This window comes from Mytilus edulis, chromosome 7 (assembly GCF_963676685.1).
Source record: "Mytilus edulis chromosome 7, xbMytEdul2.2, whole genome shotgun sequence".
NCBI classification, from domain to species: Eukaryota; Metazoa; Mollusca; class Bivalvia; order Mytilida; family Mytilidae; genus Mytilus; species Mytilus edulis.
Window position 1 is genome coordinate 52,679,430 of NC_092350.1, and position 72,089 is coordinate 52,751,518.

A 72,089-nucleotide genomic window follows, 5' to 3' on the forward strand; every position below is an offset into this window, starting at 1 on the left:
CCTAAATATTCACCTATTTTGGTATATATTTCACAGCTATTTGGATTTAGGCGCGAAAAAAACCCGTTCGCATCTCTTACTTTGTTTTATTAGTATTATGTGTTTTTTAACATATACTTTTTAACTAATTTTCTTCATTTTCTTCAAAAATAAAAAAAAAATCGTCTGTTTATTTATCATTCTACATCAAAAATTTCTGGCATATACAGTGAAAATGATATTTGAGGATCCGCACTTTACATACACTGTTATAGGTGATTTTGGATTAGCAAACAATTGAATTCATCTCAATTGCATTCCAATGAATTTGCTACATGATATTTATTGAATGTGTACATCTACAAATGATAAATCGTGCATTTATGTTTCATTTATTCAACAATTCAATTTTCTCGTTTAAATACACCTTGTTTTTATTACATAAAATAATTCATGGAAATTATACAGCAGACGTATGCGTGTTAAATGTCACCCTGTTTTAAGAAAAGAGTCATTACTTTATACCGAGAAATCTGCCTTTCTTCGTACAAATGCTAACATTCGTCTAAAATTTCCCACAATGCAACTCGTTGATATAAGACAATATCGCTCGTTGATATAAGAAAAGTTTTTTTTATCGATTCGCTTCTTCCATAGACTGGTGCTGTATACCTTGTATCATCAACAGACATTTCATTTCATAATCAAAAAATAGAATATCAAAAATTAAATGACGCATTGCGTTGATATACGAATGAAAAGATTTCATATTTCACAGAAAAATATATCATAACCCTTTACATATACATTCATTTTATTGACTCTTTAAAAGAGACATGTAAACATTTGCTGATTCTTTTCATCAATATATAATTAAGAAAGATTAAATAAGATATTCAACAATTTGTACTTGTCTAGACTATACTATTTGTAATTTGTAGTTGTAACAAGTGCAATATCCGAATGTACATTATTTGCATAATCAATTTGATAAACGAAGAAAAACATATCCTGTTACAAATCATATTTGAATACCTTGTCAATATCATTGAAAATATTTAATGAGCTTTAATTCACGATTATAACAAAACACTCTATAAAAATATAAGGACACAATGATATACTACCAAATTTATGAAAGAGCACAGTTTGTGTAAACAATACTCAATATCTGTATCAGGCAAAAACGTTTGTTATAATGATCAATATAAAATAAGAAGATTGAGTGTAATAGACACATAAAAAGTATTAGACAACAAGCAACCAGATACCAAAATATATAGACGCTTACAACTAGAAGTCACCGTACAACCGTCAACAATGAGCAAAACCCATACCACTATTTCCTATCCGTTATGGCACAATACATTAGTTTTTTTTAATTTTCTTTAAACCTTACTATGATTTATCAAAAGTAACAAAAAAGTAAAATCAAAAGGAACCAGGCTTATAATTTGATATTTATTGACAATTTAAGACGCAAGTTTCGTCTACATCAGACTCATCAGTGAGACTCAGATTACAATAGTTATGAAGCCAAACAAATACAAGGTTGAGGAGCATTGAGGACCCGAAATTCAAAAACGTTATACAAAATATGGCTAAAGTAATATATGCCTAGGATAAGAAAATCCTTAGTATTTAAAAAAATCATAATTTTGTAAACAAGAAATTTATGAAAATGACAATACTGACTACTGGGCTAGTAATACCTTCAGGGACGAAACATCAACCAGTAGTGGCATCAAATGTACCATGCGTATAATCTAATACGCCAAACGAGCGTTTCGTCTACACAAAACTCATCACTGACGCTTATATATATATACACAAAAAAACATTAAAAATGTTTAATCTTCAAACATGTCAAATAAAGGCAAAAGTAGTATACCGCTGTTCGAAACTCGATTGAGTAAAAAAAAAATCTGGGTTACAAACTAAAACTGAGGGAGACGCATCAACTATATGAGGAGAACACCGACACAACATTAAAATGAAACACAAGAAACGATCTATGATATAACTATTGCCATATTCCTGACTTGGTACATAATGACTCAACACATAATAATTATAAATTCTGCATATAGCATCATTTTCCCCAATATAAGGAAAAAATTTTGTTTCGAAGGATAAAGGAAATATCAGTTTCTGTAAACCATACTCTTTATCAATATCTGGCAAATATTTTTGTATTAACATAGAAAATGTTAAAAGAATGATCTTCACTTAACACATTTTTTTTTAAATAGGAGTATTAAAAATTGTTTGAACCACTACGTATACTAATTTGAAGGCTTGCTATTGTATATCATAATGATTATTCAAGATTTTACATGTACAACATCAAAAAGTACATATTTTGCATAATTAACTTAATAATCGAAGAAAGTCTGTTACAAATCATATTTGCATAACATGTCAGAAGCATGGAAGTACTTTACCGAGCTTTAATTTACGAATAAACCAACAAATTTACAAACATTTCAGGACACATTTATAAATTTATGAAATCATAGAAGGATCAAAGTTTCTTGAAACTATTTTCATATCTATAACAGGTGAACATATTTGAATAGATGGCTAAACATGGGAACAGCATTACACAACTTCTATAAATCATATCTTGCTAAATGTAAGGTCAACGTATAATATCAATGAATAAAGGAATTACCTCTGCTTCAGAATTCATTGGTCTAAACGCTATGTATATCTATGTATATCTTCGAGAGGACTAACACTATTTATTTTAAGCAGATCTTAAGGAGTATAAGAAATTGAGTTAAATGCTACGTTTACTTTTTTTTTTTTATATTTGAGACACACTATCAAGCACAAACAATTACAGAATGGCGAATAACCAGATAACCAGATAAAGTAGTAGTATTTATTTCGTTGTCGCTTATTTCAGCTTTTGAAATACATGGTATGTTAGATATAGATCAATTCCAATAAAATACCAATGAATCAAATTTCATGCAGACATGTATCAAGTAAATTTTACATACATACCAGTGTTATACACATGTAAGATTGCACAATCGACCAAACACAGAAATAAATATACTAATGCATTGCTATATCGAAAATCATAACTAAGATTATCCTTGTTTAATCTTGTCTAACAATGTAGAAGTGTAGATCCACTACTGCATCAATAGCTTTTCAACATTAAATTAAACGTTTTGAGCTCAATCCCTCATGTGCCAGCTACGCTTGACTCCAAATTTTTCACTAGGGCTGTCAGTTTTACATACTGCATGTCGATAGTCAAAAGCCAAGATTAAAAAAAATAATGCTAAAAGTGGAGCTGAGTACCAATCAGACAATCACATTATGTAGAGAGGTAAACGTTTTTTAAACAACGACTCGTAAAACGTAAAATCGGTTACAATTGAATCCTCATGTTATAGATATTGAATATAGAATTTAAGTTTGTTTATTTTCTGGTTTGAAAGACTACACGCAAAGGCAATAATTAGCTGATGTGAAATATATTTTTAGAAGTGCAAATGTTTAACTTAAGATGAAAGATTTTGCACGCCTTTACAATGTTTGCATATTCAGTAAAATTGAACAAAACAAAACACCATATGTCAGGGAAACGGGGGAAAATTGGGGTGAAAACTTTGAGGAAATTTTTTTTTGAGGAAAAATGTTTTTTTCAGGAGAATTATTTTTTTCGAGGATAAACAAAGTTTATAGCTGGGGGCCTTTTATTGCTGACTATGCGGTATGGCCTCTGCTCGTTGTTGAAGGCCGTACGATGACCTATATTTGTTAATGTCTGCGTCATTTTTGTCACTTGTGGACAGTTGTCTCATTGGCAATCATACCACATCTTCTTTTTTAAAGTATTTGTGTTTCAATTTAGACTTATGAAATTTTTCTAAATCTGAAATTCGAATAAGGAAACAGAACTGGAATAAGGACATGAAAATCGAATAAGGAAATGGAAACCGAACAAGGAATGAAAATCAAAAAAGGAAATAGAAACCGAATAAGGAACTGAACATCGAATAAGGAAATAGAAACCGAATAAGGAAATAGAAACCGAATAAGGAAATGAAAATCGAATAAAGAAATAGAAACCGAATAAGGAAATGAAAATCGAATAAGGAAACAGAAACCGAATAAGGAAACGAAAATCGAATAAGGAAAAAGAAACCAAATAAGGAAATGAAAATAGAATAAAAAAACGGAAAAACAAATTTGAGAAGAAAAATTTTGAGGGAAAAAAAATAAAAAAAATAAAAATTATTTGAGGAAATAAAAATTTTGAGGAAAAAAGGAAACGTATCAACTATAAGAGGAGAACAACGACACAACAGAAACACAACATTAAAATGTAACACACAGAGAAACGATCTATGATATAACGTTTACCATATTCCTAACTTGGTACATAATGTAAGTAAGTAAGTAAGTAATAATTTATTATAGTGACATGTGTATCACAACATACATTTATACAATTATATACATAGCAATTTTATATTTACACCCGGCCCATTGGACCTATATGTCACTTTAAACAATATGATATCGTATCCGAAAACGTAAACATTTACAAAATAAAAATACAGAATTAGAAGTAAAGTAATGACTCAACACATAATGATTATAAATTCTGCATATAGCATCATTTTCTGCAATATAGAAAACAAATATTGTATTGAAGGATAAAAGAAATATCAGTTTCTGTAATCCATACTCTATATCAATATCTGGCAAATATTTTTGTGCCACAAAACCAGGTTCAACCCACCATTTTTTTTCTTTAAAATATGTCCTGTACCAAGTCAGGAATATGGTCATTTTTATATTATAGTTCGTTTCTGTATGTGTTAAATTTTAACGTTGTGTTTCTTTTGTGCCGTTTGTTTCCTCTTATATTTGAGTGTGAATTCACATTATTATAAGACGTGTAATGGTACTTTTCTATCTTAAATTCATTTATTAAGTTTTTATGTTATATTTGTTATTCTCATTGGATTTTGTCTAATGCTTAGTTCGTTTCTGTGTGTGTTACATTTTAATGTTGTGTCGTCATTCTCTTATATTTAATGCGTTTCCCTCGGTTTTTGTTTGTGACCAGGATTTGCTTTTTTCTATCGATTTATGAGTTTTTAACGTCGGTATACTACTGTTGCCTTTTTTTAAAAGAATGACCTTCCATTAATCCCATGTTCTTTGAATGCAAGCTCAACATATTATATTACCGAATAAAGTATGGTTCAGAAATCTGTGGTCTATACCTTGTATCATCGACAAACACATTTTTTTTCAAATAAGAGTATTAAACATTGTTTGAACCACTACGTATACTAATTTGAAAGCTTGGTATTGTATATAATAATGATTATTCAAGATTTTACATGTACAACATCAAAAAGTACATAATTATCATAATCAACTTGATAATAGAAGAAAACCAAATTCTGATACAAATCATATTTGCATAATATGTCAATATCATTGAAGTACTTTACTGAGCTTTAATTTACGAATAAACCAACAAATTTACAAACATTTCAGGACGCACTCATATATTAATGAAATCATAGAAGGATCAAAGTTTCTTGAAACTATTTTCATATCTATAACAGGCAAAAATATTTGAATCCATGGCTAAACATGGAAACAGCATTAAACAACTTCTATAAATCATATCTCGCTGAATGTAAGGTCAACGTATAATATCAATGAATAAAGGAAATACCTCTGCTTCAGAATTCCTTGGTTTATACGCTACGTATATCTATGTATATCTTCGAGAGGACTAACACTATTTATTTTAAGCAGATCTTAAGGAGTATAAGAAATTGAGTTATATGCTACGTTTACTTTTTTTTTTTATATAAGAAACAATTACAGAATGGCGATTAACTAGATAACAAGATAAAGTAGTAATATTTATTTCGTTGTCGCTTATTTCAGCTTTTGAAATACATGGTATGTTAAATATAGATCAATTCCAATAAAATACCACTGATTCAAATCTCATGCAGAAACTGTACCAATAAGATAAATTAAACCAAATCACTAACAAAGGTCAAGGACGACAATAGTCCCGTCGATTCCGAACATTTTACATAAATACTAGTGTAATACACATGTAAGATTGCACAATGAACCAAACATAGAAATAAATATACTAATGCATTGTTGTATCGAAAATCATAACTCAGATTATCCTAGTCTAGTCTTATCTAACAATGTAGGAGATGTAGATCAACTACTGCATCAATAGCCTTTCAACATTGATTTAAACGTTTTAAGCTCAATCCCTCATGTGCCAGCTACGCTCGACTCCAAATTTTTTACCAGGGCTGTCAGTTTTAAATACCGCATGTCGAAAGTCGAAAGCCACGATTAAACAAAATAATGCTGAAAGTGGATCTGAATACCAATCAGACAATTATATTATGTAGAGAGGTTAACGTTTTTTTAAACAACAACTTTTTAAACGTAAAATCGGTTACAATTGTGTCCACATTTTATAGATATTGAATATACAATTCATAATTGCTTTTTTTCTGGTTTGAAAGACTACACGTAAAGGCAATAATTAGCTGAATGTGAAATATATTTTTTAGAAGTGCAAATGTTAAACTTAAGATGAAAGATGTTGTACGCCTAAACAATGTTTGCATCATTAGTAAAATCGAACAAAACAAAACACCATATGTCGCTAATGATTTGTTTACACCTACAGCATTCCTCGATTAAATACTTTAATTTCCTGTGTTTTTTAAGTAGCCACTTCGTTTTAAAAGTTATCTTATTATCATTAGATCTGCTATTACAGAGTGTGGTAAGTGTTCATTTATTTTCTTAGAAATGAAAATCCATCTGATCTGAAAATGTCAGCTTTTGTTGTTTGTCAATGAATTTAAGTTGTTTGACACAATTGATACTTTATTTAGATTAAGAAATAATTCCTTCATGTCATGCTCTATGCTCATTTAAACATGGGTAGGCATTATATTTGTCGATATTTTACACTGAGCGTTAGCGAGGTGTAAAATGTGGTCAAATATAATGCCTACTCATGTTAAAATGAGCATAGAGCATGACATGAAGGAATTATTTCGATTCTAATAGGACAAATACAGTATTTTTATAGGTCGAAGCGTACGAAAATACCGTAATTTTTTTTAGCTGTTCCCGTTTCCTCCCCGAGGAGTCTGTACATTACATTTCATATTTGAAAAGTTTAAAATATACGAGCAGGGTAAATATATGTTGTTCGATATAACATATATTATAAAAGTTTATGTAAGCTACTTGAAAGTATATATTTTATAGGATAACGATGGAAATAACTTTAATATAAACAGTAAATTTGTGCGCATGTGCCAAACATATTTTGTGCTCATTAGAACACGGCTTTGGTTACAAAGCGTAATAAGGACGTCATATTAGAATTGATGGTATATGTATTATATCATTGTATATATAGTCCGTTGTGTAGCTCGTGGAATAATATAAATATTCCCAACTCTACTCCTCGACGTAGACGCAGTCATGGTCATCGTCATTATACATCACCTGCTCTGCATGATGTCTCTATTAATGATTTGCTGCCATATAAATACAAGCGGTTAATTATTACCCCTTTCAAAACTTGTGTTTCTGTTGTGTCGTTGTTCTCCCCTTATATTTGAAATGTTTCCCTCAGTATTAGTTTGTAACCTGGATTAGTTTTTTTTTATTTCAATCGATTTATGCATTTCGAAAAGTGGTGTACTACTGTTGCCTTTATTTATACCCTCTCAACATTTACCCCAGAGGAAATCCTGGATAATCATAGGTTTGTTCTATGTTCCCTTGGAATTTCAACCAAAGACGAAGAAGTGGATCTTCCATTACTGTATTGAAACCCAAACAACTTAAATGTCCTTACAAACGATATATTTCTGGTCTTTGAAGTGCTCCACAAAACCTTTTTCTAAATTGATAACATCTGTTTTATCAGTAATCAAAACCGGGTTTCAAAGTTATCGTGAAACTGCTTATTCTACAGGTGGCGTAATCCAAATACTCAAAGATCTGGTACATACAATTTAAGACTCTTTCATCTTGCTGTAGTAATACAAGATTAGACTTTTCTTACCAATTCCAAACTAAAGGACAAACTGAAAGAGTTGGTTTTGGTTTTTTTTCCATAAAAAGAAAAGACTAATGTAGATACAAGTATCTATTCTTAAGGAGGGATACATCCTACTTAGTACAGGATCACTCTGATTTAACAAAACATTTTCTTAAACTGAAGTTATCAAGATGCTTGATTTCTTGATAGACAACATATTTGTTACGTTTGGAGGACATGTTTTTGATCAGACTGTCGGCATTTCCATTGGAACAAATTGTGCTCCTCTTCCTGTCGACTTGTTTCTTTACTAATATAATTAGGAAGAAAAATAAGAACTAAGCAATATTCTGTGACTTTACTTTCCATTGTAAAGATAATGTTCTTTCCCTAAATGAGTCAAAAATTGGTGACTAGGTTGAACGCATCTATCCCATCGAACTAGAGATAAAGGATACAACAGATACAGTTAAGTCGACATCATATCTTGACTTACAAAACGTTACGACAAAAGAGATGATTACAGTTTCCCGATTGTGAACTTTCCATTTCTAAATAGCAACATTCCTGCAGCGCCCTCATACGGAGTATATATCTCCCAATTGATACGATATACCCGTGCTTGTATTTGCTATCATGATTTCATTAATAGAGGATTGATGCTCACATGAAAGCTATCTACCCAATAGTTCCAAATGGTGAAGATGAAAGCATCCCTTCGTAAATTTTACGGACGCCATCACGAGTTAGTTGACCATTATGGAATAACCGTTTCACAGATAAGATCGGAAATGTTTCTCACGTCGTAACTACAATGCCCTCCCCTTTTCATGAATGTGACCTACCGAATGTGACTATATACCGGTATTGTAAAAACATAAGCAACACGACGTGTGCCACATGAAAAGCAGGATCTGCTTACCCTTCAGGAGCACCTGAAAACACCCTGAGTTTTTGGTGGAGTTTGTGTTGCTTAGTCTATCGTTTTCTTTGTTTTTTTTTATGTGTACTATTATTTGTGTTTGTCTTTTTCATTTTTGGAAATGGCAATTTTCGAGCTATGCGTTTGACCGTCCCTCTGGTATCTTTCACCTCTATTTAACTTTTTTTTTTATATTTTTTTTTTTGTATTCATCATTGATTAACAGGCATTTACATACATTATCTATAGTGGCACATAATAAAGCAAGCGAGAAAAATAAGCATAATCAAGCAAAAAAGAGTAAACAAAAAATAATACTAATAATACGATATGATATAACGAAATATGGATGAAGTATAACATTTTCATCACAAAATATATAGTGATAATGGAAATTACATTTCAAGCACATCTATACATTATAATTCACTATTTAATTAATTAATGATTTTATCCCAGGGGTTCCAGTACATGTTATAATCTTTCACACTCATATTTTTTGAGGAAATATGTTTTTCTAAAATTAAGTTTTCTTTGATATAATTTTTAAGTCCCTCTATATGAGGTTTTTCCTCTCGCATCTTTGATCTGTATATAAAATACTTTACTAGTAGAATGACTTTATGTTTTATAAAATTTAGTTAATAGTTATCATAAAGACCAAACATGACTATATCTACATTAAGTGGAATTTCAATATGTGTTGTTTCAAAAATCCAGGCATTCAGGTGGTGCCAAATGTCTGCTACAATATGACAGCCCCACAATAAGTGTTCTATGCTTTCTGGTTCTTCCTTGCAAAATGTACATAAATTACACTGTACACGGTTCATCTTTAAAAGTAAAGTATTAGTACCTAAAATACGGTGAATAATTCGGTATTGAAACCCACAGAGCTTGGTATTGTTTTTAATTTTAGTGACACAGTTATGGATTTTTTTCCAATCCCCTACAACGTTATTCAATATACCCTCCCATTTTCGCTCAGCTGCTATTACAACTGGTATCGCACCTTGATTTAATATATTATACATGTCTTTTGAACCTTTGTTTGACTTGTTAATATTAAAAGGTAACAGAGCTTGTTGTTGTTTTTCCCTTTCATTGTTGATTCCCATAGATTGTAATCATTTTTTTTAATGCTACTTAAATACCATAAAATTGTAAAAATGTGGGTTTAAAAGTATATAGCTGTTCAAAATTTTGATAAGACAATATATTTCCTTGCTCATCTAGAAGGTCATTTACAGTCCATACCCCGTTTTGTGGCTAACTTCTATAATAAACACTGACGTTATCAATTTTAATGTTCTCATTATTCCATATAGATGAAGATATGAATTCCTCAAAATAGTGAGGATGTCGGAATCTCGACATGTTTTTCCAGGCACAAATAACTTCTTTCCAAAGATCGTTAACTAATTTTTTAACTCTATTTAACTTTACCGTTTTATTCACTGTTGTCAAATCTAAAGTTTCTTTATTTAATTTACAATTTCTGTGAGTTTGATTTTATTGTATTTTGGTTTATGTACTGATATTATCTGTTTTCATTGGTTTGTATAGAAAGCTTATTTGGTATTTTGTCTCTTTTTGTTTTACACCTTAGTAGACGATGTATTATTTCCAGAACGTTCCATGATTTATTTGATTGTTTAAAAGTATTTATATTTAAAAAGTCAGAATGTGAATTTATATTTTCAAACTCTTTTATGTCATTTTTTAGTAGCAATAAACAAAAAAAACTATGTCAATTAGACATGCTTTGATACTATATATGCCCTTGAATTTTTACTAGATAACATTTTTGTTCGCTTTGGAGATTCCGTAAATCGTCAGGCTATCGGAATTCCAATGGGGACTAACTGTGCACCACTTATTGCGGACCTGTTTTTGTATTGCTATGAGTTAGAATTTATGGCAAAAATCAGCAAAGACCCATCGAAACAACATCTGATAAACAAATTTGATAATACTTTTAGATATTTGGATGATATTTTGGCTCTCAATAATGACGACTTCAGTATGTTTACTAAAGAAATTTATCCTGTTGAACTTACTTTAAATAAAGCTAATACTAACAATGACCAGTGCCCTTTCCTCGATCTTAATATCTATATCACAAACGGAAAGCTTAATACTAAAATTTATGATAAAAGAGATGATTTTTCATTACCTATCGTTAATTATCCATATTTAGACGGTGACGTTCCCTTGTCACCATCTTACGGTGTATATATCTCTCAACTTGTACGACTCGCTCGTGTATGTAACAATGTTTTAGATTTTAGCGAGAGAAATTTGTGTATTACTGAAAAATTATTACACCAGGGTTTTCGATATCACAAACTAGTCAAAACATTTACTAAATTTTATCATCGGTATAAGGACATCATTCGTAAATATAGCTCAACATGCAGACTTCTTATACGTTCAGGTATTTCACATCCAATTTTTTATGGAAATATTCTTTATAAAGCACAAAAATGTCAATATTCAACTCAGAAACTAACAAAACCTTTACATAGACTTATTAAGAAGGGATATAGTTACGATACTGTTGTCAGGTCATTAAAGATTGCATATTTTGGCGTTAATATTGATTCACTTATAGGGTCTTTGCATCGGAACTAAACACATTTATTCAAAAACCAGTTGTTGGCATGACATGGGTTATGTTCTTCTCATATATGTTATGATGGTATGATACTAAACCCCTTACGGCAAGGATTGTGCCAGATATTCATATGATGAAATCATAATCTTTCAATCAGTTTAATTGAAGTCTGGAGCTGGCATATAGGTTAACTGCTAGTAGTCTGTTGTTATTTATGTATTATTGTCATTTTGTTTATTTTCTTTGGTTACATATTCTGACATCAGACTCAGACTTCTCTTGAACTGAATTTTAAATGTGCGTATAGTTATGCGTTTACTTTTCTACATTGGCTAGAGGTATAGGGGGAGGTTTGAGATCTCATAAACATGTTTAACCCCGCCGCAATTTTGCGCCTGTCCAAAGTCAGGAACCTCTGGCCTTTGTTAATCTTGTATTATTTTAATTTTAGTTTCTTGTGTACAATTTGGAAATTAGTATGGCGTTCATTATCACTGAACTAGTATATATTTGTTTAGGGGCCAGCTGAAGGACGCCTTCGGGTGCGGGAATTTCTCGCTACATTGAAGACCTGTTGGTGACCTTCTGCTGTTGTTTTTGCTATGTTCGGGTTGTTGTTTCTTTGACACATTCCCCATTTCCATACTCAATTTTATATTGAAATAAGAAGATGTGGTGTGATTGCCAATTATTCTATCCACCAACATTATCCACCACAAAAAAATCCAAACCGTATGGTCAGCTATTAAAGAATCCGAGATGAGCATATGTCAAATTTGATGTGTTTTGTCATTTGATTTTGCCATGTGATTATGGACTTTTCGATTAGATTTTCCTCTGAGTTGAGTATTTTTGTGATTTTACTTTTTACAAGAATTCTTTTACTCATATCAAACATATAAATAAGAATAAAATACTCTATGACTGACAAACATGAACAAAAGCAGGTACATTGAAGAGAACGCAGGAAAAAGTGATTTTGAAATAATCCTACAAAATTACATCAGAAATTATTTTCTTTACTAATAAAGCGGACAGAAGAAAAAATATTTCAATGCATTTGTTTTAAGCATTGTGTAATATTTAGTTGAACGAAAAGTCAAATTCAAATTTCAGCAACAACATATAGCACTGTTCTTGGCATCCCTGTAAACAGTGCAAATTCTAAATCAACTCCATCTTCAAGCATAAGCTGTCTTTTTGAAAAAACTAAACCTGTCTGTTTGGCTGTTTATGGTTACTATGAACCTATATATAAGCATATTTTAGGAACCTGAAGCTAACAGTCAAAATTTATCTTTTAATGCATTCATGTAAAAAAGCACATGTTACTGAGTGACAATTCCCCGCTAAATATCCTTGAACATATAATCAATGTTTACAAATTTCCGTTTTAGTATTACAGTATCATGATGAAATTGTGTTGCTTGATTGTAATCATCCTCTGCACAATTCATGTTTCTACTTGCGAAAGTAAGTATTCTTTATGTTTTATGTATGAAATAAACTCATCATAGATACCAGGACTAAATTTAGTCTATACGGCAGACGCGTGTTTCGTCTTCAAAAGACTCATCAGTGACGCTCGAATCCAAAAAAGTTCAAAAGACCAAATAAAGTACGCAGTTGAAGAAATACTTGTATCAAGTCTGGAATATGACAGTTGTTGTCCTTCCTTTTATGCGTTTTTTTCATTGATTTTGACATTTGATTTTCGAATTTTCCGTTTTGAATTTTCCTCGGATTTCAGTATTTTTGTGATTTTCCTTTTTACTACTGTTGCCTTTATATAGTTACCTGTATGATATCTCGATATGGGTCAGGCTGAATCTAAGACAATGAATGCTTCCTTAATTTAAATTCGAGTCAAAAATATAAATAACTTAAATTAATGTTTCTTTTAATTAAATCTATTATATGAAACATTCACCTCACGTTAAAAATAAAAGTATATGTTATTATAAGAGGTTTGGTTTCCAATTGATATGAACCTATTTTACTTTCCATAAACTCATTGCTGCAATAAAGAATTTAACTTTAAGAGTATGACTAAATCAGGTTGTTTTCCTAATAAAAGCTTTTGTTCTTATTGTATAATGCAGATTGGATCTCATAATGTCACATTGTATTTAAGAACTTTACTCTTTAGCACTTACTCAAAATTGTCTTGCTTTACATGGGAGATGTGGACGGAAAGGTCTTACTTGCGAAAATGTGTTTGGTAGAATGTGGCCAAACAAAATAGGAAGATGTTGCAATGGAGGACCATGTTGTGAATGTAAGTAAACAAATAAAGCATGATCGAGAGTTCTTGTCCCTTCTATTCAAAAATGTAACATAGGCAAAAGATCATGTTCTAAAATAAAATTTAACAATATAGAAAGTAGCATATTAATCTATTGTAATAAAAAAATCATAATATCTAATAAAATTTGTAGATTTAGCTAACAAAGTCCTTATAGTTGTATTCGTTTATAATGGAAAATTGTTTAAACGTTTAATAAGCCACAATTAAAATTGCATGCTCTCTGTGATTTATATTAGATAACTCTGGCTAATTTCCCAATCAATCTATCATGAAGGGAAGATAAATAATTCGACTATCATTTATAGTCTTTTTTTCAAAAATGATAAACGGTTCTTTATATTGGTATGTAATCATTTTAAACGTTTATATTCGTTCATCAATGTTTTTGGTACACCAATAACATGAATAACAAAAACTGAAATATACTGAATTGATACATTTTGTAATTATTCAAAATTATATCAGAAACCTATACTTAATTATAAAATAATGAACTTTTTAAAGGGAGACAATACTCGCATAACTTTTTTTCGAATTGGCACATAATACGAAGGAATGTGTCTCTTGCATACAAATGACACATCAGTATAATTAATTAACTGTGCATTCGTGCTCCACTTTTAATGAAGATTCTAAATTATAAATATAACCGAAAGTTGTTAATCTATAGGAAAGTGAAGACTAACGAAAGCTAACCCACTGTAAAAAATATTTCTTTGAAATCTTTTTAACCTTCCTCAGAAAAATGCTCGAGCCATTTGACTTTCAAACCTCATTTTCTTCTCAAAGTGTAAGACGCAATAAAAACCGTATGCTTACCCCAAAACAGATTCAAAAGTCCTGAACATTTCGAAAAATCACAAGTACATGTTAAAATCCGACTAAGTACCTATATTCCGATATCGTCAGGTAAATATGCTATAAAAAGCAATATTTTATCGTCTTTGAATTAAACGTACATATTTGACACCATTTATCAAATTATGTTAACAAAAGAATATAACAAAATTATTAAGGTGCTCAAACAATGGCGATATTATATACTAGTTTTTACATTTTTATGGAAAAACATGGCCGATAATGTATACACTTGCTTGGGTATTAAATTTGAGTCATCATGAAGGATACACCAGAAGAATATAATTAAATTGTAAGAAGTTAATTTCTAATTTCTGCTAAGTTTCAGAGATCAATGCCCTTAACTTAATAAACATATTTTGGACAATAACGATTTAAACGCGTCACGATTTGTTTTATGTGGTCTGGAAAGAGTAAATAATTGGAATCATTTAGCAATTAGTCCTATAGTTGCCTACTTTTTCTGCAGTTTTGCCTGCGTGTCAGATTTTATGTGATTCTTATGACCAATGTCATGGTTCGAGACCACAGACGACCTGCTCTTTCTGAATAATATGTTTACAGTATGTTGTACAACATATGGGATACATTATATCAAAATGATTGAAAATTTCATCTGCTCTAATTAAAAATATGGACAATTTTAACAGTTATGTTAAGGGGATTCAGAAAACTTTAGACAGCTTCTGAAATGCTAATTTTTAACCATTTTCAGCTGGACCAAATCACTAGTCTTGAACAAAAATTTAGATATATAAACTTAACACTGCACGAAATGATGCATTTAATATAAATTAAATGCATATATTATGCATATTAAATTTCAAATTACAAAAAATATTATGCATTTACTTCGCTGGAAATTTTTTAATTTGATATAGATTTAAACTAAATTTAAAATTGCAAATTTTTCCCAAATTTCAACCTAGTTTAAAGGTATTTTTAAATCTAAATAAATTTCAAATTTCAAGAATTTAAATATAGACTAAATTTGAATAAATTTCTAATTTAAAGATTTTTTTAATATAAATTAAATTTCAATAAATTTCAAATTTAAAAAAGTTTTAATATAATTTCAATTTTAATAAATTTCAGATTTAAAGATAATTGAATGTAAATTTAATTTGAATAAATTTCAAATTTAAATATAAATTAAATTTGAATAATTATGTAATTTAATTACATGTAAATTCAAATAAATTTCTTGTTTATGACTTATTCAAATTAGAACTTCCATCAAATTTAATGCAGTTTAAAGTCAATATAAATCCTGTATAACTGATGTATTTACAGTAAAACAATAGTGCAAATGAAAAATAAAGAAAAGGCAGAATTTTCCCCTCTGCTTTTTTTTGGGGGAAAAGGGATGTAGGGGATTTATTTTTACTTTAACCCAAATATCTGGTTTGGAAATATCTAATTAAATACAAAATAAAAATTAGGAAAAACAGGAAGTTTCAATGATTATAATTTTGTAGCTACTGAACAAATAAAATTGATCCTCCAACTTTTCTGATCCATATTTACAAAGTATAAATTTGAAAGGCATGGATTGCTGCTCTGTTTATTTACAGTAGAATAATATTTGTGGTTTCAAATGGCAATGTGCAAATATATAATTTGTCAGTAACATTGAAGACATTTTTTTTAAGATATAACTTAAACTACAATCCAAAGAATACACAATCATTTGCAAAGCTCAATACCATTTTGTAAGTATGCTTTTACCTATATTTAAAGAATGGCACTGCATCTGAATTTGTATAAGAACTTGAAGGGTTAAAATCTAAGACATACAAAAAGCACAAACACCAGATATAAACTATAGGACAAGGTTATCTCTATGTGTGATTTGGATTTTGACAATTGCAGCAATAAATAATACAGGAGATAACAAAAACTTTCGGACAAAGCATAACCATACACAACAATTTCTAGCATTTTCTTATTGTCATCCTGTCTTGGGCATAGTTATTTTCATCACTTCTAATCAGGTCAGAATAATAAAAAACAATTTTGAATTATCTCCCTTTGTATATACTTCAATAAAAGAAACAAAGTATCTAACAAATTAATATATATGGTTAAAAGGAAGTAAATATAGATCGCTGGCGCCACCTAGATTTTACATCCAAGATAATAGGTAGAAGTAAATTTATTTTCTGCTGCCTTGGTAATTAGAAATTAAAATTGAAATAGTGAGAAATGAGTGTTGGCCATTGGTGTAGAAATAGCGAGAAATTTAGAGAAAACTCTCTAAGACTAGCAAGATTTTCTGTGCCAAATTAAGCAAGGGGTGTTCTTCATTCATACTATTTCGAAAATTCCGGAACCGTTGAGTACCCTTAAAAAATGCCATTTTTCTATCAAAAAAGCTGCGGCACCATATGTGTTTGACCATTGCAATTACACCCAAAAGTGTTGATACTTCAGAATTCGAATTTTTTTTTTAATGGATCTTTGATAGTGAAAAGGCAGGACCAAATAAGGCTACCATTGTCGCCTATGTAAATAATTACTTCCTTGTAACCATATATAAGTCATATCAGTTTTATTAATTAAGTCTAAAAATGTATATTTTACTTAATATACATATCGATAACGCTGATACAAATACATGTAGTATCAAAGCATGTCCAATTGACATAGTTCTTTTGTTTGTTACTACTTCAAAATGACCTAAAAGAGTTTGAACATATGTATTCGCAATCTGACATTTAAATGCCCAATTAATTAGGGATGTGAATTTTCCCTTAATACCAATATGAGGCAAAGTGGTATATAGGGTAGAAAAATCTAAAGTTTGAACAGATACAGAATCACCAATATATGCATGCGATTTCTCAAGTACTACCAACGAATTTTTTTACACTCCAAAAGTAATTAATTCCACTATTTTCAAAGGCCTTTTTTGAACAATTTAACATCAGATTTTTGATTGTACCAAGTGTACTTATAAGTAGAATAGACAATTTCGTACTGAAACAATGGCTTGAAGATGAAATAAATCTATATTTGTGAGGTGTTTTGTGTAGCGTCGGAAGCCAGTCCATAGTTTGGACTTTCATTGTACTGGGTTCTGCTTGTAAAGAAGTAGCTAAAAGTTTGTGTTTGTTATAGATGTCTGTTTCTGAAAATGAAGTCATTTGGAATGTTTACTTACATATATTCTGAATGGAAAGGCTACGTTCTGCAATGATAAAACCATAGATACAAGAGGTAGAACTCAAAGTTGCAACACCTGCGGCATTCTTTAAATTACGTTGCTGCATTTGACATTTCACGAAATATGATTACGTTTGTGGATAAAAAGTTTCACCGCGGTCCAATAGTTGGAAAGTATTCGCCGGTCCAATAGTCCGACGCTTACAATTTAAAACAAATAATTGAAATGTTGTGTACTTATTTTATCTATACTAATACCATGTGTTCCAACTAATAATCAACTCATATTGTGTCATATTAATAGTTTCATGTGTTCCAACGAATCATCAACTCATATTGTGTCATATTCATAGTGTCATGTGTTCCACATAATAGTGTCGTATTAATAGTACCATGTATTCAAATTAAGGTGGTACCTAACACTACAGGGAGATAACTCTGTAAAATCAGCTAAACGTTTTAATTACGTATTATTAAGCTTCTCAATGATCAAAATACGAGTTTGTCAAACTGCTATATAACCAGTGTAATTTTTCTGATAAAACGGTTGGTTCAAATTTTTTGAAATTTTTATATTTTTGTAAAAGGATCAAAGTAAATACTTTGTCAAAATTTTAAGAAAATTAAACGAGCCAAATTCATTTTAGTTAAAGTGTTAGGTACCACCTTAATGATCAACTCATATTTTGCAGTGTTCCAGCTAGGATTTGAAAATAGAGGGGCGCGTTTTGAAAAAAGGGCACTTTAGCGCGTTCTCACTGAAAAAAATCAAATACTTAATGAAATATTTTTAGAAAGCATGTAGCTAAGTTAATTACTCTATACTATGATATACAAGTTTAAAAACAATTATTTAGAACATATAAGTTAAAATCAAACTTGGAGCACTAATAGTCATTAATACATGTATATTCATTTCTCTTTCAGAACTACAGATTGTTCAAAGAAGAGTTCAAATGCAAATAAATAATATACAACATTGACAAGTCTTCTGTTTTTCGTTTTGAAGAAGGTTGTAACACATTGATCAAGATTTTTTTTCAAATTTAGTTTCATCACAGTTTAATTTTACAGTTGATATTTTTGTTAATGTGTGTGTTTTCAAGTTTGCCCTGTGACTTGTCTTTATCAATTTGACCTGAGAGAATATTCTCTCCACCTCTGCTGTTCTGAGTGGTTGTATAATGGCAACACTGAATAGTTTTGCGCAACAAGAGGGTACATAGATAATAGGTTTTTATCCTTATGACAAGGTGAATGAAATAGCTCTAGCAGACTAGGTAAGGAACGATCTGTAAGTTCTGCTGATGACACAAGAGCTATAAAGTCCTGCCATTGAATAAGGAGAGTTTCAGGGTCCATGTCAAATGTATTTGCCAGAGCTTCTATCTCTGTATAACCATACATGGTTTCAATGTTGTCTGTTCCTGTAAGGTCTTAAATGGCCATTTATATTTTCAATTAATCCATTGAGAAAGCACTCTCTGACTTTAGTGTCAAAATCTACTGGGGTGTCATAGCACCAGTACCACCATGTGTTCCAACTAGTTGCCCTGAAGGATACATCTTTTCAAATGACTTAACAGCTAGTACTAACTGTTACTTCTTCAGTGGAAATGATGAGCAGAGTTGGGCTAATGTTTTGGTGAGTATATTTTATCTTATATCAGATAAGATAATAAGTAAAATTACAAAAAAATGAACTCCGAGGAAAAACAGAAAGTCTGTGGCAAAATGGCAAAATCAAAAGCGCAAAAAACAACAAAAGAATAGACATCAACACCTTATCAGAGTAGGTTTGATCTAAGATTATAAAAGATGGTTCACGAAATATTTACAATCAATTAATTGCAAAGCATTGATTACTAATTGAGGCATATGTGTTGCCGTTTAAAAGACCTTCATTTTATACACGACGGGTGCCACATGTGGAGCAGGATCTGCTTACCCGTCCGGAGCACCTGAAATCACCCCTAGTTTTTGGTGGGGTTCTTGTTGTTTATTCTTTAGTTTTCTATGTTGTGTCGTGTGTACTATAATAATTGTTTGTCTGTTTGTCCTTTTCATTTTTAGCCATGGCGTTTGTCAGTTTATTTTCGATTTATGAGTTTGACTGTCCCTCTGGTATCTTTCGTTCCTTTTCTATAGCATTGTACTTTAAACATCGTTAAAACATGTATATATTATGGATAGCAAAATTTTTTTATAGAAAGTAAAACAAAAAAAGACACATAATTACTTTCTCACTTGTATTAGACTTGTTATATTTAAAAAATCATAAAATCTAATCCTACACATATTTACACGAAGATAATTGATGGAGGTACTTACAAAGTCTAAAATACTTCCATATCTAAGAGAAAAACTCACAAATCGAAAACGCAATGGCTAAAATAGAAAAAAGACAAACAGACACACAGACACACAGACAAACAATAGTAAATAAAACTTTATATATAAAAAAATAAAAACAATGCTACATTAACCCCACCAAATACTTGAGGTGATCTAAGATACTCTGAAAGGGTAAGCGGATCCTGCTCGATATGTTGCACCCGTCGTGCTGCGTTATCGTGCTTTTCTATTTTGAAGGCATCAAGTAAATCAAATCAACAGTTGTTGACGGTTGCCATTAGTCATAACTATTTTAGGCGAAAACAAAACACAGCAAATATAAGAGGGATACAAATTAACAACACAAATACTGAACTACTGCAAAAACATAACGTATAATGGTGTGTTAACTAGAATTATGATATAAATGCAGATATTAGATATGTTTCTTGTTTCGAAATTTTAGAATACATGTAGGATGAAAGGTGCCTACCTATGGAAGCCAAATACCGTAGCAGAAGCTATTGCTGTTAAGAATATGACGGGTTTCGGTAAGGAATGAGTTATTAAGTAATTTGTTATTGTGCAATGTTTAGTAGATATAGGAAGATGTGGTGTGAGTGCCAATGAGACAATTCTCCATCCAAATAACAATTTATAAAAGTAAACCATTATAGGTCAATGTACGGCCTTCAACACGGAACCTTGGCTCACACCGAGCAACAGGCTATAAAGGTTCCCAAAATTACTAGTGTAAAACCATTCAAACCAACGGTCTAATCTATATAAAAAAACGAGAAACGAGAAACACGTATAAATTACATAAACAAACGACAACTACTGTACATCAGATTCCTGACTTAGGACAGTGCAAACATTTGTAGCGGGATTACACGTTTAAATGGTACCAAACCTTCTCCCTTTTTCTGAAACAATAGCAAAACATCACAACATAGAAAAACACACGATAAAATATCAATTAGCAGGCTTAACTCAATCAAAAAACGTAAATTAACACACTATGAACGAATAAATTTGATCTGCGATATATGAATGCAAATGCACAGTTAATAAAATATTAGGGACAAACTTTCAAGGCCAAAAAGCAAACAAACAAGTCCAAACAAAATAAGTGCATTGTTGTAATTAAAAGAAAAATGACTATTCATTGATTAACACATCGGTAATTACTTGTTCTTAGAACGCGTGTAAATTTTTCTGAATCCGTTTTAAATCGTTATTCTTTAATTAACATGTATCGAGACAAATATTGTTTTATTGGCAGTGGGAAAAATGCAATAATATAGCAGATAAAGATTAAGATAACCTTTTCTTTAAAATAGTAGGAAAACTGTAAGAACTTCAAATGAGCTTAAATAATTAAAAGAAGATGCAATTATATTACGATAAATGTTTCAGTTCATATCGTCGAATGTATGGTGTCCTACTACCAACTCAGAGCAACAAGGCATTTCAAAAATCTTGATTTGAAACTATTAGTTGAATATCTAAGCTAATGAGTCTTTTGTTAATGTTGCAGTATGATGAAAAAACTCTAAAATCTTGAAAAATCAGTATTGGACGCGAAATTACTTATAATAATATGTTTCAAGTTAAGTTATTCTTCGCGGAAAAGGGTGGGTTTTTTTGTAACAATTGGCTCTACAATAACAACGTCCAACCACCTTCCCGCCCTTTACAATATTATGTGCCGGTGTTGCATTTCATCCGATTGAAAATTCTGATTCTTTTGATAGATCTACTTCAATAAAAAAAAATAAGGACGATCCACATCACCCAAATCATACTTTCGTAAATCTAGAACCTATATTTAAACTACATCACCTCTTTATGGAAGGTTTTCAAAGGGGATGCGAAATTTCAATAATTAACTAAGCCAAAACTATGTTAATTTTCTAATAAAAGCTCATAATCCTATCTGATAAAAAAAACCCAGTGCAACTAAATAAAGCCATTTACTAACGAATCTCAGAGCAAGACCTATTGATTCAACAGGCTAAGCGTCTTCTTCCATCAGAACCAAATTGAATATTTAAGCAGAATTTTTCAAACGTTAATATGAGAAATTACCAGTCACCGAATTTCGGGATGTCGGGATTTAAATTTATTTAAATTCTAGACCTCGTGATTTCGTGTTTTTAAGCCCGGGATTTCGGGATCAGGACCCCTCAGACCCCCCCCCCCCTTTTCTCAGTAAAGACAAATTATACACAGATTTAAATGTGTATAATAACTCACCAAAGGATCTTTTATCCATTTACATTTCTAACTGTTTTGTTCACGCATCGTTGTCAATATAATCGAATTTTATGCGACTGTCATACAAGTGAGAGGTTAAGCTAGCTATCAAACCAGATGCAATCCACCTTCTTTTTTACATAAGAACATGCCTGTACCAAGTCAGGAATATGACAATTGTTGTTCATTTGTCTAATGTGTCTGAGCTTTTGATTTTGTCATTTTTTAATGGACTTTCCTTTTTGAATTTTCCAAGCAGTTCAGTTTTTTGGTGATTTTACTTTTCACAGTTGTTTTAAAATAAATTACCTCGAGCAATATAAAATTATCACTCATAATCGAACATTTAAAGACCAAAAAAAAATGAGTCATAACAATCCAATTCTTTTTTAGGAAACAATGTAGATATATGGACAGGTCTTTATAGTCCTACAAGTGACGAGAATTTGAATTTGTCGATGCTAGTGGTGCTTTTACATTGGATACTCTCCCATTTGAAGAACGTAAGTGTTGCCTTTTAAGATAGTTATTATGTAGTAAATTATGACTGGTGGAGTTGTTGTCTCTTTGACACATTCCCCATTTTGATTTTCAATTTTATGAATTTTTATGAATATTTACCGAGTTTGTAATAATATGAGCAACACGAAATATATAGGAATCAAACAAACACTGAGAGAATCGAATGGCCAACAAGGAACAGGCCGGTTGCGTGTACTACCATACATGCATCATCCATCGTGCAAATTCACACTCAGTTCAAAATTCCCATTCGGGAAAATGACGCAACCGCTGAAAAACAGATTGGACGAGTATTTTGTTATTTAAAGATCAAAGATTACAAAACTATCGCTAATGAAGAGGTCTTCTACTGAAACACGGGTGCAGATAATATATAATTAGTACACTCCTGCTCGTACCTATACTGATATACTGGTGCAGTTTATATGCAATTAGAACACTCCTGCTCGTCCCTCTACTGAAATACTTGTGCAGTTTATATGTACTTAGAACACTCCAGCTCGTCCCTCTACTGAAACACTGGTGCAGTATATATGTAATTAACACACTCCTGCTCGTCCCTCTACTGAAATACTTGTGCAGTTTATATGTACTTAGAACACTCCTTCTCGTCCTTCTACTGAGACACTGGTGCAGTATATATGTAATTAACACACTCCTGCTCGTCCCTCTACTGAAATACTTGTGCAGTTTATATGTACTTAGAACACTCCTGCTCGCCCCTCTACTGAAATACTTGTGCAGTTTATATGCAATTAGAACACTCCTGCTTTTCCCTCTACTAAAACACTGGTGCAGTTTATATGCAAGTAGAACACTCCTGCTCGTACCTCTACTGAAACACTGGTGCAGTTTATATGCAAGTAGAACACTCCTGCTCGTACCTCTACTGAAACACTGGTGCAGTTTATATGCAAGTAGAACACTCCTGCTCGTAACTCTACTGAAACACTGGTGCAGTTTATATGTAATTAGAACACTCCTGCTCGTCCCTCTACTGAAATACTTGTGCAGTTTATATGTACTTAGAACACTCCTGCTCGTCCCTCTACTGAAACACTGGTGCAGTATATATGTAATTAACACACTCCTGCTCGTCCCTCTACTGAAATACTTGTGCAGTTTATATGTACTTAGAACACTCCTGCTCGTCTCTCTACTGAAACACTTGTGTAGTTTATATGTACTTAGAATACTCCTGCTCGTACCTCTACTGAAATACTGGTGCAGTTTATATGCAATTAGAACACTCCTGCTTGTCCCTCTACTAAAACACTGGTGCAGTTTATATGCAAGTAGAACACTCCTGTCCGTCCTTCTACTGAAACACTGGTGCAGTTTATATGCAATTAGAACACTTCTGCTCGTCCCTCTACAGAAACACTAGTGCAGTTTATATGCAAGTAGAACACTCCTGCTCGTCCCTCTACTGAAACACTAGTGCAATTCATATGTAATTAGAACACTCCTGCTCGTCCCTTTACTGAAACACTGGTGCAATTTACAGGTAATTAGAACACTCCTGCTCGTCCCTCTACTGAAACACTGGTGCAGTATATATGTAATTAACACACTCCTGCTCGTCCCTCTACTGAAATACTTGTGCAGTTTATATGTACTTAGAACACTCCTGCTCGCCGCCCCTCTACTGAAATACTTGTGCAGTTTATATGCAATTAGAACACTCCTGCTTGTCCCTCTACTAAAACACTGGTGCAGTTTATATGCAAGTAGAACACTCCTACTCGTCCCTCTACTAAAACACTGGTGCAGTTTATATGCAATTAGAACACTTCTGCTCGTCCCTCTACCGAAACACTAGTGCAGTTTTTATGCAATTGTAACACTCCTGCTCGTCCCTCTACTGAAACACTGGTGCAATTTATATGTAATTAGAACACTCCTGCTCGTCCCTCTACTGAAACACTGGTGCAGTATATATGTAATTAACACACTCCTGCTCGTCCCTCTACTGAAATACTTGTGCAGTTTATATGTACTTAGAACACTCCTGCTCGTCCCTCTACTGAAATACTTGTGCAGTTTATATGTACTTAGAACACTCCTGCTCGTCCCTCTACTGAAATACTTGTGCAGTTTATATGTAATAAGAACACTCCTGCTCGTACCTCTACTGAAATAGTGATGCAGTTTGTATGCAATTGCAACACTCCTGCTCGTTCCTCTACTGAAACACTGATGCAGCTTATATGTACTTAGAACACTCCTGCTCGTCCCTCTACTGAAATACTTGTGCAGTTTATATGTAATTAGAACACTCCTGCTCGTACCTCTACTGAAATAGTGATGCGGTTTTTATGCAATTGTAACACTCCTGCTCGTTCCTCTACTGAAACACTGGTGCAGTATATATGTAATTAGAACACTCCTGCAAGTGAATTCTGTTATAATATTTGTCGAGTTTTGATAAAGAGGCTAAAAATACAAAAAAAGGCTTCAAACTCATAAGTCGACTATAAATTGACAATGTCATGAAAACAAAGACAAAAAAACTAACATCAAAATAAACACAACATAAAAGACGAAGACGGAAAAACACGAATTCTACCAAAAATCCGTAGGTGGCGCCACCACATTCTGTACGTATGTGTCTGTCCAAAGTCAGGAGCCTGTCATTCAGTGGTTGTCGTTTGTTTATGTCTTACATATTTGTTTGTCGTTCATTATTTGTACATAAATCAGCCGTTAGTTTTCTAGTTTGAACTATTTTACATTGTCATTTCGGAGCCTTTTACATCTGACTATGCGGTAATGGCTTTGCTCATTGTTGATGGCCGTACGTCGACCTATAATTTCTGTGTCATTTGGTCTCATGTTGAGAGTTGTCTCATTGGCAATCATACCACATCTTTTTTTTTATATTGATACTTTTTATGAGTTTCCTTGCAGTCGTTATTTATCAAATATTTGTTTCTGTTAAGTTGTTTTTATCTTGACTTTCTATTCAGTCGTTATTTACCATTTTTTTTCTATTATGCCTGAACCAGACAGGAATAATACAAATTGTCTCTCATTCGTTTGATGTGTATGAACTTTTTATTTTGTAATTTGACAAAAGGCCTTCTGTATTTTTGTTTGTTTGTGTTATTATGTTATTTCGCATTGATTTTCACATTGTTTCAGGTGATGGAATAGATAACGATGACTGTGTGGAAATTGAATTCAAACGTATTATATGGAACCTTCCGCCTCTTGGGTGGAACTGGGATGACGATCCTTGTGATAAAACCCAGCGATATATGTGCGAATTTCCAATGGTTAGTATGAACAACCTTTTAGGAATGTTGTGTTTAGAAAACTGTATACCTTTTGTAAATATCACACCGAATCAATCAAAATCAAGTACGCGCATTAAAATTTATTTCAATTTAATTCTAATTTCAAGATGGCCGCCGTGAAGAAATACTGAATGTGATGTCTAGTCTCTGATCTGCTTTATGACACCATAACATGCATAAAGAACGGTTGTGCCTAATCCTATGCTGTGCCTAATCCTATGCGTGTATCTCCATTTGCGCAATAATGTCAATACCCGGTACCAAGCATCCACACTACATAACGAAAAAGCATAAGCAAAAATACATTAATTTCTGAAGAGTCTTTGCTCACTCATAAAACTTTAAAAAAGAGGTATTAGAAACATCACGGTACTTCATTTATAATAAAAGACTTGTTTTGAATATAGGTGTAAAACAACCATTCATTATTCCTATTAGTCCTTGTTAAATTTGCACTTTTCTAAACCATGTGCACATTTTATCTTTGTTTCAAATAATGAAATACTTGACATTAGCAAAGTGTTATCCTGTCTAGTACTTAAGACAAAATTTTATATAAAACATCATTGCATAATAGAAAATAACCTTCACTGGAAGTTTTCTAATCAAACATTCGCCTTTTTTTCTTGTGTACTATAAGCTAGCTTGTGTCATGTGTACTATTGTTTTTCTGTTTGTCTTTTTCATTTTTAGCCATGGCGTTGTCAGTTTGTTTTAGATTTATGAGTTTGACTGTCCCTTTGGTATCTTTCGTCCCTCTTTGATTAATCATGTAACCTCAACTTTCATAAATATTCTAAAGAAACACCATATAAAAAAATGATGATGCTTTGGAACACCTAAGACATATGTTTATGGCACAGCAAATTTTCCTGCAATGAAATGGGTCAACATTTACAATTAATTCTCCATAGGCGGTAATGGTAACGTTTTCCTCCGTTGCTCAGTCCATATCGTTTACTTGAACATGTATGATGGCTCATATCGAAGCTAATACATTTATACATGTCTGGTTAAATTTTCGGGGTGGCAAGTGAGATTACTTTTTTCGCAAATTGCTGGATCCCGGGAGATAGTTAAAAATGTCACTCTCCCCTGATCATAAGGTTCAATAAAAAAATTGTCCTTTCTAATCATTTATTTTAGGTCAAATCTACGTATTTCTTTTCTCATCACATCAGCTCTATAAAACAGTTCTTATTGTTCATGTATGTCCATTTTTTAAAATCACAGCATCCACAATTGTATGGCGGACTAATATTTTTTTTAATTACGTCATCTGAGTTCATCATCTCAAGGTCCATTAGGGATCCTGACCCAAACGTAGGATTTTTTCTACAACTGTCAAATTCAAGGGAACATTGTTTTCAACCCTTTTTCATTTGTAACCGGATGTGACGTTCTGTGATTTGTTGGTATGTCATCTATGACATTTATTAAATAACTTATTTTAAGGATAACTAACAATTACAAAAACGAATCCTTTCATGTAATATTTTTGTGAGCAGTTGCATTTTGCGTCTGTGAAAATAGAAACTAAGTCGAAAGGAAATTTTACGAATTTCAAACATATTGATACCACTGCTGGTGGACGTTTCGTCCCGGAGGTAATCACCAGCCCAGGAGTCAGCACTTCGGTGTTGACAGAAATATCAATTATTTGGTCATTTTTTTATAAATTTCCTGTTACAAAACTTTTCGAAAGACTAAGGATGTTCTTATCCCAGTAATATATTACCTTAGTCGTATTTGGCACAACTTTTGGAATTTTGGGTCCTCAATGCTCTTCAACTTTATACTTGCTTGGCTTTATGACCATTTTGATCTGAGCGTCACTGATGAGTCTTATGTAGACGAAACACGAGGCTGTCATATCAAATTATAATCCTGGTACCTTTGATAACTATTTTGGTTATAAGATTCGGGGGGGGGGGGGGGGGGAACTCCATAACAGCAAAAGACAAAGAACAGTATACAACACGTATAAGAACATTAATTACGATACAATATACAATATGCTATATTTTAAAAACACTCCGTCACATTGACATCTGAAACAAGAGGTAAAAAGAGGTAATTAACATAAAAAGGAACGATATATGATGTCTCTTACGAGTAAGCAGATCCTGCTCAACGTGTGCCATCCATCATTTTAACTATATTTGATTGATTCAGATGTAGCGGCGGTATATGCCATTAATTGGAATAAGTTTTCTAGTAAATTTTAGTTTGATTTAGTTGACCAAGCATTTAATTTCAATTTAATCATATATGATCTTATGATATGTATGTTACTATATATAGACTTATCTTTATTATATCATTTTTTTTTATAGAAAACTTGTCCGTAGAAAGATATGTGGTATATATGGTTGCCATTATGTTCTAATGGATGGAGATTTCTTCTTCTTGGCGCAAAAAAAAAAAAATAATAATCGTTTTTTTGTATTGTTTATTATTTATTTATTTTGGCCTTGATGGATGAAAAGCAGATATTCCTAGGCTCTCTTAAAAATAAGGAGATGTTGTATGATTGTCAATGCGACAACTGTTTACCAAAGTTCAAACAAAAGTGGATTTTAGCCATTATAGACAACTGTAGCGATTTCAACGATGTGACAATATCCGTACCGTATATTTAGCTATTATAGGTCTCGATGTTGAATATTAAACAATTCAGATGAGAAAACCAATGGCTATTTTGAGCATATTTAAAAAAATGTGATAAGATTGTAAACACCATCAATAATAAATTACTAGTAGTTTCATGGTTTCGTGAGGCGGATTTACTGCACACATGGCACGTATGGTTTCTAATCGATAACAAGCAGTGAAATAACACAAAAACCTAACACCAAAAAAGAAACACAACGGAATAAGGTGGCAAAATCAAAAAGCTCGAACACATGAAATGAATAGAAAATAAATGTCATATTCCTGACTTGTGACAGACATTTCATGATGTAGAAATGGTGGATTAAATCTGGTTTAATAGCTGACTAAACTCCTCACTTGAAAGACAGTCCCATTGAACGCCATTTTATTGACGACAATGAGTGGACGCATTACTTAAGTCATACGCATACACACATTTATGTTTTTATATCTATCCGCATTTTTATGCCCTGCAATCAGAGCATAGGGACATTTTATTTTCGTCGATCTATTAGCCTTTCTTTCAGTCTTAGTCCTTCTCAGAGGCCCCTCATGGGGGGGTCCTAGTAATCACATAATCACCATTTTTTTGCCAATATAATCACATAATCATTAAATATTTGCTTATCTTTAGTAATCAAATAATCATAAACTAAAAATACAGTCCTAGGTAATCAAATAATCATGAAATATTTGGCTTAATAATCAAATAATCATTAAAAAAACGGCCAAATAATCACATAATCAAAAACCCCATGAGGGCCCTCTTCTCAGTTCTTGCTACATTTGTTTGGTTAGGATGGGTCACCGGAAGGTTACAGTTAAATCAACTTAAATATAATAGTAAGCATATGTCTATCGTCATGATAATTCAAACGAAAGCAAATTGAGTAAATATTTTTGATATTTGAACAATATTTATATTCAATATTACATTGGGTGATTCTTTACGTAAGCATGGCCATTTCACATAACCATAATTCGATATTGCAAGAATGCTAGATATTTACAAAAGGTATACTATTAGTTACATAGTGTGCTAGTGACCTAATGCGGTATATATGGGGTCAGTAAATTCCATATGGGGTGAGAGCGAAGCTTCCATATGGGGTGAGAGCGAAGCTCGAATCCCATTACTGAACATTGTATAATGACCTCTAGATGTCTTTCGGTTTTCTGTGTCGAATGGTTGTTATATTATTGACGAATACCCCATCAAAATAAAAAAAAAGTAAGAATTTAAATCAAAATATACAATTTTCCTTAAAGTAATATATTCATGCAAAGATTGTCAAGGAAGTACAGAGTCTTCCCTTTACAACAATGAATCAATCAGAGATGTCAAATCAATATACACATCCGTTCCCACAAACAGAGATGTCAAATCAATATACACATCTTTTCCCACAAACAGAGATGTCAAATCAATATACACATCTTTTCCCACAAACAGAGATGTCAAATCAATATACACACCCGTTCCCACAGACAGAGATGTCAAATCAATATACACATCCGTTCCCACAAACAGAGATGTCAAATCAATATACACATCCGTTCCCACAAACAGAGATGTCAAATCAATATACACATCCGTTCCCACAAACAGAGATGTCAAATCAATATACACATCTTTTCCCACAAACAGAGATGTCAAATCAATATACACACCCGTTCCCACAGACAGAGATGTCAAATCAATATACACATCCGTTCCCACAGACAGAGATGTCAAATCAATATACACATCCGTTCCCACAAACAGAGATGTCAAATCAATATACACATCCGTTCCCACAGACAGAGATGTCAAATCAATATACACATCCGTTCCCACAAACAGAGATGTCAAATCAATATACATATCCGCTACCCACAACGGGAATTTTATGCTCAATAATAAAATTGGAAATAAAGATTAGAAAAAATGTACGTCTATATCTATACTATTAAACGAGAAGACCTCATTTTGTGTGTCGCTTCTCTTCTTTCCACAAGACATTAATCAACACGCATCTGTGTCATATAGGTACAGTGCATAGTCGCATTTGTCATCCATTCATATGATTATTCAGAATGAGTTATTTTGGGAGAAAAACGAGAAAAAAGGCATCCGGATATTGTCCCGTCATTGGACGAAATTATACTTCCGGTTTACGTTTTTCTGTATACTTTGAACATACATATTCTACGAATCTACGAATAAAGTGTATTTTCAGAATTCTATCTGCTATCATTTTTAAGTTTACTATATCCACGGCGGTCACAGAGTTTATTAAATAGAGAGGGTCTGTATACTATATCAATGACCACCATGGATCGATTAGTAAACTTAGAATTGAAAGTAAATACACTTTATTTATATAGTAATGAATGTTCATAATATACAGAAAATTATTCATGTGTACTTTTGATACCTTTAATGAAATTTTCCAATCATTTAATCTTTTAAAAAATTCATTGATTACAGAAAAAAGATGTGGTATGATTGCCATGTTGAGACAACTCTCCACAAGAGACCAAAATGACACAGAAATTAACAACTATAGGTCACCGTACGGCCTTCAACAACGAGCAAAGCCCATACCGCATACTCAGCTTTAAAAGGCCCCGAAATGACAATGTAAAACAATTCAAACGAGAAAACTAGCGGCCTTATTTATGTACAAAAAATGAACGAAAAACAAGTATGTAACATATAAACAAACGAAAACCACTGAATTACAAGCTCATGACTTAAATTGTCATAATATATACTAAATGTATGTTCCTATTGAAACTGATAGAAAACCAAAAATTCGGAATTTTGGAAATAAAGGAGGAAGGAAATAAAACATTTTCCTGTCCCCAATAACCTATGACTTATGATACTTTTGCTGAAATTTTCTATTCATTCAATATTTTACAAAATTCTTCCAACAACACTTTACATACTTTAAACTACGCTCTGTATGCCCGCGATTTCGCGGGTGTGTTCTAGTAAACATTAAATGTGAACAGTTAACCTCTATCGTAAATTACCTTGTGTAGCTTTCCAGTAATTTGAGGCCAATGAAAGCCTAACTATACATGTTAGGTGAGGGTTGTGCTCTTAAAAACATGTTTTACCACGACCAAATTATATATGTGTCTGTCTCAAGTCTGGAGCCAGTAATTCAGAGGTTGTTTTTAGCTGTCGTTCAAATTTAACTTGTCATACATGTATCAGGTCGTTGGTTTTCTTATGTGATTTTTTTTCTTCATATTTTGTCATGTCGGGGCCTTTAATAGCCTACTTAACGGTATAAGTTTTGCTCATTGTTGAAGGCGGAACGCTGACCTATAGTTACTTACAGTCATTACATTTGGACTAAGGTGGATAGATATTCAATTGGAAATCATTTCACATCTCAATTATGAAATTTCGAAATCAAAAAGGTACATATATATGCATTCCCATACAAAAAATTACGACTTCAACATATATCTAAAATCTCAAACAGTGATAACATAGCCACCTTTATTAAAATGTGCTCTCAATGCTTATAACATCGTTTGTTTGATTCTTGAATAATGATTTAGAGTCCAGCGGCACATATCACATACATATTCTTGATGATAACATGTTATTTAGGTAGAACCACACTCTGATTTGTAGAATGTAGGACAGAAAGTCACAGGACAAAAAGTCACGGACAAAAAGTCACAGGACAAAAAGTCACAATTCATTTTTTCTGACTATTTTCTTTGAATAAAAAACGCTTATTCTACAAAAATATTTTTGTTTTCTCTTGAAATATTGTATAAAATCTAACTTTGTAAACAAAATTTATCAAAACAATATCAAAGTAAATCAAATAAATTTAAATTGTTAAAAAAACAAAATGTCAAAGTGGCTTGGCACTTAAATGGCTTCATGGTGCCAAGAAATCTTCTTTTGCGGGATTAAAATTAAATAAATCTTCATTTTTCAAGTATAATGGTACATTTCCTAAACTTTAATATGAATATATGTATTAAAAAGTAAATATTTCAAGATATTTCTTTTATATATTCAATCAATAATTATTGTCAACATATTATTTGTGACTTTTTGTCCTGTGACTTTCTGTCCGTTTACCGATTTGTACACGTATTTGACCGACACACTGGTTCGGAACATCCGATGTCACTGACAAAATGAATGGCTCAGAAAACAATCACATTTGATGTTTTTCTTAACCTTTCCCACAAAATAACATACACTGATTGTTGATTAAAATTATTCCATTTTCTGAAATTATTCATACAAAAACACCGATAAACAGTTGTGATCAGAAAAGTGCACAGTAACTACAAAAACACTAAAATTTGGATAATTCCTTTTTCTTTTTGCTTTCTTCTTTCGATTTAATACTATCATGCCATTTTGAATAATCAGTTTCATCATCCATATCAGAGTCTTTCATAATAAGTTTACATCCAATAAAGACGCTGCAAATGATTGACAACACGCCGCAAATGGACGACACAATCATCGACCAATCAGCAATTCCGTCTTTCGTTGATATGGCTTGTGATGGAGACAAACCAGCTTTCTTTTTAAAAAATATCAAAACTCCCATTATGATAACTGTCCCTGCAAAAAACAAAACATTTAAAGTCTGCGTAAAGATACTTAAATTAACTAATAAAGTTATCATACAATCAAAATGAACTAGTATTATACATTAAACTTTTTGATATTTTATTGGTAACTCTTAACAGAAATAAGAAAATAAAAAGCAAAATATCGTTTAACTTTTCCATGACAAATTCGTCAAAATAGTTGACATCAATGATATCCTAAATTAGATTAGCATGCATTTTTCTTTATATAGCCCGCAATATTTCCCAAAAGAGGAAAACATGCATGCTAATTTAATTTAGGATATCATTGATGTCAATTGTTTTGACGAATTTTTGTTTTACTATTAACAATAATTAATAAATATGCATGATATGTTGTGTACAAGTTGTTATTTATTATAAAAAAATTGTTGTACAAGTATTTAAGCACACATATTCATCCATTATTTGTTTATCTTCAATAGTATCCAGCTTGATGGTTACTAAACATAAACCTAAATTTACGCGCCGTACGCTGTGGTATACATGCAGCTGATGAGAAGGACATGAGTTTGGGTTTCAATCTATTAATATATTGCAGGTTATATCAGATTCCAAGTCCTCAAGATATGATTTAACTTCTCTATCTATAATTTTTTTATCGGCAATTATACGGCCCCCGCTTTAAAAAAAATAGGGGTATACTGTTTTACCTCTGTCTGCCCGGCCATCCGTCAGTCCGTCCGTACCATGTATATTTTTCGTCGCATCTTTCTTAGGAACTACATTAAAAAGATTTCTGAAATTTGGTTTCAAGGTTTATATGAGTCAGCTACTAGTATACCGTGTAGTGCGTTTTCAGATTAACACTCAACAACTTCCTGTTCACCTTATACTTTTAGCTGGGCGGGGGTATCATTAGTGAGCAGTAGCTCACAGTTTCCTTTTTCGTCCCTGTGCCTTATATTTTCGTAGATCGTATACAGGGCGTGATACAAGAATTATAAGGCAAGGACGACATGTAACATATGCAGCAATGTGCTTTTTATGTCCAACAATTTATCATTAATTACATTACATGTATGTTTCATAATGAATCCGTACTTTGGACTGGCTGACAACAATCGTGCGGCATTTGATTTTATATTTCCCAATAAAAAAACAAAAGTCTCATGTCACCCGCTTTGCACAATGTTGCACATATTTTATCTATCTAGGGCATTAACTGTTTTTTTGTTTCTTTATGATTTTTTATAATCTTTTATAAACATTGTAGAAAAATGTAGACGTTTAAAAAAGAGCTCACAATGCAATTTTCCCTATAATTAGTATTGCTAATGGCACAACTCTTTTAAAATAGTTGATCAGCACCGTTTTTCGAACTTGTCCGAGCCATTGCTGATATTTGATTTTTACCTTTGATATAAATTTGATACAAATCTAGCAAAAATGTGTGGTTTACTCCTGGTTTGCCCACTTTTAATACTACCAGGCGCGGATCCAGAGGGGGGGGGGGGGGGGGTTCCGGGGGTTGGAACCCCCCCTTTTTTTTGGACGATCAATGCATTTGAATGGGGACATGTTATTGGAACCCCCCCCCCCCCCCCCCCCCCCCCTTGTCCTGGGTTAGGAACCCCCCCCCTTTTTAAAATGGCTGGATCCGCCCCTGACTACCAATTATCTATTAGTTAAGAAAACAAAAAGACAAAAGGTTTAATGGGCATACAATTGTATAGTTTGTTCCAACTTAGGTATATAGTTTGTAAGTGTTTTCCAGATATTCAGGTTGTTTTGTTGTATAGAAAAATAATAAAAAAAATCAAATATTTTTCTCAGTAATTTAATATCAATTCAATCAATTAATTCAACATACATATACAAATAACTAAAAAATGATATTCAGTTATAAAAGTGTCTTTATGTTCATTAGTTTCTGAATGATTTTCATGATAGAAATAAATTTATACACTGAGTACTCTTTTATTGCAAACTTTATTTAATAAATTAATTAATTTTATAAATGCCTTGCATAAGGAAATCAATTAAGCACAGAAAAGTAATAAGGACACTACATGTAAAATGATGAGAAATACAATCTTTTATATATACATCCAATAGATAGTGTTTCTGGTTGAAGCTGTAACTGGTGTTGTTGATCAATGGCTACTGAACAGTTGCATTTATATTCTAGTTGTTAAATTTAATTGGATAATTTTATATTTTACTAAATTTTGAAACAGTGTATTGTATTGAAATTTTTAAAAAATAAGTTGAGTAAATTAAAAGATATTCAAATGAGATTTATTCTATTTAATCTTTAGTATTATTTTTTTTAATTTTCACCTTTTTTTCAGAATGTACCAATAATTAAAAATATTTGTTGATAAAATCAAATATTATTCATTTTAGTACACATTTTCCCTATTTTTTTTAATAAAACACATTATCCTGCCAAATATATATAAAATATAGAAATTTTTTTACACATTTTCCTTGATTTAATAGCAGAATATTATATTATTTTTTAATTTTACAGGTAAAATATAAGGTAAAAAATATGACTATAATTCAGAAATAAACTATAATTGTTAAAACAACAATTCCCTCTATGTTTACATATACATGTAATTAAATTTATTAAAAGTGGGCAAACCAGGATGACACCAAATGTGTACACGTTAAAGTGCTTACAAGACGAGACGGACGGACGCCGTTGTTTTAATGTCTAGGGAGATAAACGAATTCAGTATCCATGACCACAATGCATAAAAAACCGAACATGTTTATATTACTCGTACAATTTTACCGTTATATAAAAAAAAAACGCAACGTTTTGTCAGCGTAAAAAAGTTTACGTTTTTTTTTTATTATTATTAATCTTTTATAACCATGATAACATGTCATTTCATTTCTTATTCTAACTCCTCAAGAAACACTGTTTATACAAAAGAATAATTAAGAGATAACTATATTGTATTTAAAGCTTTTTGGACGTCCATCGGTAGTTTTATTGTCGCAAGTTTACCTGGCGACTTTTTAAAAGTGATTAGATTAATAACTACATTGTGTCAACATTGTAGCAGAATTGAGGTTACAAAACGCAGTAAAATTCCAAAACTCAAAATTGATGTTTTGAAAGCATTGCTTCAGAATACAAAGTTAAGAGAATACACTGACGGAAAATTAGTAAGTAGATAATAAATGTACCTGCTGCTCCACTGAAAGCTGTGAATAATTTCCAGAGTAAAAAAACTCTCGCCGGCCTTTTTCTCAATGCTATCGTCAAAGCAGAAATGACAGAGGATGAAAACAAGAATATTACGGCAAATACTTCAACTACTTTAACTCCTTCAAGCCATGCTGAAATTAAATATTTTGTTAACTATTAATATAGTATAGTAATTAGTGACTTAAATTGAACCAGCTTAGTTCAGAAAAATTTGCATGTTGCAAGTATATTAAGTTTAAAGCCTCTCATATATTTGTTCTTTAAAATAGCAATTTGTTTTAATAAAGGCCGTATATTGACCTATAATGGTTTACTTTTTTAAATTGTTATTTGGATGGAGAGTTGTCTCATTGGCACTCACACCACATCTTCCTATATCTATTATATAAATTTTTCCCGATGTAGTAACACCTTCAGAGATGTTTGATAGTTATTAATTTGGAATCAAATTTTAATTGCGTCTTCTTTTCAGTCTTTAAATTAATACCTTATCACTGATCATCATTTTGTGTGGCAATATGATTTTCTGTACTATATTGTCTCTTTCTGGTTCAAATGTCCAAACCGAACTTTTTGCTGATAAAAGATACATGTACACAACAATGTGTATGATGTAAATGAAAGTTCACGTTATTTGCTACACATTTGTTTCTATTTTTTATGGGTTTTTTTATTGTTATTATGGTGGGTTTTTTTCTTTACTGCCTTAATAAATTCGGATTTGTAACCTGCTGAATATTCAAATTTCAGTGTTTGCAAGTTTTTAAATCATTCGTGTTGGTTTTTTGTTAATGGTGAAATAAATAAATAATAAATGGAAGATAAAACTCAGATGGAGCAGTTACATATAGCTTTATTGGTTTTTGCAAGCTCAAAATGGTTTTTTCTGTAGGAGTCGATTAGAAATGGGTCATTGTGGTCAAACTAATTTAAGATATTTACCCTTTTCTCCATTTGAATTAGAACTTTCCTCAGTACATGCGCCATTAAAGCAGTCTAACGTTACCCAGATCCCGAAATGTACTGTTTCCGTGACGTTTTTAACAGTTGATTCTATTGTCCACCATCTTGGATAGCGTACACTTAATATCTGTCCAATAAATGAAACAATTGAACCGGCGCACATTACTATACTTAATATCGAAATTGTCATGTTTGTGTCTGGTAAGGTAAGCACATATATTTTCGATGGATACAATACCGTTTACCATAAACTATCAAAATTCTGCTCCGGTGTTTTAATACAATTGTCAGCAGCCACAATCGTTTACGTTTTGACTATTTTAACAGTTGCTGGGGGTATTTGGTCAAAAAGCTGGTCAAGCTTTTGATTCTTCATCTATAAATAAGGATATAAATAATGTATCATTTACGATGTATTTTATTTACACTTACGAAAAACAATGCCTTCTAAACTATGCCTACTGTGGGGAACACGTCACTTGATATAAGTGCATGTGTCAAATTTGTTTTACAATATTTATTCAGTGATCTTAAGAGTCGGGGATTGGTCAATATGTATCGTTTGATGTTGAGGATCAAACGCTGTTTTATTATCGGTAAGTATTAAATTTATGAGAAAGAACAATGTTTTAACTAATTGACGTACATCTAAATGTTGATAACGTAAGTATTTGGACAGGTTTACCTCCCTTTGTTGATTTATTCATTTTTATGGCTGCACTTTTGTTGTTGACAGAATTATCACGATTTGTATGTGTGCTTTAAAAATACCGGCAAAACGATTGCGTTCCATACGTAACAACAAACTTAAGTACATGGATTTCAATAGGCGACCGTTCTGAATATTTATGAAATAGTTTCCACTGGACGTTATAATCACGCAACAATTAATCAATCATATAAGCGTAATTTATGACTCAATTGACGTATAACTGAATGTACTTGGTATATACTTCTTTTTTTATTTGTCTATGGTAGCAATACGCAGGTAGGAAAAACTTAAAACTGACACTCATAATTCAAAACCACCCTCTTTCCCTTCGTTGCTTTCCAACAAATAAGGCTTAATGTTTGTGTTTTATATGATCCTATGTATGGAAACCACATCATTCCTAGATTTGATTTCCAATAGTTATAAAGGTGAAATATAATCCCTTTTTGATGTAACCGTGGCAAATATCTGCATTTATCTTAATCAAAATATTGCAAAAAGGGAGGTGAAAATTTCAGAAAAGTCCCAAAAATTGATCCAAAAAAGAATACAAATCCATTAGAGTAAGAACTTTAGTGAAATCATTGACATTTATCTATCAAGAGGTCAATAACAAATCATTTCGCTTCATTTTCCATAACATTTAAATGAAAATTTTAAGGGTCGAATTTATAAATTTTTATTGAAAAACACTACAATAATTTCTGAACCTATGGGTGGAACGGATATAAAAAAATACGGACTGCCAAACAGAAAAAGGCCTATACAACACCCAAAGAACAATCTTGATGTTCTTATAAACCCACTTTGAAGGCTATATCATTCTTCGGCTATCTAAAAGTCAATTTTATTGCACAACAACTTTCATATTTAAAAACAATATCATGGCCAAAATATGAAACTAAATTTCGAACTATGTATTGCTTCCTATAGCAATGTAAAGGTTGCAGTCTTGTAATTGACTGCTCCATAGGCTTACATGCTAAACAGCTGATCTTTGAAAATAAAAAAATAAAAAATACCACAAAGAATAAAATTGAGAATGGAAATGGGGAATATGCCAAAGAGACAACAACCCGACCATAGAAAAAAAACAGCAGAAGGTCACCAACAGGTCTTCAATGTAGCGAGAAATTCCCGCACCCGGAGGCGTCCTTCAGCTGGTCATACTAATTTCCAAATTGTACACAAGAAACTAAACTTAAAAATAGTACAAGACTAACAAAGGCCAGAGGCTCCTGACTTGGGACAGGCGCAAAAATGCGGCGGGGTTAAACATGTTTGTGAGATCTCAACCCTCCCCCTATACCTCTAGCCAATGTAGAAAAGTAAAAAGTTTTTTTTTATGTTCATCTCATGTATGTACTAATGTGAAATTATGATCTAATTCGAAAAAAGTGGGTCATGCCACAAAGAATAAAAAGTTATGTAACCCTGAAGTCAAAATTTATTTTAAACATGTTAAACGAATTTCTGTTTTCTGTTTTTACTAGGCCGCACCACTTCCAGTAAACTGGATTGATATCCCCAATAAGCATCCAAGTCACAATTTGTAAATAGTAAACCTTGATTTTTCCGTTGCCTTAATTTGACGCTTCAACTAGACTAGCACCCCCCCCCCCCGGTACATTTGACGCCAGGTCTTGGTATGAATTCTAAAATTGGTTTCAGTGTGACTAACAGGTGTCATATCTCATACAGGGTGTGTCTTATGGTTATATGTCCTGTCAATGCTAATATTTCTATGTTGATGTTCATAGACTGTTTATACTTAATCCGTATATATATATTATACTCAAAGCAAGTTTATGAATTTAAAAACTGACAGCTACAAAATAACACCTTATTGCTGAAAGTGGTGTTAAACACCAAACAACCAATCAATCAATCAATCAATCATATTTGGGCAATGCGGCAAAGAAGATATTATTAAAAAATCAATTAGAAAAAGAATCCGTTCCTCTTTTATTAGATACTAGTACTTAAATGCAAAAGTGTCATTAAACAGTTATATTCCTGGTTCATCAAGTTTTTCACGAAACAACGTCTTTCTAAGCTACTGACATCAATTTTAACAGCTGGTAAGTCAGGGCTTCAGATTTATTGTGAAATTTCCTACTCCAGGTGTGGTATGAATCAGATTAAAATTTCAAGAGATCTGTTAGATAACTTACATTCGAGTTCTCCTTAAATCCGCTTGCAATAGAACGAAGACATTTTATTTTATACTCCCTACACAGTATTCGCTATTTCAAACTTAATGACAGATTTCAAAAATTGGTTTTACTTCGTAAAAAAATGGCTAAATAACTTTGATTTGACTAAAAAGTACTGAAACTTACATTGCCAACATGCTCAATTTCTTAATTGACGTCATATTTGTTACGTTTGGAGGACATGTGGTTCAACAATCAATCGGCATTCTCATTTGAACCATTAGTGCACCTCCTCTAGCCGTTTTGTTCCCCAAAATAAATTAAACAAAAATTCATATAGAAGCTTCTGAGGGAGCTACCATTTGATTTATAGGGGGGGGGGGGGGGGGGGGGGGGGCTAGGATGAAAAATGTTGTCCTGCATTTTTTTTTAGTTGTAATCTCTGTTCTGTCTTTTTATTTTTCACTCTATTCGGTCCTGCCTTTTTTTTTAATTAGTTTATCCTGAATTTTTTTACCTAAATTGTCATCCTGCCTTTTTTTTTGCAAAGTGTCTCATCCTGCCTTTTTAGCTCACCTGGCCCAAAGGGCCAAGTGAGCTTTTCTCATCACTTGGCGTCCGGCGTCCGTCGTCGTCGTCCGTCGTCGTCGTCCTGCGTCCGGCGTTAACTTTTACAAAAATCTTCTCCTCTGAAACTACTAGGCCAAATTTAACCAAACTTGGCCACAATCATCATTGGGGTATCTAGTTTAAAAATTGTGTCCGGTGACCCCGCCAACTAACCAAGATGGCCGCCATGGCTATAAATAGAACATAGGGGTAAAATGCAGTTTTTGGCTTATAACTCAAAAACCAAAGCATTTAGGGCAAATCTGACATGGGGTAATATTGTTAATCAGGTTAAGATCTATCTGCCCTGAAATTTTCAGATGAATCTGACATTCCGTTGTTAGGTTGCTGCCCCTGAATTGGTAATTTTAAGGAAATTTTGTTGTTTTTGGTTATTATCTTGAATATTATTTCAGATAGAGATAAACTGTAAAAGGCAATAATGTTCAGCAAAGTAAGATCTACAAATAAGTCAACATGACCAAAATGATCAGTTGACCACTTTAGGAGTTATTGCCCTTTATAGTCAATTTTTAACCATTTTTCGTAAATCTTAGTAATCTTTTAGAAAAATCTTCTCCTCTGAAACTGCTGGGCCAAATTATTTGAAACTTGGCCACAATCATCATTGGGGTATCTAGTTTAAAAATTGTGTCCGGTGACCCCGCCAACTAACCGAGATGACCGCCATGGCTATAAATAGAACATAGGGGTAAAATGCAGTTTTTGGCTTATAACTCAAAAACCAAAGCATTTAGAGCAAATCTGACAAGGGTAAAATTGTTAATCAGGTGAAGATCTATCTGCCCTGAAATTTTCAGATGAATTGGACAACCTGTTTTTGGGTTGCGGCCCCTGAATTGGTAATTTTAAGGAAATTTTGCTGTTTTTGGTTATTATATTGAATATTATTATAGATATAGGTAAACTGTAAACAGCAATAATGTTCAGCAAGGTCAGATTTACAAATAAGTCAGCATGACCAAAATGGTCAGTTGACCTCTTTAGGAGTTATTGCCCTTTAAAGTCAATTTTTAACCATTTTTCGTAAATTTTATATATCTTTTACTAAAATCTTCTTCTCTGAAACTGCTGTGCCAAATTGATTCAAACTATGCCACAATCATCTTTGGGGTTTCTTGTTTAAAAAATGTGTCCGGTGACCTGGCCATCAAACCAAGATGGCTGCCACGGCTAAAAATAGAACATAGGGGTAAAATGCAGTTTTTGGCTTATAACTCAAAAACCAAATAATTTAGAGAAAATCTGACATGAAGTAAAATTGTTAATCAGGTGAAGATCTATCTGCCCTGAAATTTTCAGATGAATTGGACAACCTGTTTTTGGGTTGCGGCCCCTGAATTGGTAATTTTAGGGAAATTTTGCTGTTTTTGGTTATTATATTGAATATTATTATAAATATAGGTAAACTGTAAACAGCAATAATGTTCAGCAAAGTAAGATCTACAAATAAGTCAACATGAACGAAATGGTCAATTGACCCCTGTAGGAGTTATTGACCTTTGTAGTCAATTTTCAATCTGCTTACTTTGTTTAATATTCACATAGACCAAGGTGAGCGACACAGGCTCTTTAGAGCCTCTAGTTTTTTTACTCAAAACTCCTGTCCTGCCTATTTTTTTCAAATTTCATCCTAGCCGCCCTCCCCCCCATAAAAATCAAATGGTAGCTCCCTGAGTGGAAAACGTCATCAAGATACTAGGCTTTCAATTGTGTACGCTAGTCGCGCGTTTCGTCAACAGTGACGCTCGAATAAAAAAAAACTAAAAGACCAAATCAAGTACATGTTGATGAACATTGAGGGCAAAACACTTTTCGAAAGGTTTTGCATAATACATCTAAGGGAGAACTTTAAGAAGGTAGCATTTATCTTTATATTCAAGTTCAAGTATAAAGATAATGTCCTCCGACTACACAATTCAAAGTTTGCTGGCTATAATGGAAGCATTGAAATAAACTTGAAGTTTAGATTAAAACTTTACAACAAACACGATGATTTCAAGTTCCAAATTGTAAATTTTCCATTTCCATGTAGCAACTAAACATTCCAGCGCTGCCTGCATATGAAGTATATGTCGCAGTTGATACAATATTCCACTACTTGCATTTCGTAGAATGATTATTTTGAAAGAGGGTTGCTGTTAACAAGGAAGCCATACACTCAAGGATTACAACAGTTTTAGTTGAAGTCATTCCTTCCAACACTTTAAAGGACTCCATTACGAGTAGAGTATCTGCTTCACAGTTCCGTCCCTTTTCTCTCGAGTATGCTATGCATGGCCAGTTAGAGTTATACCGAGTTTGTACTTACATGAGTAGTATGACGGATGCCACATGCAGATCAGAGTCTGTTAATCCATCGGGGCACCTGACATTGCCCCGATGTTTTTAGTTGGATTCGTGTTGTTCAGACTTTAGATTTCTATTTCGTTTTTTATTAACTGTTGTTTGTCTTTTGGTTGTTTTTGGTAAAATAATTGTTGTACTCCTGGTATCTATGCTGAGTTTATCTAGTATTGCTTTGTTGTTACTCTCTTTGAGTATTTGACTAAGCTTTGTGATTATACCAGATCTATAATTATAAATGATTATAATTATCAGAACATAGTTTTTATTTCATGTATATTTCTTATTATTACAAAAGAAACTTTAACGAGCATAGACATACGTCGGAATTTCGACAGTGGTAAAAAATGTACTTAGATTTTTTATTATTGGCCCAGTTTTCAAGTTGGTCCAAATCGGGGTCCAAAATTAAACTTTGTTTGATTTCATCAAAAATTGAATAATTGGGGTTCTTTGATATGCCAAATCTAATTGTGTATGTAGATTCTTAATTTTTAGTCCCGTTTTCAAATTGGTCTACATTAAATACCAAAGGGTCCAAAATTAAACTAAGTTTGATTTTAATAAAAATTGAATTCTTTGGCTTTTTTGATATGCTGAATTTAATCATGTACTTAGATTTTTGATTATGGGCCCAGTTTTCAAGTTGGTTCAAATCAGGATCCAAAATTATTATATTAAGTATTGTGCAATAGCAAGAAATTTTCAATTGCACAGTATTCAGCAATAGCAAGAAATCTTCAATTGCACAGTATTGTGCAATAGCAAAAAATGTTCAATTGCACAGTATTGTGCAATAGCAAGAAATCTTCAATTGCACAGTATTGTGCAATAGCAAATATTTTCAATTGCACAGTATTGCGCAATAGCAAGAAATATCTAATTGCACAATATTGTGCAATAGCAAGAAATTTTCAATTGATTGGAGTTATCTTTCTTTGTCCAGAATAGTAGTTGAATCAACTTAAATCATTGTTTTATACAATACACAATGTATATTCACTTTTACTACCAACTGATAAATTAAAACAATCTTTACCATTCAGTGATAACAAGCCCTTTTTTGTTACATTTTAATATTTTATGATGTATTTAAATGAGTAGTTATTGTTGCAAACTCCGTTAGAAATTTGAATTGAGATCAGTTTTGAAAAAAGGGAAAGGGGGATGTGAAAAAAAAATGGTGGGGGGGGGGTTTAATTTTTCTCATTTCAGATTTCATAAATAAAAAGAAAATTTCTTCAAACATTTTTTTGAGAGGATTAATATTCAACAGCATAGTGATTGCTCAAAGACAAAAAAATTATTTTAAGTTCATTAGACCACATTCATTCTGTGACCAAAACCTATGCTGTGTCAACTATTTAATCACAATCCAAATTTAGAGCTGAATCCAGCTTGAATGTTGTGTCCATACTTGCCCCAACCGTTCAGGGTTCAACCTATGCGGTCGTATAAAGCTGCGCCCTGCGGAGCATCTGGTTATTTTTTAATTTCTATTTTATATGTTCAAAGTGTGACTAGAAATAAAAGAAAATTATATGACAACTAGGTTATTGCATTGATATATAATACATAAAATTGTCTTTTGTATTGATTTTTATATAATTAGTAAATACTAGTATATATGCAAGGGCTTAACATATTAATTTTTCTGAATTTAAAGAATAGAGTTACCTCCCATAGACCATACACAAGGTAATATTATTTGAACTTTATATTGTGAATATTGAGGTTTTCAGGTTTACAACAAAATAAGAAAGATTTATATGCTCAAATGTCAAATGGAGAATCTAAAGAATTTAAATTGGAAGGCCATTGTATTATCTCTAAGACCCGTAAAAAAAGAAAAAAACCAAGAAGGTATAGTGGGGGCATTATTGTTACTATTAAAAAGCCATACTTTAAAGGCATTACATATTTAAAAGAAGCAACAACCTCGCCAAATAGACTATGGCTTAAGTTGAATAAGAACTTATTTGGATTTGTACATGGTATTTATCTATGTGCTCTTTATATACCCCCCTGTTCATCATCTCACTATGATAATGACTTAGATTTTTTAGAAAATGAGATATCTACTTTCTCCATGAATGGACAGATTGTATTAATTGGAGATCTAAATGCTCGAACTGGCCAAAGAGCTGACTTTATTGTAAATGATTCTGATCACATCAATAATTTTGATGGTTTTGATTTACTCCCTGAAAATTATATTACTGATTCAGAAATAAATAGAAACAATCAAGATACTTCTGTCAATACAGTTGGTACAAAGTTATTAGACTTGTGTTTGTCTTCAAGGCTGCGCTTACTCAATGGTCGATTTTTAGGTGACTCATTGGGATATTATACATATATGTCAAGCAGTGGATTTAGTACTGTTGATTATGCTGTTGTTAGCGAGAGTCTCCTGTCCTCAGTCAAATATTTTAAAACAAACGATTTTACTTACCTATCAGATCATGTTCAAATTACTTTATATATGAAGTGCTCTATAAATATAGATAAAGAAATTGGCACTGAGGAAAAAGGTTGGCACTGGATTAAATCATATATATGGTCAGAAAATTCTAAACTTAAACTTATTGATGCTTTATTGACTGGAAATGTAAAGAATGAGATAATAGAGTTTGAAATGGTTAATTACGAGGGAAATCAGGTTGGTGTTGATGAGGCTACAGAAAAATTGACAAAAAATTTAGATAATATTTCAAGCCTTTCTTGTAAAGCAACTCCAAAAACTAAGAGGAGGATTAAGAAAAGGAAATTTAAACAAGTTTGGTCAGACAATGTTATATATGAAACCAAGCGTCAAATAAATAAAATAAGAAACAAAATAAGGAATAATCCAAATAATAATTGTTTAAAACAAAAGTTTTTTGAGTTAAAAAAAAACTTAAAGAAAATGGTTAAACAGAAAAAGTATGAATATAAACAAAAACTTTATAATTGTTTAAGTGATTATATCAATCAAAATCCAAAGGAATGTTGGAAAATTGGAAAATCTCTTAAGAATAAAACTGAAAAAGATGAAATACCAGAGGTATTAAAAGATGAAGAAGTTTTAATAAAACATTTTCAAGATCAAGGTAAACCTTCATCTATAAATAATGCTTTTATGATAGACATTGAATCACAATTAAAGCTATTAGAAAATAATATAGATTTCAAAGCTGAAACAGATGCTCCAATATCTTGTTCAGAAGTAAATAAGGTAATCAGAGGACTAAAACTTCAAAAGTCTGCTGGACCAGATAGAATAATAAATGAAATAATTAAAACCTCAAATCAAGTAATAATTAAGTCAATTGTTAAAATATTTAATTTAATTCTAAAAACGGGTATATACCCAAAATCATGGAAGGACTCATATTAATAGCACTTCATAAGAAGGGAGACAAATCTGATCCCAATAATTACAGAGGTATATCTTTAATCAGTAATCTTCCTAAAAGATTCAATGCTGTACTCAATAATAGACTAATCACAGTTGTGGATAAACAGCTGAATAACTGTCAGTATTTTCATATTAAAATCTTTAATTAATAAATATATACACAAAAATAACAAAAAAATATATGCATGCTTCATTGACTTAAGAAAGGCATTTGACTCTGTATGGAGGACAGCCCTTCTATATAAATTATGCAAAATGGGAGTAGGAAAGTCTTTTTACAGGGTAATAAAACAACAATATTTAAATACAAAATCCTCTTTAAAATATAAAGATCACATTTCTGACTATTTTGACATTACTAGAGGTGTGAAACAAGGGGACCCATTAAGTCCTACTTTGTTCAATATTTTTATAAATGATATCACTAAAGGTTTGGAAGATGACAACTCAAGTCCATTGGAGCTCATAAATAGTAAACTGGGCTCCCTCCTGTTTGCTGATGATCTGCCTTTACTTTCAGAATCTAAGGAGGGTCTCCAAAATAGTCTAAATAAAGTTTCCATGTTTTGTGAAAACTGGCAGCTTTCTCTAAACATAAATAAAACAAAAAGTATGGTCTTTTCAACAACAAAGCAAAAGCCTGAAACATTTATACTTGTATATAAAAACAAAAAAATAGAGAATGTTACGGAATATCCTTACTTGGGTCTGCTAATTAAATCAAATGGTAATCTCAGTCATAGTACAGCTGAATTAACAAAAAAGGCAAAAAAGGTTTTGTTTTCTATTAAAACATATGTAACGAAAATCAGTCACTATTAATTGTGTTTTTATGTATATAAGTTTCTCCATAGTTGGAGCACCATCTATTACTTAAAACACCCCTAAAATTGGTATAGTCTTTATTTTCACCCCTTCAAGTATAATGGACCGTTCCATATGGTAGTATATAAACCAGCTCAAGACAGAGAAACTTTGTCAGTTTTATGTGGATCATTGAAGAGTTAACTTCTAGGATTAAATATTCCAACTGGTAAGTAGAGTGGCTTTAGTGATTCAAAGGATATAAATTATAGTGTTTGGATTTATATGTGAATATTTCGGATAGTGATTGTGTTATAAAGTGAACTTATAATAATAAGTTATTGTACAGTGAAAGTACAAGGTGTATACTTGCTTGTGTTGCAAGTTGTTATATTGTGGAAGTGTTTAAGTGAAAGTGCACTGTGTTTAATCTTACCAGTTTGGAATATATTCATTTTGTTCGGATTCATAGTGATAATTAGTGTGTGAGTTGAGCTGTGTTCATATACATTCCTTGTGCATTGAAGCATTGTGCAAGTGTTATTGTGTCACTGTGTTATAGTGGTTTATTGAATATTCAAAGGTGATATTACAAATTGGTGAATATTGTTAATAGATGTTGTATATATGTGATAATGTGTTTATACGTTTTGTGTGATATAAATTGATGCATGTTGCATAGTAATCCGTTGGTGACATTGTGTAATTAAGTGTCTGATGCATGTTGCATAGTGATATATTAGTGACATTGTAAATACTCAGGCTTAATACATGTTGCAAAGTGATTGCATAGTGACATTGTGTGTATATATTCTATAATAAGGCATTGTGTTTATACAAAGTGAATGAGGAACTTCACCTTGTAATTTAGTTTATGTGCATTGTGTAGCTTATATATTTGACATTGTGAATTCATTTAAGGGTGTGTTAATTGTTTTAAATAGGACAACTTGTTATGGTGCAAATTTAGGTTGAACACTTGAAATCCTGATTTATTCAGATACGGATCCATTGATCGCCCGGTTACACGTTACACATATACTAATTATCTTGGCAGCCTTTCTATCAGAGTGTCTTATTTGACACCTTAGTGAGACCTATATTAACTTATAATTCTGAGATAACATATTTGGACTCATATATAACATATTTCAAAGCTAAAAAAAGAGCTTTGGTTTCTGGAAAAATTGTGGACCCATTTAATTTTATTGACAAGACTCCAATAGAAAACTTGCATCTTAGTTATTGCAAGTTTACCCTTGGCACTAACAAGAGTGCCTCAAATTTTGGTACAAGGAATGAATTAGGAAGACTGCCTATTGAATGTCATATAAAAACCCAAACTATTATGTATTTAGCAAGGCTTTTCACCTCAAATTTGAATCCCTTATTACATGAATCTTTTCAATTAAATAAAACTTTGGATTCTAGTGGCTCCTATTCATGGTTCACTTTTGCAAAAGATATTCTTTCTGAATCTAACATTGATATAGATAGACTAAAAACCTGTAATAATTTAAAACAATTAAAAAATATTAAAAGCTATATAAAACCCCAAATAAACTCATATTACAACAACCTGTTGATGGATAAGTTGAAATCTATTGATGATAAAAGTAAATTAAATTTTTATAAAGGACTTGAGCCAAATCTATTGATCAAACCTTACCTCTCTAACCCAAACTTTGAATTTAAAAAATTAATTACAAAACTTAGAATCAGTGACCATTCATTATTAATTGAAAAGGGAAGGCATTTTAAAATTCCTCGCGAAGAGAGACTTTGCAAAATATGCAAAGTACTAGATGATGAGAAACATTTCTTAATAAATTGTTCTCATAACTCAAATATTAGATTAACATATTTTAATTGCATTAACAGAGAAAGTATTTCATTTGCTAATCTCATTGACAATGACAAAGTTATATAATATACTTAACCCATCAACACCAACACAAGTGAATAAACTAGGATCCTTTATAAAAAAAAGTCAATGGAACTGAGGACAGGGGACCCTTTAATATTTACCTGAATTTGTGTATATATATTGAGTTACTTAGTTATTGTCTTTATTTGTTTTTGTTGTTGTTATATGTCACAAACTGTATAGTTTATATGGCAATAAAACTTTGAATTGAATTGAATTGGTATATTACCAGGAAGAGATACCTTATCTATATTTGACAATACCTTTCGGAATTTTGTGTCGTTCATGTTCATACTTCGTACATTTTTGGCCGTTTTACCTTTTTTTATTCAAGCATTCAAAACTTCAAATGTAGATTTTGTCATTCCATGCATATTTTCCTGTGATCTCTTACAAAAATATAGCTTGATATCAAACTGCACTTAGTTCAGTAGAGCTACTGGCGCGTCAGTGATCATTATAATAGATTCATACAATTTCTTACGATCTGTTTCATTTATAAACTGGATGGTGGTCAACACTGCTGCGGCTGTAAGGAACCCCACGAAGATATCTGTTTAAGGCATGTCTGATGTTTTCAAACGATGCAGCTTTGTAGTGTTCATCGTCTTGTTTACGTGCGTTTATGTAAAAGTGTCCTAACACTCCGTTTAGTTTTCCTGAGTCAAATTTCTCAAACTTTTCGTCCTCATTTGTTGCTTTTGAATATGACTTAAGAAGTCTTGCTGCTTTTTGGTTACTTTTGATTGTTTCTTTAGAATTAATCAGCATTTTCTTTTTTTTCAATCTCGTCTGTTGTTAGGGACGCGAACCGTTTCGTCGCCATTTTGAAATTGTCTGTTAAGAGCAAAAAACAATACTCTATCGTTGACAGAGTATTGCTAAAACAGTGATCAAGTATAAAAAATAAATGGTCTTTGTCAGGACTGGGTTGCACAAACGTCTATTAAAGTTAATAGTCTATTAAAAGTACACTTAAATTTAATAGTCTATAATTAATTGCGTTGCACAAAATTTAATTAACGTTAATAGTCTATTAACTCACTAAAATCCATTCTCCAAATTTAACAATTTTTAGTAGGCATGCATGGACGAAAGCATTGGACATTTGAAAAACCTTTTATAATAGGAGTGAAGAATGTGCAATCTCCGTTGACGCTTTGATCAAGAGTGCTTTCTTTCACGTCCGCATTTCTATTAAGTATGGCATGCCGAGTTAACATTTTAATGATTACTACAGATTGGAGCAATGAATAACAGAACAGTGCACAATAACGTACAATAACATACATTGTTATTGTAGGAGATAAGAGAAACTACGTGATAATTTTGATCTTTTTTTTTATTATTAAGATGGCATGGTGTATATTGTCCATAATATTTATATCCAATACATATTTAACAAAAAAAATGTTGCAACTGAAAACTGTAATGAAGATGAAACAAAACTATCCGACACTTTGGTATATCTTGGATATAAACTTAAAATAAATATCTGATATTCACATGGGATAGGGTTCATAATAACATAGAAATTATTGGACTTATTTGGGATTGCCCAGATATTCCGACACATCATTATTCCGACACCCAACTGGTCCGAAACCCCAATAGGCCGACAAAGGTTAATAACTGCAGTTAAAGAAAATATACTTCATGAGTAGAGCTTCACGAGGGTGTGGATGTGGGTTTACAGAATAGAGAATAATGGGGGAAATTCAAAGAATAGAGAAAAATGGACCAATAACAAAGAATAGAGAAAAATTAGGTGTTTAAATATAAAGATTAGAGAATAATTGGCAAAAAGTCTAAAGAATACAGATAGGAATTAACGACCCCCTCCTCCGCAATCCAGACACCCCTTCACAAAATAGTTGGCACTGTCACAGGAAGGTTCCAGTTTTCATTATTCCGATTTACCAGCTGTTGCGCATGCTGTTGTAAACTTGTTCTTACAGATTCCTCATATGTATAGACCGCGGTAAATTCTACAAAGTTCTATTTGGTTTAACACTGTCTTAAGAGTTCAACATATTAACTTTAAATAATTCACTCTTCAATTAAGAAGTGTATAAACATTGTTGTATATAAACAAACTAAACTAATGTTCTTCTCAAAATAATTCTGTACACTTAACTAAACATCTCGCATACAATCGTCTAAGCGGTAAAGCCTAAATGGAGCCTTAACTTTCTAATTTCTCTGCTTTGGGAGAGATACATAGCTGTGTATCGTCAAAAAAAACTCATGTTAGTTATTCAATAAAGCTTCACAAAGCTTATTTAGTTTGACAAAATGTTCGCTACACCGCGTCTCATTCATTCTTTATTTTTAGGGGTGAATATATCCGACCACTTTCACTAATACATATCTACCAACCAACCGTGATAAATTGCCTGAGCCTGCTACAAGGCAAATTCGCGACGGTTCCTATTCAATACTAGTATATACCTTCATTGTCCAGTGGCAGTTCTAGTGTCATTGACCTTTTTTCATGCCAGATGGCAACTATTACAGGGCCTACCTAATTTATTTTTACTGTCAACTGATTGTTCTCTGCCTGAACATGCATGTCAGTAATATTTGCCACTGAACATCACGCAAAATTGAAATATTGTAAGTACTTTATGATATGTTACTTTTATTATTATTTTTAGGACTATCAGGAGGAATAGGTTTAACTGATGGGATTATTCTCTTGAAATCAAAATTATTTATTTAAAAAAGTTGTTGAATTATTCCATGTCAGACTATTTGAGGTATCGGACTATCCGGCGCGGGACGTTTGCGCTTTTTCATAGGACATTTGCGCTTTTTATATTGGACACTTGCGCTTCAAATTACAGGACATTTGCGCTTTTTAAAAAAGAACATTTGCGCTTTTTACAGAGGACATTTGCGCTTTTGTAATACTTGGTGTTTAAGACTTCCATCATGACATATACATTTTTTCCCATTACTAATATTTATAACTTTAAACTCCGTGCATAAGACTACATGTTAATTTGAACAAACTAATGACAAATATGAATTGGATTTATTTATGTAATGAATGATTAAAAATACATGAAGCCGGCTATATAGGTAAAAAGCACAAATGTCCGGTCAATTTAATACAGGTGAATCAAAATTTAAAGCGCAAATGTCCATACTATTTGAAGCGCAAATGTCCTATCGATTTACAGGTAAAAAAGCGCAAACGTCCTGTACCCGGACTATTGGGTTGTCGGACCAATGGGGTGTCGGACTAATGCACAAATGTAATAGGACATCTGAATAACGGGGCTGCCCCGATTTATGATACTTAATTTCTCCCCTCGTGTATTTTTTCCGAGAATTTTCAATCCCTTTCAATGACAACACAAGCAATTTCTTTTATCTTGTTTGAAATAAATTAGCGGCTAAATTTCTCTCATGGGAGATTAAAAAATTCTGATTTTACCACGATTGTGCCAAATACTATAGTAATTTATTCGAGTTCCCAACCTTCCATAAACGAAGTGAAAAATTGACTTAGATTGAGTCAGTCTCTCGAAATGGAAGATATAAATATAGCAGGCTGCAGTTGTCAATTTTCTTTTGTAGACGTCCACAATAAACTTTATATTTAAATTAGTAACATAATGGAATTTAAGACTAAGCTTTTTTATTCCCCTATTCCCCTCGTTTTTAGAGACTTTTCTATCTTTTTCAATACAACATATGCAATTTCTTGTATTTTGGAATTGGACATGTTTTGGTGTCAATTGAAAGTAGACCAGGGTTGCGTTCACTATATTATCGGCTACGTAGATGTATGACTATTGAACGTGTAGCTAGCCTAGCAGCTACGTAGATATTGATAGCAGCTAGGCTAGCTACACGTTCAATGGTCATAAATTTACGTAGCACTACGTAGCATTATTTAGCTGCTTCGATGTTGAACACAACCCCGTTGAAAAATGATGAAATCGCTGAAATCGTGTTGACTTCATGAAAAATTGATGAAAATCGCTGAAATCGTGTTGACGTCATGAAAAATTGATGAAAATCGTGAAAATCATGATGACGTCGTGAAAATGATGAAAATCGAGAAAATCGTAATGACGTTGTGAAAAAATGATGAAAATCGCAGAATTAAATGGAGCTTAATTGACTATTAAAATGTTAATAGTCACTTAATTGTCTATTAGATAATAATATCCTTAAAAGTGATTCGTGCAACGCTATTAAATCACTCTATTAACTAATTGTCAATTAGATATTTAATAGTCTATTAGAAGTTAATAGTCTATTAACTTAATAGACGTTTGTGCAACCCATTGTGCTAAAACATTAACCGGATATAAGAAATACATGGTATTCACGTGGTGCTAATAAAGGACAGGGATCATTGGTTGGTGTCTTAAGAGGTGAGGTAATTTACTATATCAATATACAGATAACCTGATAACCGGGTCAACGTATTTGACGTCACAGAGCCGTGATATGCAATTTTATTAAGAGCTAAGCAGAGTGATATATACAGTGGGACGACCGATAAATATTATGATATCACAGAATGACTGATTCAAAACACATCCTAATCGGGATGAAAATTTTGAAATAAATCCCCTAGTGACAAATGTGCTTTTATTTTTTAACTAATGTGAAGAGTTGCATAATGATAGTTTCCTCAATATAAGTTGCATAATCGATGAGTACTTTAAAATGCATCTTCCTTGTGCAAAGTCTCCAATTATTCAGGAAGTACCGTCTGCTATATATTTATATAAAACTGAAGGAATATCAAGAGACTGAAACTTTATACTGCTGTAACCCGAAGGAAAATTGAAAAAAGTAAGTATTTTTTTTTCTTCCATATTTTAGGTCTAGTAAGAAAAAAGAGAAACAAATACCAACTTACTGAATGCATATCTTTGTTCTTGATAAGACATGTTTGCCGAAGTAATTTTTATTAACAACATATTTAAGATCAACTTTTTCCATTAAGGGATACATATAATATAACGTCAAAATTAAAAGGGTTAGGGTTATTCCAATATTTTGCGAAACAGGCATTTTAAACGATGATTAAATGATCGGCCGAATTTTTGGTTATATTTAAGAATTATACTCATTCCCAGCTACATTTGCATTGATTTTTTTATGTATTGCAAATTGACTGTAGTTTGTGTATACTCTCATATATCTAACAATTGTGAAATCACTAATCCTTTATATACCATTAATTCAAAAATATCATTTGCCTTCTATTTTGTTAGATCCATTTCATATTGTATACTCCTTTTTTTCGTATACTGATTTATATAAAATTTATCATTATTGGTAGTTATAATAAATTATTTTATTATAGATAATGAACGTGGTTGGTACCATCGTTGTATATCTGGTTTTGTTATTTGGCGTCAGTGAAGGGTGTAATAGCAATAGAAATGCACATCATTCCATTAGGGGCAGAGTGTATTATGACAACAACCATGATTGGGAAGTTCATATAGAATATTCAGCTAGATTCAAGCGAAGTTCGGAGGTAAAATCTAAAGAACGAAAGTTTCATGTGGAAATGGAGTATGATGGAAACAATCAACACAAGACTCCGCTCAATCCATGTGTATTTGACCCGTATGACTCGAATGGAAAAGGTTATATAACAAAAAGTGATCTGGAGAAGATTTTTGTAAACTACAATGATGGCGTCAACACACCTGAAATTCTTCACAACTTGTTTGCAGAATTAGACATCGACGAAGGTATGTTAAAAAAGATAAAACAATTTCCTTTCCCTATGTAGATGTCCAAATTCTAGCCTTCATTGTTTTGTTTTTCGAATGGTAGAGATGTGAATTTGAGAATACTTTTATAATATATTTCATTGTACGAATATTGAGGAATGCAGTACGATATATTGTTGAGTCTAAGTACTTAATAGTGGCATCAAAACACTGATTTGAACTTATCAAAACTGCATTCTTTATTTGGAGAAACAATGAGAAAACAAATGTCCAGGGCATATACGGTTCCTTTTAGATTCTTATATTCTGGCATTCTTTGAAACTCTACATTTGTGTCTCTTAGTTAGACTATTTAACCTTAATCAATACAATCTTTCTCGGGTTATGAACACTCTTAAATGTCAAACCACCCTGCAACATTGTGTATTTGTCTGTCCCAAGTCATGAGCCTGTCGTTCAGTTGTTGTTGTTGTTGTTGATGATGTCTATCATATCTTTCGTTTTGAATGTTGTATTGTACAAATACATGTATAAGGTTTACAGTTTTCTCATTTATTTCAATTGTTTGTATATTTTGTCGTGTTATCGGTTTTTGTCATTGTCGAAGGTCGTTTGGTTACCGCTAGTTGCTCACGTCTTCATCATTTAGTCTCTAGGTTAAAGTTGTCTTATGTGTAAATCGTGATTCGAGCGTCACTGATGAGTCTTGTAGACGAAACGCGCGTCTGGCGTAAATATAAAATTTTAGTCCTGGCATCTATCAATGATGAGTTTATTCGTATCACATCTTATCATTTTACAACATAAAGTACCGTATAGCGGCATATTTTCGCGGATGTAAAATTTTTATTAAATAAGGTATACGAAATATTTTGGTGGTTATTATTTTCACGGATTTAAAACTTTTATCAATACCTTTGCATGGGCCGTTTGAATTAGCGGAATTTATTTTTGGCGATTTTTTTTTTCGCGGAAGTGAGCGAATATTTGCATCCCGCGAAAAAAAAAAACGCATCAGGATTGTTTATACAATACGTTTTAACTGTGTCTAAATTTACCAGCGACATATTGTCGTGGACTTAGATGATTAAATAACAGAGTATTCGTCTGATATGTAAAGCAACAGTGTTGATCGTGTTCTATTCACGATTGTGACATGTTCGGAAAAAGATACATCTAAGGAATTGAGAATTGATTGCATAATACATATTTCCATTAAATCATGGGGTTTTTTTAAAGTATGAAACAAGAGTGATTATCAGGTGACGCTTACTTCCTTAGCACGCTCATTCTTGCTACTTTTGGAGTTCATTCGTTTCACCAATTTGTTTTACACCTTCATGTGTTTTTTTCTCAATGGATGTGTGCACTATGATTATCGGTTAACTGCTTCCGCAGCTCTCGGGATCACCAGGTATTTTTTTCAATGGGGTTCGAATAGCTCAGTCTATAGCTTTGTTATGTTTTGCTTACTGTTGTTTTTCTATTGATCTTTTTTCGTTGGAGATTTTTTTGGAATGGCGTTGTTAGTTTGTCATATCGCCTGGTTAGTTTGATATCATCTATTCTTCTTATAAAAAAATAATTTGAAACTGTAATCGATAAACAATTGACAAAATAATAATCATAGAAAGTGTCAAATTAGTGATATGGCATATACTTTTGAAAATTGTTGCTATATTCAGTCTGTCATCTACACAAAATGCAATGTATCTGTTAATCCTGAAGAAGTTTTTTCCCAAAAAACGTTGGTTAAACGCTAAATCACACTTAAAAGTGATCTTCTCTAATTCTTTGACATTTTATATCAATCTGCTCTCATCATATAAAAAAAAAGACAATTAACGTGTGGTTGCCGGTGATCTCCAAATATGATTGGAATAATTTTAGGGTCGTAACCTTTATCAGCCAACTGAATTGATTATATGCTAACAGGTGTTACTGAAATTGACAACTTTGTGAAGTGTGAAGGGCACTCCAAGGGGTAGTATTTGGTATAAAAGAAAATGAAAACTTATTTTTTAATCATTACAGACACAAATTCTTGCATATATAGTAACTCGATGGTTTAATTATGAATTTTAAAGTCCTCGCTAAAGCTCAGACTTTAAAATTGATAATCTAACTATCTCAATTAGATAAATCCGGTAATCCACTGGTATCAATTTAAGATTCTATACTTAAGACCAATATGAAAGTTCATACAGTTTATACTGCACTCGTTCTCTTTGAGTAGTCAAAATGCGTTGACCGCATATTTCTATGTCATATAAAGTCGCTGACATGATATTACTTATCCTCATGAATATTTATAGACATTTCCGAAATTATATGTATACGACCTATTCAACCTGTTCATGTTTTCAATGTATACAACGACTCAAACTTATTTCTTTTGCAATTTTATGAAAAAAAACATATTTCATTTGTTTATAATTCTGGTCTGCATACTACAAATCATGTGTTATGCTTATTGTTGATATTTTAGTTCATTCTTAAACAAATTCGTTCACCATCGATTGTGAATTTCAACAGGTAATTTACATTTCATCGTGTTGTATATTTCTCCGCCTGCATGATATGAGGCCTTTTTATGAAAGGGGGTAGTTTCCCAATATTTAAATCAAATGATAACATTAACGCATTAAACAATAATCTAAAACATTTTTCAGATTGCAGTATCAAGACAATAATTGTGCATTGACTTGACATATCAACAATATAAGGATTCGGCCCAAAACAGGGAAAAGGCTCGGCTCCAAGTCAATGCACTATTATTGTCTATATAATTTCATCACAATATAGACATATTTGTTATAGATAATGTCTTGAATAGGCTGTATGCTATGATAGTATTAACATATATAATAGTTTTATTTAGCCAGGTTTAATCAACCATTCTCTGCATGATAAAAATGCCTGTACCAAGTCAAGAATGTAACAGTTGTTTTCCATTCCTTTCTGTTCAGTTTCTACTTTCGATTTTGTCATTTTTTAGGGAATTTCCGTTTTGCAGTTTACTCGGATTTCGGTATTTTTGTTATTTAACTTAATACAATATGATAATATTTACCATTTTATTCATATTTGTAGACAACATAGTAACAAAAGACGAATTCAACATAATGAGAGACGATGTTATAAGCGAAGAAAGCTGCAAGAGAAAGGAAAACGAAGATGGAAGAAGTGCTGAAAAAAACAAAAACATGACCGTTTCAAATTAATTTTTTTTTACTAATGTACCCATATTTTGACTTTTTGTTATTATATCTGTTTTGTTCTCGCATCGTTGTAAATATAACGAGATTTGATGCGACTGTCATATACGTGAGAGTTTAGCGCTATAAAACAAGGTTCAATCCACAATTTTCTACATTTAAAAATGTCTGTACCAAGTCAGGAATATGGCAGTCGTTATCTATTCGTTTGATGTGTTTTGTCATTTGATTTTGCCATCTGATAAGGGACTGCATGATTTAATTTTCCGCTGAGTTAAGTATTTTTATGATTTTACTTTCTTCAATCGATTGTTTTAATGCCAATATTTTGCATTTTGAAGAAAGACAAAGATGATAGTAGTGCTGAAAAAATAAAAACAGTTTCAATTTAATTTCAATTGATGGTTTTAATTAATGCCAATATATTTCTTTTTGTGTCAGTGAATCGTGAAGTTTTGAACTAATTCGGGAAAAATCGTACTCATTTCATTTGTTTACCGTCTCTGTTTTTTAATAACCATAATATTTTAAGCCAAGAAAACTGCAAAAGAATAAAGATTTAAGACAAAGATGAAAGTAGTGGTGAAGAAAAGAAAAACATAACAGTTTCAAATTAATTTTGGTTGATTATTGTTATGTGTATATTTTGCATTTTGTGTGGGTGAATCATCCAGCTTCTAACAAGTCCTGCAAAAATAGTACGCACTTTATTTGTGTATCGACTATGCTTTTCGTCATCCTGATATAATTTTACATACCTTATTTGTATTCCCTCAATGTACATAGTCATTAAACCTATTTTGTATTTGCTTTTCCTATCATAATTGATTTGACAAAAAATACTTCACCGTTGAATTCATAAATGTAATTGTTCTAGTTGTGTATAATTGAGGCAACTATTACATCGATATCTAACAAAGTGTAATTCGTTTTTTCTAGCTTTTGTCAAGACCTAATTATAACACAAACCTTTTAGAAAACTAATTAACCGAAATTTAATACCTGAAAGCGTTAAGTCATTATCTTTGTGCCCCGAACTTGTATTGGTTTCATTAGCTAAGAATTACTCTTTCTGAATCCCGCAATAGCTTCTGTAAAAAAAACCTTCTTTTTAGACATTTCCATACTTTTTACAAGGACTACTACTTCCATTAGAAATCATTTTCTATAAAATATAGGTATCTATTAATTTTTTGTACGAAAAACTCTTGTGAGTGTAACTGAATTGACAGTTTTATTTCTCTACGTCATATATAACTCGTCAACATCATCTGATAAAAAAAGTTGGTAAACTAATTAAATCATTAAATTGTATATCTTACACTCGTCTGTTGCAATTATAGCCAGTGGACAACTTGTTGCTTGTTAAAGCAAAAATTAAATGGTCAAACTATCTGAATTCCGCAGGGTTCTAACTGTGCTCTTCTAATTAAGGATCTTCTTATGTGGAATAATCGCCAATGAGACAACTCTCCATCCAAGTCACAACTTATAAAAGTAAACCATAATAGGTGAAGGTACGGTCTTCAACACGGAGCCTCGACTCACACCGTACAGCAAGCTATAAAGGAACACATAACAATTTCTAGTGTAAAACCATTCAAACGGGAAAACCAACGGTATAATCTATATAAAAAACGAGTAACATTTTTTAACCACACGAACAAACGACAATTACTGAACATCATATTCCTGGCTTAGGACAGGTACAAACAATTGCAGCGGGATTAAACGTTTATTGGTACCAAACCTTCGCCCTTATCTGAAACAATACCCCCTTCACAATAGTGTCACAACACAACATAGAAAGACACACTATGAAATATAAATTGGAATTGCTGAACTCAATCAACAACGTAGTAATACAAATGAGCATTCACTGAACGAAAAAAATTGATCTACGATACAGTGTAAATACACAGTTAATAAGATAAGAGATGAATAATTAAAGTAACAGCATAATGCCGCTGTGAAATGCTAAACAATTTCAGAAAAAAAACATCAACTTTGAAAACAATACGTCATATTATACATAGATAAATGAAAATAATTTGTTGTTACGTATACTTCTTTTTCTGTCTGTTTAGTTTTCTGTTAAGAAATAACTAGAAATTCGCATATCAATAAAAATACATACGTGGAGTGAATATCAATAATACAACTATAAAATTGGTGCTCGATAAAACTTCGTGTTCTACATGTAAAATGATGTACAGGTGCCGGTATTGTGATGTATATACAGTACTAAAGGAGAAAGGTGACAATTTTGATGGTCATAGTACGAAGAAGTGAAAAACTATAGTAATTTAAAACAATCAAACTGGTATACAATTAGTTATCAAAGGTATCAGGATTATAACTTAATACACCAGACGCGCGTTTCGTCTACATAAAACTCATCAGTGACGCTCATATCAAAAAAGTTATAAAGCCAAACAAGTACAAAAATGAAGAGCATTGAGGACCAAGAATTTAAAAAAAAGTGGTGCCAAATACAGCTAAGGTAATCTATTCCTTAAATAGGAAAATCTTTAGTTTTACGTAAAATTCATAGTTTTGTCAACAGGAATTTTTTTTAAATGACAATATAATTGATATTCATGTCAACTATGAAGTGCTAACTACTGGGCTGGTGATACCCTTGGGGACGAAACGTCCACCAGCAGTGGCATCGACCTAGTGGTGTTAATAGTAAAAGGTACTAGGATTATAATTTAATACGCCAGACGCGCGTTTCGTCCAAATAAGACTCATTAGTGACGCTCAGATCAAAATAGTTATAAAGCCAAACAAGTACAAAGTTAAAGAGTATTGAGGACCCAGAATTTCAAAAAAGGGTGTGCCAAATACAGCTAAGGTAATCTTTTCCTGGGATAAGAAAATCTTTAGTTGTTCGAAAAATTCATAAAACAGATACAAGTTAACATTAAATAACAAAAATGCATTACAAATAGCATCAACAGGTAAGCTAAACAAGAAAGTACAATTTGAGATTAATTTGAGAGTACTCGCAGCTACTGAAAACTAGTTAAAAGCCAAAACAATTCATAATAAAACCAAATAATGCATCAGAGAATAAACTCAACTTAAACACATCTCAGGGTTTTAGTATTTAAACGTCATTGACAGTCAAAGAATACTGTACTTAAGGTTCATCATAACCTTTTGGCTAAAATGGCCGTATTTACACCCCAAATTTTACTCTGAGTACAGACTAAACTATACACCTGCAACAGTTTTAAGGTATGGCAGGAACTAGATATATAAATTTTAAATGCATTTTATGTTTCAGAAAATTATAAACTTTTCTAGATTTTGCTATCCATTTTTTTTCGTTCCTGCAGAAGGTGCAAAAATTAACTAAGTAGTGAAAACGATTGAGAAGCTCCCCTCATATAATCAATGTTGTGAGTAGTATTGATTTAAATGGACAATAGATGGACAATAGACACCTGTAAACAATAGGTTATTTAACAGGTTTAAACTGTGTAACTGAGTGGACCGTATCAAATGAAACTCGGGTGTTTGTTTATTTTGCTATCTTCTGCAGACTGGAAAAAAATGAACATCAAAATCCAGGTAAGTTTTTAATTTTCTGAAACGTAGACTTCATATAACTTTTATATATCTAGTTCCTGCCATGCCTTAAAACTTTCCTGGATGTACCAGTTTGTCTGTACTCATAGTAATTTTGGAGGTGTAAACACGGCCATATTTTTCAATTCCTTATGATGAACCTTAATACATGTATCGACAGGCAGTAGGACAGTAAGGAGTTTACCTCAATATAGATAAAAAATGAACGTGTGTGTGTGTCTATTCGTCCCGTTTGAAAAGAATATTAATTTAGTTATGTTTTTAATTTGCTGATGATAAAATCGATATAAGTGCCAATGTAAACTATGTTCAAAGATTTTATTACAACATTGGTAAAATATCCTTTACTATGTTTTTTCCATTAACTATCCAAACTTTTTTGATTGGGTTCTAGTATCATAGTCCACCACGAATTTGACATACACGGTCATCTTACTACAATAATCTATGACAAAATAGACGATTTTAGTTTTGAAATTTTCAATTTTCCCCAGCTTTGTAAAATAAATATTCAAATCTAAATGTTTTGTGTCAATATATAGAATAATTAGATGCGGTATGACATCAGTCAATTAAAGGACAATGATGTAACAATTGCTGGTCAATAGTGATTGACCATCCTCGAGTAAATCCCCTACTCTACTATTCTCTATAATATATTCTTACTAACATAACTTAAATGTGGATGTAACGCGTTTTTGATTGTCTGACGTTGTTTTGTCTTTCAGCTAATAGACATTCCTTAAATAAACATGGAACGGAATCAGTTTAATTTATATTAACGATTGGATGAACGCATGATCATAAACAATAAGCTAAAAATAATTCGAATTGTTATTGTTGTCGTGCCACGAAGTCACCCTTTTCACTTTAAAGTAGCCCTCTACTGACCAAAAATAGTCTCTTAACGGGAAACGAACGATAACGCTGTAAAGAGTTTTATACTTTTCATGTACTATTTGTGTGCATCCAAATTATTATGACGTCACTACAGAATATAGCTTCGTGGAATCTTTACGGCGTCTGCTTCAAATAAAGGTTAATAAAAAATATGTCATTAAGAACAGTTGTGAGAGTAACAGTAGAAAATGAATAACTTTCTGTATAAAACTCTTATCTATTGGCTATTCGGACATCGTTCAACTGGACGACCAACTTTTTCCCTCCGCTTTGAGTTGGGAACTAGGTGGCGCCTCTGGGGACAATAAACTTGCTAATGTCCTCATAGCAGGTCAATAAATGTATTTCCTGGTATTAGTCATTTGCTAATATGGAACTCTTAATATTCTAAATGGAAATATTCCATTAGAATCCAGTAATTGCAATTTCATGGATTTTGATTTTGAAAACGATTATTTTAAAATTACCTATGAATTTTACAGTAGTTGTGCATTTAAATAATATATGGTACTGATGATATGTACAGAAGAAAAATTTAGACCATTAATTAACATGGTTAAGAGTTTGAAAGGGATTCAAATCATAGAATTTGACGCACAGAACTGAATAGTTATATAGCCTCACAAGCAACTAGTAGAAGAGCATTGAGGACCAAAACGAAAAACTTAAATTTAAGCCGCACTCCAGATAGGGTCATAAATGCTTCTCTATTAGTGAATAATTTGTTGTTACTGCTACATATATAATTTCATTTACGTATAACTGTATATTTTTTAAAGCATTCGTTAAGGAAAAGTTTTGTATTATAGCAAAATATTAGAAATTAGGTGAACACGTCAGAAAAAACTCCCCACAACACTGAGTATGGATTGCTCTGTCTTCTCATATTTCTGGTAGAGTCCTTATTTCAAGGCATCTTTCTCCTTACATGTGTTTTCGAGACTCTATAGCTATCTACTAAGAATATTTCATTTTTGCAATGTTTCTCTTATAAAGCATGTAATTTTTAACAAATGAGAGTACATAGTATCGACTGAACTTAAATTTGGCGTAGATTTCATAAAACAATATCATAAAAAGTACCGAATAAAACAGGACTTATGCGTGTCTGTATATCTGTTCAAGATTTCAATGTAGAAGAAATTTAAAACAAAACATTAAGTCTTGCTTTAAAGTATGAATTAGAATAATAAACGTTAATGACCACACCAAGTTATATCCGTATATGAAGGCTTTTTAACATGTATGTTGTATCTTTCTGCAGTATTTTTACATTTTGTTACCTCTTTATATTTTTATAAAAATGTTTATCTTATTTTATCCTTTTTTTTATTTTCAAACTCCAAAGAAATCCGTTTAAGGGAAGTTGCGTTCGGAAAGTCATGCTAACAAAGTTCAAACACACACGGGTTAATTACTTCCGAGGCTGTTGATGGAGATTTGTATACATATATGCACACAAAACACAGTCATTCACCTTACTGGATTGATGACCTTGGAAAAACATACCAAATTAAGCAGATTGATATATTCAACAGAAAGCAAGGGTCTGGAGCTACAGGTGAGTAAAGCTATCTTCGTGATTGGATATATCGGTTATGTCACTTTAGTTGCTGGTTAATGCCATTTCAATTTTTCGCGTTCTTGTCCTTCGAAAACGTGAAAAAGCGAAATCCCGAAGTCGAAAACGTGAAAACGCATTTTTTTCTTTCTTTCGTTTTCGACTTCGAATTCTCGCCCTTTAGTCTTTTCGCTCGCCCTTTCGCGATGTCATCATTTCGCAATTTCACCTTTATTGCGATTTAACATTTTCAACTTTTCGCCTTTTGTTAATTGACCAATTTGCATGAACCTGTTCCATAGGAAGAAAGTAATAAGTATATAGGAATTGTTACAATATTGTAATTTCCTCAAGGAATTGTAATTTTATTAGAAGTATTTGTTTTAAGGTTGCACCAAAAACGACATTTTAACAGTTTTCTTAAATTCTTTTTTTTCTTATTATTTCTTTTTTTGAAAAAGAAATGCTTGAATTTTATGGATGAATTCCTAAGGGAATAGATATGTGTATTATAATTTTTTAATACATAGGCAAATTTGCCACAAATAGATAGAACATGTCCATGTAAATATTAATCTGGTTAAATGATAAAAGTCGAAATCGAGAAAAACGCGAAATCGGTAAGAAAAATCGCGTTTTGGACTTCGCATTTTCGCCACATAGATTACGAAGGCGCATACCGGCCTCCGATAAATCTTTTATACACTAATGGACAATGTATGATTTTTTTTAGTACACCACCAATCTGTTTTTGGCAAAACATTTCATAATGTTATGTTCTCAATGCTTTTCAACTTCGAACTTTAGACGTTCTGTTTAAGGTTTTTTTTCGAGCGTCACTGATCAGTATTTTGTAGAAGAAACGCGCTTCTGACGTACAAAATGTCAAAACTGATATATATCTTTTTGTGGAAAAACTGATATCTATCTTTTAGTAGAAAAAACAGATATCTATCTTTCTGTAGAAAACCTGATATCTATCTTTTTTGTAGAAAAAACTGATATCTATCTTTTTGTAACAGAAACACTCGTATGGCGTAAAAAAAATGTTAAACCTGGTATAATATATTTCTATTATCTATTTTTTATGACATATTTCCGACATTTGATTTGGTAATTTTTTGTGTAAGATTTGAAATATTCAAATTTTAAATATAAGTTAATTATTTATCAATAGATCAACTAACGTGTTTATTTATTCTAGAAGAATACGAAACACAGTTTTTACTATTTATTAATGAATAACACATTTTCCCGTTTCTGATTTATGACGTTTTGACGTGCGCTTCGTTGTCTAGACTGTATTTGATTACATACGGATGTACATTGTTTTTTATTAGACAGATTATAGTTGAAAACCGGTTGTTAGGGACCATATGATATTGTATATGTATAAAAGATAGATACATGGTGCAAACTCGCATATTTATCTCTTCGCCCTTAAGTTAATCGATGTGATTCGTACAGCATGCTTTTTTCGTTCTTAGAAACAGAATTCTCTGAAGTTGATGCAGATGTTAAGCATTACAGCTAAATTATACAAATTTCGAAATAGATACTATTGACCTACTTTGTGCATGTTGTGTATTCAAGATAAGGAGGAGATGTCAAACCATCCGACAGCGTTAAACTAGAACAAACGGCAATTTCTTAACATGACAAACAAGCAAAAGTCTATACCAAAAAAAACACATAAATAAACTACAATCTAAGAATAGGAAAATAAATTAACTTTAAATTTGTTTCAGGACGACGTCTGCGTGACTTTGACATTATTGTTGGTACTTCATTAAATAACATGCATCTATGTACTCAATACGCAGGACCGGCTCAACTCGGAGAACATCTTGTGGTTAGATGTCAATTTTACGAAAAGGCACATCATGTGAAATTGATGCTACGAGGAACAAATACCTTACATATGGCTGAGGTCAAAGTGTATGGACCTTATGATTATTCTGGCTAAATAATTTATTTGGATGTAACGCGTTTATTGATTGACTGACGTTCACTCATTCACGTAATTTTGTCATGTAACCGTGAAGTCATCAACGTTTTTTCGTGATTTACTGCGGCTGAAAATGGAATTTAGAATTAAAGTATAAGGAATGACTGTAATATTTTATCTTTCCATTCGAAATAACATAAAAACATGTGGTGCCCACTTAAAAATAACCAGCTACACGCGTTATTCACCGTGCACAACATTTTAAAATTCTTCATAGACAGAAAAAAATATTAGTCATTCCTTAAATAAATTATACATGTGTTTTCTTATAGTTTCATAAAGAGTGTATTTTTATGTAGGTTTTTGAACCTCGAAACTATTGAACAATGTTGCAGAACAAGTGTTTTCTTGTCAAATTTACATTAATATACTTCAGACTTAAGTTAACTGCTGTATCCCTATGTTTGTTATTTATACATATATTGTATATTTGTGTTGTCAATATAATTGAATTCTACACTACTGTCATACAAGTGAAAGGTTAGGTTAACTTTAAAACCAGACTTAATCCACCATTTTCTACCTTTAAACATATCTGTACCAAGTCAGGAATATGGCAGTTGTTTTCCGTTCGTTTAATGAGTTTGAGCTTTTGATTTTGCAATTTGATTAGGTTCTTTTCGTTTTGAATTTTCCTCGGAGTTCAGTACTTTGGTGATCTTTTTTTCTAGTTTGATAATATCGTGGTAATATATTTGTCCTTGTGAAGGTCAATGTTCGTCCAAACATATGATAACAATGATATTCCAATCTGATCAGAAGATTTAAACTGACAACGCCATAATAAACAAAAAAACACAGACGACAAAAAAAACCAACGAAGCAACAAAACACTACATAAAAAATCCAAGAAATTCGAACCCCACCATAAACTAAGAGTGATTTCGAGTGATCCACAATGGTACTTGTGTTCTGCTCCACTAGTGACTTCCGTCATATTGTTAACAAAAGAGTAATTAAGGTAAAACTTGTCGGCTCGAAACTTTGAACAATTTGTCTCCAGGTGAACCTAGCCAATAAAAATCAGGATTTTTTTGTATTTTAGACAGGAAGACACGGTCCAATTAATCGTTCAATCTCGATTTCGGCTGCTTTTAGAAGATATGATTAATGGTGATTCGGGTTTTTGTCGATTTGACAATCGGTTGTATTAAGTATTACATCGACATCTTACAGGGTGTAAATCTCCTTTTTAAGCTTTTGTCGAGAACTATTTATAAATCATACCTAATAGAAAACTAAGTAACCTAAAACTAATACATTAAAGCGTGGAGTCATTATCCTTGTGCCCCTGATTTGTTTTGGTTATCTAAGCTAAAATTTACTAATTATGAATCCCACAATTATCTTCTGTCAAATAAACTACTTTTAGACAGTCGTACTTTTTACCATAGCTACTCCTTCCGTAAAAATATCATTATTTAAAATTACAATATATTCTATAAAACACAGATATCGAGTATTTTTGGTATGGACATCTCTTGTGAGTCTTAGAAAAACTCATCCATTTATTTCAGTGGACATTTATAATTTTTCTACATTATACAGTACTGTTCAACATTATCGGATAAAAAAAAAATCTAGATTAATTAAATCATGTGACTGGTATTTTAATCAAGCAGATCTCAAATTCTCTTGTTGCAATTATAGTCAATGACAATATTTTGTTTGTTGAGGCAAATGCAATATGGTCGAACTATCTGATTTCAAAACGGTTGTAACTGCTCTCAGCTTTTTTCTGCATTTGATATTATGGAAAAACTTAAAAATTGAAAATTGAAAAAAAATGAATGGAATGTGTTACAATTATAGCTTGACTTTAAGTATTAACTTACTGTTGATATTTCTGAGTTTGTCAAATGCGTAATGTATTCATCTAATACAGCTATAGCTTAATAAAGTTAATAATACTTGTTAATCATATTAATACTGGTTTCTTTTTTTAGACTTTACTATATCGGTACAAAATGGAAAACAATCATTTAAAAATGTCTATAAAGAGATCATTTGAACTTTGCCATAACAAACTTCCCTGTTTGATTGAAGGAGGTTGCGAAGTTTGTCTTGTAGCATCCTATTGCGAGTACATTTCACAAACTGTACGATTTGCTAAAGCATACTTTAATGTTTTAGTACTATAAATTTAAAGTAAAAAATTAATGTTGTACTTTTATGGTACATCGAAATTATTATCAAATTTCAGTAACACAATTAAAGACCGACAGACAGATACCATAAACGTATTGAAATTTAACATGTATAAATATGTCATCCAGAGTTTGAGCTTGTTTTGCCATATCTATAAAAACAAGATTGACGAAAGAAGGTCATTTATTCAAAATCAGAAAATGCAAAAAAAATACAATTTGCAAATAAAACATTTGACATAAAAGTTCATAATTAATATGCAATTATAATACATAATTAATACGAAATTACATCAACTAAAATGATATCAATTGAATAAATGACATATAATGTGGGGAGAAAAATCTGCCACAAATACACTCTTACATTAAGAGTGGATCCCCCACCTGAGGGCTCTGGCAACGTGAATCCAGTCTATGTACATAAAATTCATGTTATAAAAATCAATTATGTATATATAAAACAAAATACAGATTGGAGTTACAGACCAGGCCATGCTGACATCCATTACATGCTCCCAAAACAAATCACATAAAATATAATAATGTACACAACTGTAAAAATGAGTATTGAAATTAGCATTTCTTATGACAATGATTAATCAGAAGATTAATAAAACAGACACTGGTTATCAATAACAGATATTAAATAATTAAGTGACAAATGTTTTTGGCAGGCAATGCTGACCCAAAACTGTGCAATAAATAACTTAAAAATGTTGCATCCTTATATATTTTATAAAAGCACTCGATTTCCATCTCCCCATCCCTTGAATCACGGAGTGGGGAAATTCCCCATAGCTGCAGCAGAAGTCGCAGCCCCTATCCTGAAACTATGTGCTTTATAGTACCTAGTATCTAAACCTATGAACGAGAGAGCCGACTTTAAAGAGGTGGTGAAATAAGACCTAGTAACTGGAGCTCCAGACTTAAATTGGAATAAAGGTCCACTTGAATGGCCAAATTGAGTCAGATAATGTTGGACATGTGTGACTGGACACGTAATATTATCAGCACAAATCGGGATATAAATGGTTTTTGAATGCAGATCTCTTTGTTTATAATATGTCATTTTTAAAGACAAACTTTTCAAAGTACTATTTTCACGATCAAATGATAGGTCGCCTACCTGAAACAACTGCTTTGTATCGGAGCCGCTTTTGGTCTATATCTCACCTACTCGTAAAAAGGCATAAAAAGCAAGCAGAAACATAGCCTTAAGGGCTAATTGGTTGTCTACATTAACAATTACACACGGCAAAGAGTCAATTAATTTGATCAAAATGTCCTTAGTTATAGGTAGTCTAGGGTCATTCTTGCCTTTCAAATTCTGTACACCTTTCAAAATTTTATAAATAACAAACATATCTGTTGGATCAGGCCAACTATTTGATTTGTACACTAAACTCAAAGCTGATATAAGGATTGCGATAGTTGATGAACTATAATTTCGTAAGAATGAATTAACAATAAAATGAGATAGGAGTATGTGGGAAGATGGAAATGGTCTGCATTCAGCATAATACGTCTCACAAAATTGTAAATAACTACATATCATTCTAGAGTCAGATTTGTGTGTAGCATCTGATAAAGATGCCGTGAACAACTTAGCAACTACAGAGTTAAAAATTGCACTGGAACTATTGTCTGTTTTGGAGACAACCATGGGGCAATCAGGCGCACTTTCTGAAAAGAAAATCGAGAGAGGAGATCACAAACGACATTATGATTTCTTAGGATATGCTTAGCTCGAAAGTATATATTATGCTTTAAAGATGCTAGGACTAATTGTCTTACAAGTCTCATAATCACACTGACCTTCGAAGAAGTTTTATTGATAATTTCAACTACTGCAGAATTGTTAGTGAAAAACAAAACCTTACGATTTTCTAAACATTTGCCCATATTTCGACAGCTAGCACAATAGGGAAAAGTTCCTTCACGGTTATATGTTCTGTTTAATTTCAGGAGGCCTACTACCTGTGAACCAGTCATTACCAAATACAGCTGCAAAGCCTCCGTGCACTCCTTCGGCATCGGAATAAAGTCTTAAAGTATCAGAGGACACTCAGTTGTCGAATAGAAAGCATAATTTTCCATTCAAATGTTCTATAAACTCAAACCAAGCCCTCAGATCCGCTTTTGCGAAATCGGATTTTTTCATGTTTGATTTGCACTCCAATCGTTTTACGTAATTTATATTATGTAAAGTTTGCCAATGTGATCATAGACTAAGAGTGTCTTCGTTTTCTATCAACAGTAGGGAAAGACTTTCAGTTACATAGTGTGTTAGTTAAGTTTGAATGTTTATAAAGAAGCCAATTCCTGACAAAAAATAGTGTCTTAACGGGATATTTTTCTGTACTTTATGCAGAGAAAGTGAAGTATAATCCGAACGATAACGCTGTATGGAGTTTGATACTTCAACTGTGATATATGAGCATTAAAATTAATATGACGTCAATACCGAATATAGCTTCACGGAATTTTACCTGCGTCCGTTTCAATTTTAAACAAAAAGGATGAACCAAAATATTCCATTAAGAACTGTTATGATAGCTACAGTAGAAAATGAATAACTTGATATCGTCTCGGAATATATCTAATAGTTCCTTTCTTTACAATAAAACACTTATCTACAGGCTATTAGGGCATCAGCAAGTTAACTGTTCAATTGGACTGGAACTATTTCCCTCCGCTTCGAGTTAGTTGGCGCTTTAACGACCAATTAACTTGCTATGTCATCATAAGTGTATTTTCTGGTATGATTAGTCATTTGCTAGTATAGAACTGTGACTATTCTGATGAAAAATTCCATTAGCACTTCTAGAGATTTAAATTTTGAAAACGATTATTTTGAAATTGCATATAAATTTTACAACTTAGTTTTGCATTTAAATCGTAGATGATCCTGAGTATATGTTTCAATTTGGAAACAATCATCTTTTCAGCGCACGGGAGAGCAATTTAGACTAAATTACATTTGTAGTTTACAGTGTTAAGTGTTGGAAAGGGATTCAAATTAAAGTATTTTAATTTAAAAAAAAAAAAAAAAAGAATCTCCCGTGACAACCGAAAATAGATTTAATCTTTATGAAAGGATCTGAAAAATGTTATCAGAACAGCACTGAAAATGTTTGTTTATTTAAGTACAAAAATGTATCGCTCGATATTCTTATTGGTTTTTCTTTTTGCCTG

General features: G+C 32.0%; 2 protein-coding genes and 2 long non-coding RNA genes across 4 annotated transcripts in view; 3 read left to right on the forward strand and 1 right to left on the reverse strand.

Moving 5' to 3' along the window:
- Positions 1-6,668: 6,668 nt before the first annotated feature.
- On the forward strand, positions 6,669-28,791 carry LOC139481744 (uncharacterized). Its single transcript, XR_011654677.1, has 8 exons — positions 6,669-6,796; positions 13,011-13,086; positions 13,763-13,891; positions 16,432-16,491; positions 18,872-20,829; positions 22,931-23,040; positions 26,204-26,337; positions 28,695-28,791. It is a non-coding gene; the product is annotated as an uncharacterized lncRNA (long non-coding RNA).
- A 3,701-nt stretch (positions 28,792-32,492) lies between these two features.
- On the reverse strand, positions 32,493-40,884 carry LOC139482972 (uncharacterized). The gene is made up of 4 exons (XM_071267001.1): positions 40,826-40,884; positions 37,751-38,147; positions 36,787-36,939; positions 32,493-33,610 (listed from the first exon to the last, which is right to left on the reverse strand). Exons 2-4 carry the CDS (start codon positions 37,959-37,961, stop codon positions 33,336-33,338), a joined length of 639 nt encoding a protein of 212 aa, XP_071123102.1. The 5' UTR covers positions 37,962-38,147; positions 40,826-40,884; the 3' UTR covers positions 32,493-33,335.
- A 13,542-nt stretch (positions 40,885-54,426) lies between these two features.
- LOC139481746 (uncharacterized) lies at positions 54,427-59,992 on the forward strand. The gene is made up of 3 exons (XM_071265236.1): positions 54,427-54,564; positions 55,082-55,478; positions 58,554-59,992. The coding sequence occupies exons 2-3, from the start codon at positions 55,085-55,087 to the stop codon at positions 58,682-58,684; spliced, it is 525 nt and encodes a 174-aa protein (XP_071121337.1). The 5' UTR covers positions 54,427-54,564; positions 55,082-55,084; the 3' UTR covers positions 58,685-59,992.
- A 12,029-nt stretch (positions 59,993-72,021) lies between these two features.
- The window catches only part of LOC139482991 (uncharacterized), a 7,297-nt gene continuing 7,229 nt past the window's right edge, over positions 72,022-72,089 (forward strand). The window contains exon 1 of the long non-coding RNA XR_011655004.1: positions 72,022-72,089. This exon is cut by the window's right edge and continues 259 nt beyond it. This is a non-coding gene — a long non-coding RNA (uncharacterized lncRNA).

What these genes read in the sequence shown, in the direction of transcription:
- LOC139482972 (XM_071267001.1), bottom strand. Translation starts at nt 37,961, where the DNA reads ATGACAATTTCGATATTAAGTATAGTAATGTGCGCCGGTTCAATTGTT. An exon ending in TAATTCAAATGGAGAAAAGG is followed by an intron (nt 36,940 to 37,750) that starts GTAAATATCTTA and finishes ATTTAATTTCAG; the next exon opens with CATGGCTTGAAGGAGTTAAA. An exon ending in AGCTTTCAGTGGAGCAGCAG is followed by an intron (nt 33,611 to 36,786) that starts GTACATTTATTA and finishes TGTTTTTTGCAG; the next exon opens with GGACAGTTATCATAATGGGA.
- LOC139481746 (XM_071265236.1), top strand. Translation starts at nt 55,085, where the DNA reads ATGAACGTGGTTGGTACCATCGTTGTATATCTGGTTTTGTTATTTGGC. An exon ending in AGAATTAGACATCGACGAAG is followed by an intron (nt 55,479 to 58,553) that starts GTATGTTAAAAA and finishes TCATATTTGTAG; the next exon opens with ACAACATAGTAACAAAAGAC.